Source organism: Lycium barbarum, chromosome 7 (genome assembly GCF_019175385.1).
Source record: "Lycium barbarum isolate Lr01 chromosome 7, ASM1917538v2, whole genome shotgun sequence".
In the NCBI taxonomy this organism is placed as follows: domain Eukaryota; kingdom Viridiplantae; phylum Streptophyta; class Magnoliopsida; order Solanales; family Solanaceae; genus Lycium; species Lycium barbarum.
In genome coordinates, this window is record NC_083343.1 from 121,081,915 (window position 1) to 121,154,003 (window position 72,089).

Here is a 72,089-nt window from a genome sequence, read left to right on the forward strand (position 1 = left end):
AGATCTCGAGTGGCCACTTTGAGCTGTTGATTAAGATCCTCGACAGACTTGGCTCGGGTATTGGCCTTCTCTTGGGCCACCCTCAATCTTTCCTTCTCAGAAACGAGCTCGGCAATAAGGTTGGCAATCTCAGCCTTGACACCATCGAGATCTTTCCTTAGATTGGCATTAGCAGTCTTCTCCTCCTCAAGTACAGCCTCGGATTCCCGTTCAAGCCTTCGCTTATCCACCATAAGAATGGTATACTTCTCAACTAAGTCCGCCAGGTCATTTTTAACATAGAGTTTGCCCTCCTTTACAGCAACGAGCTTGGCCTTAAGTACTGAGGAGTCGCCCACTTCTAGCAGATAATATACTTTTTGCTGTAAAAGGAGTTTAAATTTCTCGGTCTCTCGACCTTGAGCGTCCAGCTGACCCTAAACTTCTTCAATTTGGCTACGCAACTCGGCATTTTCCTTCATACATCGAAGAAAGCCCTCGTGTTGAAAAACACAGACTGCAAAAAAGTGGAAAGGCCTAAATTAAACATAAGCACAAGTTATAAGATATAATTAAAATCGGGGATGTTAAACATACCCGGTTGGCAGAGTGCATGCTCTCGTTGAAGAGACATTGCCACGAGACGCGGTTCATTTTTTCTCGATCCTCGTCGGACACAAGAGGCCGAAGATAACTAACCACTCTGACTGGTCGAGACAATAGGTGTGTATCCATAGGGACGGTGACAATGATGGACCTCATCTCATTCGGGCTGGCACTCGAAGCTGGGAAATTATCCGCGAGGTTAGCTTGAGAACCCGACTCGATAGCCCTCAAAAGCCTTCGGTGCCCTTGGGGAATAGGGAGATTAAACCCCGTAAAGTCGGCCATGGCAGAAGAAGTAGGGGCAGTGGCTTCGAACATGTCTTCAAAATCCTCCTGCTCGAGGGGAGGGTGGAGGTAGTCCCAGCCACTTCGGCCGTTTGTTTCTCACTCGAGGACGGGTCGTCCTCTACTAAAATAAGACCCACAGGGGCCGCGATTCTCGATAAGCCAAGATCTGGCAAATCGAAAGACTGTACATCTTCTCCCACGCTTTCGGCAGTTGGACCGACCATTTCGATCCCTCCGTCCCATCAAACGGAGTTTCACTTGCCTCAGCACCAGTGGCGGCGGCTATATCGGTACTAACGGATTTCATGAGAAGATCTTCCTAGGGAATGTCTCTCAACGTCCGGGTCTGAGTAGTTCTCCTCATTTTCTGAACGTTGAGGTCGAGGGTTTGGAGGGTCTACTCAGTTTCTTACTCTTTGAAACCTCGGCAACGACTTGATCCGCACTTGTCGGATCGAACATTTATTCCATCGCCGAGGGAGCATCCGAAGGCTCAGGCCTCAAATTGGCCTTGCCCCTTTTCAGGCCTACATAGCATAGCATATCATTAATCATCAGCAAAGATTACGAGGTAATACAAAAAGGTACAAAAATCAAACAAATAGAAGGCTTACCGTGATTTTTTAGCACCCATTTGCCCGCAGAAAGATCTTTCCAAGTGCGGAGTTCGTGGGGGTGCTGGGCTATTATGACATCCACCCACTTCTCAAAATCAGAAATGGTACCCGGTAACCACTCTTTGGTTGTAACATGAAAAGGGTCAAAGGCAAAAAGTTAGACACGTAAGGAGTTTGCAAGTAACGGATGAGTTAAAAGACGCCGAGGACACTTACAATTATTATTCCATTGCTCGAGAAAAGGAAGATAGCTTCGAGGAATGATCTCCTCGGTCTTGACTCGAACAAGGCGTTCGAGCCAACCTCGATCTTTGTTTTCATCCACGCTGGAAAGGATCGGGTACTCTCTGCGCTTTGTCAGCTTCACGATCCCACCACGAAAGATCCGGGGAGAATAAAATCAGATCAGATGGTGCAGCGTGAACGTGGCCCTAATGTTGTTTGCCAAAAAATAGATGCACGTGAAGATCTGCCAGACATTCGGCCCGATTTGTGCAAGACATAATTTATATGTCTTGCACATGTCTAGAATCACCTCGTCAATCGCGGGCTCTAAGTTGAAGGTGAAAGGGTAAGTGTAAACGGACAAGTACCCTTCCACATAGGTAGTTATGTTGTCATCAAGGCCCCAAATTATGATCTCGGAGGGGCTGTCCTTCCACCCACAATCTGAACGAACCTTGGGGATGATAGTCGCATCAATCGCGGAGGGGTAGCACTTGACGTTGTAACCTCGATAAGCTTTGCCACCCCTCGAAGGCTTTTTCACCGTAAACTCGGAGTCGAAATGATATACTGAGGGGATGACATATTTACCTCGGGGTTCGTATGAGATTCTAACCTCGATCTCGCTCGACCGGGGGAACCCAACCGGAGAAGCCTCGTGATAGGAAGATCTTGGACTCAGAACCATTTTTGATGAAGATTTGGTGAAGGAAGAAGATGAAAGAAAATTTTATAAAGATTTGAAGATCTGGGAAAATCTGAAGAACAGGATGAAGATTCCGACGAGAAGTTTGAAGATTCTGATGAGAAATTTGAAGATTCCGACGAAGGCTTGGCATCTCAGATGAAGAAAGCAAGAGTTAAGATCGAGGAGTAATTTTTTTTAAGGCTGTAAATAGTAAAAATGAGGAGGGACAAACTATTTATAGGAAAAAATTCATTATGACGGAAGTGCATTGATCAGATAACTGAAGGAACAACCAATAGGAAAGTCACACGTGTTCGAAGTCAGGCGGACGTGACGATTGACAAGACGTTTGGGTTTCCCGCTTATTTTTAAACTTACAGGAGAAGATATCGATAAGCTCGACATAACGGAGACTAGAACGAAGAGAAGAATCCATCCATAAAGAAAAATCCAATTCGATCCGGATGAAATTAAAAAACGGATGAAAACATTCACAATTCAAAGGGGTTCGATTTAATTCAAGCGAGTTTCTACTACATTTGTGACGGACACCCGACTATCTCGGTTACATTAACTGCACAAAACAAAATGGCCTAACATACGGTCCTAAACTAGAAACAAAAAAAAGCCAGTCCGATCCAGTGACTCGAAGGTTGAGAACTTCAGTTCATGTCCTCGGATGCTTCGGTATGCTCATGCATCAGCTAAGTGGCTTCAGAGCCGTACTTCGGTACCGCCGAACCTTCACCAGGGCTGTTTTGCTCCAACGGATCGTCTTCATCTAGAATGATCACTAGGGTTGGTCCACCACGGGAAATCTCTCCCCGAATTCGTGAAATACGGCGTGATTTGACCAGAGAGCCTATCCCTGAAGGGGTAACTGAAGTGCTTGCAGGGACTCTCCGTCTTGTTGCCTTCGCCGAAACAGCTGCTATATCCCCTTCTTCGACGGCATCCCCGATATCCTTTTCCCTTATGTTTTTTCCCTTTAAAGAGGATCTCTTTGTAGGGAGCCCTGAAAGCCAGGAGTTCGGGATTAGATTATAAAGTTAGAAAAATGGACAAGAAATTTCACGAGCAGATTGAAACTTACCATGGCTTTTGCCTCTCCACCCTTCGGGCGCCATGTTCCTCCAAGAGCGACCCACGTCACGAGAAGCGCCTAACAGTGCAATTACCCACTCAAAAATAGTGACTACGAGTTCGGGTTCGGCCGAAATCGGGGTAGGATTCCACACTTCGGGGAAGTCTACGGACAGAGAGCGATGGAATTGGTCCGTGCGAATCATGACAAACCGATGCAACCATCCCCGATCGAAATCATCCTCAAGGTCTATAAAGCCTCGAGCCCCACGAGGGTACAAATGAATTATGCCACCTCTGATCACTCGGGGTGAATTAGCTGGTCAAGGGTAAAAGAAACCCCGACTATGTTGGCCAAGATCTCAATACAGTATACAAACCTCCAAATCTGCAGAGCTATTTGCCCAAGACAAACGCGGTATCGGCGACAAAAGTCCTCTATCACTTGAGGGATAGGAAGAGAAAACCCAATAGTAAAAGGGTAAGTATAGACCAATGAATAACCATTAAAGTGATGGTTGATCCTCGCTCCCTGATCAACGGGGAGAACGTCGATATCCTCCCCCAAGTTACAATCGTTCCTAACTATAGGAACAGAAGCAGCATCGATATAGGACTCGAATTTTTCCACAGATTCGAGATGGTGAGAAGCCTTGTAGTCGCTCTGGTATTTGAAACCAGCGGAGAGAATATTAGTAGCAAGGAACTCTAGTTCCTCTTCGGGACTGGAAGCTCCCGTCGCAATAATGGTGGAGAACGTGGTGGCGATGAAAGTTGGGCCGCGCTTTGCATCAGCAACGGAATGGAAGTCATTATTGAAAAGGGTTTTTAGAAGCAAGCAGTTGCAAAGAAGGGGCTTTAAAGTTTAGAACTTAGGGTTCTTTTCTAAGTGCATGGCAAAGTATGAAGTATGGGCCTTATATAGCAAAAGGTGGGGAGTTGAAAAGTTTTAAATTCTGACAAGGGATGGATTATCGAGACTGATTAGGCGGTGATAATAATGAAGTATCAGTATTGGGCAGAGTGCAGGATTGATGGAATGTCTTTTCAAAGACGGCTAGGTACGGACTGCTCAGCCTCATTCAGATCCATTTCCCGGAGTTAATACTTTCCTCCGAAAATTGGAGGGACTATCTATATACGATAAAAATCGGGGTCTAAGATCCCGACCCAACGACCGATAGTTCGGACTAAGAACGAGCGGCAATAGATCAGTTGAGCTCGTCTAACCGGGTGGAAACGTTTAGGACTCAGTCACCCGGACCCAGCGATTTTCGAAGAGTTACATTTCTAATTGATAAGAGTTCGAGAAATACAGCCCGTTGCGGATTTCTCTCCGCACGACGCGTCACGCAGCTGTCAAAACTGAGATTCAGGGAATCATTATCCATGATTGATTTAGTTACCATGTAGAACACAAATACTTGTACTATAAATAGGGAGGTAGGTCCTCACAGAAAGGGGATCGCGTTTTACTTTTCTTCTACACAATTATACAAAACGCTAATTCTCAAGTTCTGTAAGCATCAAAGGCAATAGAATTTTCACAAATTGGTTCGAAGTGTTTGAGCCTCAGTCCGTGCCATCTGTTGCAATATTCACTGAGGCTATCTCTTACCTTCTTATCCTTAATCTTTACTTTATCATTGTTATTCTTCTACTCTCTAAACGAATCAAATCGCATATCCTTTAAACCACATACAAATTTAATTGTTACCTGTTTAAGGGGTAAACTGGTAGTTCAATCTCATATGTTATTTGACCAAACCAAATACTAATAGAAATATACTCATTGAAGAATATCACAAGTGGTGACATACTTAATATGAATAAATTATTGCTAGACAAGGAACTAAGTTAGAAGTGTATGGTCAAAGAGTAAGTACTAATCACTTAAAAAAAGATTCATTCTTTTAGTTTTCAAAGACATCATATTTGACAAAGTTGTATGAAAACATAGGAGTCGCTATTATGCGGCATCTCGTGTGCGTTGTAATAATCTTTGATTGATGGCAAGAACAACCACTTTATTATTACTTAGGTGTCGTTTGGATATAGTTTGAAACCATGGTTTGAAATTTCTAAATTATGCCTTTTTGGATGATTTGGGATTTCATCTCATGACATGAAATCATGAGATTAAATCGCATGTCCAAACACTGATTTCATCTCATGATTTCAAATCACATGTCCAAACGCCTACTTATATTAACTTAACTTATGTTTGAGATATAATATTAGTTTTTATAAATAAAAATATGTATATTAATAATGTGTGAGTAAGACTACCTAATAAGGACAAAGATTCTCTTAAAATATACAATCCATGTATTAATTATTTGGAAATAATTTCGTCTCGAACAAATATAAGGAACCTATTGGTGGCATGTAAATTTTAAGTGTATAACTGGCATGTAAATTTTAAGTGTATAACTAATATTTTGGAACAAATTCAAATGCACGCGCGTGTTAATATATATATATATATATCCATTTTTGTGCGTGTGTTTTCACACAAGTTGACTGTAAAAAGGGGACATGATTGATCTTACGACACCAGGGACATCAATAGTCGATAGAACTCATTTTCAAAATGGATGGTAGAGCATATATTTATGAAAATGTCTCATTTGTTTCCTTCTAGTGATTTCTTTGATACTTAGTGCAATTGTGTAACTTTTTGTTTACAAGATATTGTTTATTGAGTTAAATGATATTTAGATAAAATTGAGTGACTTTTTTCTTACAGAAAATAGTTTAATAACTTTGGTACAATAAAATAAAAATCAAGTGATCATACATAAATTAACTCATATCTTTAATTCCTAAGTACCAACTACTGAAGATCATTTAGTTTCTAGTGGTTAATTTATAACAATATCATGTTGCATTGATCGTTTTATTTTAACAATAGTTTTGCGAGCTACTATTATATCATTTCCAACTCGTTTGTAAAAAAGAAACGGCAGTGGCTGAAGTTGAGAAAATAGAGGACCTAGTCTAGAAATTTCTGGAAAAGAAGATGGGGACGTGCACATGAAAATAATAATGCCCTAAACTCTATATTCTTATGAGGATAACTTTTTAAACAAAGTGCGGTTTTCATCTTTTCTGAAACCAAAGTTATTAATGGGTTAGATTTACGCAAATGTCCTTTTCTTAAGTTATCATAAAAAAATTATTCTTATTTTTCAAAGTTATACGAATATAGCTCTTGAAAAATAAGAAGAATAATAAAAAGGGTTATGTCGACCATTTGGTATGTAATCTTGTAGTGTACTCAACAATGTACAAAGTCTTCTTGTGCCGCTGTCACAAAAAATCCACCCAAAAAGCAAATAATGTGTTTTCGCCGCGCAGTTCGATCACTTCCTCAAGAATAGAAGGCAATAATCTAGAGTGAATTCGTCCGAGAATACGTAAAGTACGACAGACGTTTTAGATATGCATATCCCTCTGGGCAAGAGTTTTTATGACACAATCAATAATATGCTTCATTTTCAATTAGGCCTTGTTCTAACTTCTTTTGGGCTATTACTTATGTGTAGCTCAACCACATGTACTCTTTACCTATTTATGCATTCATAGCACAAGACTTTACTACTCCAGCTACATTATATACTTACCGACTACGACCAATATATTACACTATAGTTTAAGAGAAGTGACAAGATCATTAAAAAGGTAGGCACTCAAGCTTGACTATACCACAAAAAAGATTTTATACTTTTGAGTATACGTCTTCTTCCTTTATGGATAGTTGGTAGACGTGACACGAAATGGATCGGTTAGAAAAAAGAATAAATTGATCACATATCCCCTTTTTAACAATCTTTCCCACATAAGCAGATACTAGATTTCCTATCTTTGGTCAATTTAAAAAATTTATTCTCTATATTTAGTTACTACCAACTCGAGCCTATGCGAAGCAAGTCTACACTATGGACTCAGTATTCTTATTAGGAGTTGCGAAAACATAATTGATTACATACATGATACATGTTACTGAAGTTTTAAATATATGCTACTGATCTCTCTTTATTCTGGTTGTGTTGTTCTAGTACATTTTTGAAAGGAATATCTGGAATAGTTAAATCATCTTTCAAAGATTTAAAGTGAATAAACAAAAATAGAAAAAAAGAGGAAGATATAGAGGATATGAAATGTTACGAAGATGTAGATTGTCACTCTTCTTGGAGAGGAATCAAAGATTGTATTCGAATAGACTTCAATACAATTTTAGGGAATCAAAAAATACAATATTTGAGGATAAGAATTAGTTAATGGAGATTGGCCAATGATTAAGTGCACGCCAACATGCATGTTTATACAAGAATCTTCTTTTTGTGATAATCGACAATATTGATGTATCTCATTATTTTCTAGAGGCTTCTGCGTCATGCCTAATTCTAAACGTGTATGTTGCACATATGTATCCTCTTAATGAAATCCGTATAACATTCGGTAAGAATAAGGATACGTGCTATTGTTTTTTCCAGCTATCTGTTCTTGTCTTTACACGGATGTCTTCCTCTTTTTTCACAATTATCTGGTAGTATTCATTGGTTCGACTAATTCAGATTTATGCAGCGTAAAATTCATTAAAGAGAACACTTCGAACTAGATTTTTTATTATTTTCAGGAATCGAACATGAAACCTTTAATTTAGGATAGAGGGATCCCATTTATCATACCACGTCCTTTGTGGTGGTAATTTATGCAAATATTTCTTTTTTAGGTCATCATTTAGATTTTGTTCCTATTTTTCAAATAACACAAGAGTCTAACGACGAGGTTCGGCTTAGGCCTAAACAGAGAGAGTTTTCCACTTTGAAGAGAATTCAATTCAAAGAAAAGATTTGTTAATTTTGTATCTTGAATTCTATAAATTCTAATTATACCATATTTCCTAGCACGTTTGAAAAACCTATTTTCATTTTAGCTTTGGGGAAACCATCATCCTGATGGGTTTGAAAAATCACTCCTTACTGTGACAATATTTAGGATCTATATAAAGGGGTGGTAATCGAGAATTTCTCGTATTGTACTTTATATTTATAGTGGAAAACTCTATTTGTCTCTGCCTTAAAGATAATTAGGCTTAGCATATGAACCTCGTTAAATCTTTATTCTTCTCTATTTACTTTGTGTGTAACTATGTGCATTAATCCACGATCTTCCGCAACATCTAACATAAATTGAGAACTTTGGAAGTTTCCTTCTCTAGCCTGTCTGTGTTCGTTTTGAAGTCAAAGCTCTATGCAACTGAATTAGTATTAAATAACTGACTCGAGAATCAGGCACATGGGTTATTAAACTTAATAATTGTGTGAATCTGTCAATCTACTGATTTTCAACAAGATTGTACTCTTTGGTTTTGAATATTTGCGATTAGAATTAAAAAAGAACATGACTAATAATCCTTTAATTTGTAGTAGTATTAGATAGTGGTTGTAACGTAACAAACGACAATTGATGCTCAGATTCCAAAGGGTTTAATGTTCATCTTTTGCACATGCACCAAAAGGTACTTTAAAAGGAAAAAAAAATCGACTACCACCTAGCTAGAGGGGCCAACCAATTAAACATTATCAGTTAAAATTTGAAAGTGAAATACATACATACTTATCATTTAATTATAGTTAAGTGAAAAATGTGTATATGAAATAGACGCATCTTATATTCATCCGTTTGTTATTATATTCAACATCGATTGCGAGTAGTATTTACCTTATTTTCTTCAACTAGTTACGAAAAGTATCAACATTTAAGACAAAAAAAGAACAAATGAAAAGGATATTCAACTCCCGCGGGCTAACTAAGATAATAAGAATGGCACGACAATATTTGGTACATAAAGAAGGAATTATTCAGAAGGTTACGTAACTCATCTTATATTGTCTTTAAAGATATATGATTAGTAAGGAGATGTATCTCTTCCTCTTGAATTTATGTTTTCTGAATTGAGAGTGATGTAACTAGCTCTCTCCACCTTTCTTTGTTTGGCAAGTTGCTATTCAAAGTTCGAATGATTAATAACAATCGTTTCATTTTCAATGGTTAGGAGCAAATGCAAATAGCAATTTGTGGGGGCCATCTTGGTTTGGATTTATCTTATAACTAGTAAGTATGCCCTTTGGTTATCCACTTTAGCTAGTGATCTTTAAGAGCCCCTTTGAATTAGCTGAAAAAAATTGGCATTTAAGCATAAGTGTTGAAAGTTGTTTTATAAATAAGTAATTACGTATTTGAATAAAAGTGTTTAAAGGATTTTTAGAAGTAAAGGTAGTATTGGAATTAATAAAAAATATAAGGGATAAAAGGGCAAAGTTGTTTGACAAATCAAAATGGCTCTTAAGCACCCACCCCCCACCCCCAAAAAAAGGGAGGGTTGATCTTGATTTTGACTTATTTTAAGCACTTTTTAACTTAATTTTAGTTGTTTTCTATTTTTGTCAAACACTCAAATAAGTTAAAAATGGCTTATAAGCTGGTTTAACCAACTTATAAGCCAATCCAAACGGGCTCTAAGTAAAGGTTTGTATTTTGTAAACAACTTTTAATTACATTTCACTTGCTATTATAATATATAGCAACATAAAGTTAACGTTAATGCAAGTAAGTTCCATCCGTTTTAACCCTTTTTCATTTGAAATCTCAAAACACATGTAATTTTAGGTCTTTGAAATGAAAAGAGTTGGAATTTTTCTGTGAAACCTACAAAAATATAATTTACAAACAAAGCTGATTTCAAAGAGTAAAAGGATATATAGTTTGCTTGTTTGACAAAATATGGAAGACAATGGATTTGCAAAATTGAAATAAAGCTTATCTTAATTAATTGTTTGCCTTTTTATTTACTCTATTAACCAATAACGTTTAGATAAAAATTAAAAGAACGTATAAGTGTGTTCCATAAGTCTTTTACTTCATCTTTTTCCCTCATCCTCACTCTCTACCTTCCTTCTTTACACATGCTTTCTCTTTAAAATTGTCACAAAAAGATAAAGTGTAATACTTCAATTTATGGAGTCAGATCTAAACAGTCACAACCCAATTCTTTTTTTTTCTTCATTGTCATATCAATGAAAGTTGTTCATAGATAGAAAAAGAAAAGCAATAAGAATATGAGGGAAAAAATTAATATTTTGATTCAAATTTAAGTTCATTAATAATTGATACGTATCCCAACAAGTTGATATCCATACGCTATTAACTAATTGTTCACATCTAAACATAGGAACAATTGTTGTGTATATTGGATTTTGGAAAAGCAAAGCTAATAAAATATTTTTATAAAATTAATTAAACAAAAAGTAATGTTAATAAGGGGTAAATTATTTGCGTTATAATTTTTATATTAATAAAATTATATTTTTAAAGAATTGTTACAAAGCAATTAAATTAAAAAAAATGGACATAATATGGTAAACGCATAATTTTAATCCCTAAGTAAAATTCTCAAATTTCTTAATGAAAATATAAAATAATAAATTTTATAAAGGTAAAGAAACAATAAACAGATAATTGCAAAGAAGAATAAAATAAGCAACAAAATGGAAAATTAAATATCAAAGCAAAGAGGAGCAATGAAAAAATTAAGAGGAGAAGCGATTAACCGAAGAAACCATCCACAAATGAAACAAGTGTAACAATAATATAAGGTGCACACTATACGTGAAGATTAGACGTGGTCCTTTTGAAAGACCTGTGTAGTGTTTTTGGAAGGTTTGCTTAAAATATAGCAGATTGTACAACATTTTATGCATGTATTCGTCCCTCACCAGACTTATATATAATAGAAATAACGGAAAAGGGTCAAATATACCCCTGTACCATCAGAAAAGGGTTAAATATACCTCTCGTTATACTTTGGGTCCAATGTAACGACCCATTTGGTCGTTTAGCACTTTTAGACCTAGTATTCCTAAAACACCCTTTCTGTGGTCTTATTTTAGTGTTTATAGCTTGCGGTAATGGGTGACTCGGTTATTTAATTGGCGGGGAAACATTTGAATATTTATTTATCATGTGTGAATAGTTTATTTATAGGAATATGTGTTTCACACATATAGGATATAAGTTGGTAAATAAGGTATTTAACGGAATGATTATATTTTATACATATGGTTAAGTGAATAAGTAAATTGTAGAAATTATTGAAATAAATTATGGGGCTTAACCCACTTTTTATGACCCATATATCTTACAAGCCTAGGGTTTAAAAATAGTTCATTTACTTTGGGCAAAGAAAAAAAAATAGAAAAGCTTTGGCACAATAGCGGAAGAAAACCACCACAAACTTCTTCGTGCACAGCAGTTAAGAGACATCAGGTAGATGGCCTTTACATTTTGCTCTTGATATTTCACAGTAATCATTACGTAATGATTAATGGGCAATTATTAAATAGGTTCCTGGCATGTGTAAGGGTTTAACATTGTTTTTGAATTGGTTTATCCTAGTTTCGTTAGTCACTGGTTTAGAGGAAACCATAATGTGAATATTGAAAATTTACTTTATCTCTTTAATGTTTGTTTCATCTCACATGTATTCATTATGTTGTTGTTTTGTTTTTCGTGCTTGTGTGATTACACACTGTTAATGAGAGTGTATAGGAGTATATACCAACTCTCTGTGTTGTGGAAACAATTTTGATATCATGACTAACTTTAATTATACTACAAAATTATCTTCTTCAAAATTCTTGAGTCTGCAAAGTTCTTATTTATTAGTTTGGTTACTGTAGCATATTGGGTTTATGAAATTAAATACTAGATGTATTGAATTGTATGTACACCTTTAAATTCATGGTATTTGAGTTGTGAAAGTTAGATTTTAATCCGAAGTCAAGATTTTGGGATAATTAAAGGTTTTGAGTCCTAGTCCTAAGGATTGAGAATTTATGATTTGAGAGTTCATTATGGATGAAATTCGCTAATTTTCAGGATATATGACCCTTAAGTTATAAATGAAATTATTTTTTAAAAGAAAATTCCAGTTTTACCCTTGTGGGTCCGTGGTCCACTTTCGGGGTGTATTTTTTTGGGTTTTGAATATAAGTATAGCGACATGGGTGTCCTTAGATTCGTATTCTAACGTAGAACGCATATTTGATAGATTTTGATCGTTCAGAGACTTTACGTAAAGGAAAGACATTGGTTTGATTGTTCGTGGCACTCGCTCGGCATTGAGGTAGGTTATGGCTTACCTTTTTTGTTAGACTTCGATTAGCGAAACATATGTATAGTTAGATACTGTCGGAGAAAACATGTACGCTTTCGGGTACGAAATTGGGATGGACTAGGTTGGTATTGTTGACTGATTTGTTGGCTTGTAGCCTTATATGGTTGTGTTGTGACTTGATTGGAAGTGATGATAAGGAAGAGAGTACACGAGGCCCAAGGTCCTTACCGAGATTGTGAGAGTACACGAGGCCCGAGGTTCTTACCGGGATCGTGAGAGTAAACGAGGCCCGAGGTCCTTACCGGGATCATGAAAGTGGTACATGGACTTCGCGAGTCCCCCATGGGTCATGGCTGTTGGGCGACGATCTACACCGCCATAGCATGTGTGTACGGGCATTGCAGTGCATTGTATTGTATTGCCTTGCGTTGCGTATTCATTCTTCATATTATTCTTTTATGCCTTGGATTCTGTATATGTCTTTCTATATTTACACTGATATAGTGGATTGTGATTTCTACTTGTACTTGATTGCGAGCATGTCTATCTTTCAGTTTCTTCCTTTGTATATGTTAGCTAGTTGTTGTTGGCCTATGATACCTACTGGTACTTTTGTTTGTACTGACCCTACCTTGCTGCATTCTTTTTTAGTACAGAGTACGAGAGCGGTACCACTTCTGCACCTCGACATTGATCCCGAGGCTATCTGCGGAGTTTGCTAGGGTGAGCTTATTGGACGAGTCCGCCACCCGTGGGACTCCTTCTTTACTACTTGTCTTACTTTGATCCTTAGACAGTATTTCTAGTTTTGAGACTCATGTATTATTCAGACACGTTGATCAGTGACTCTTGTACTATTTCTGACCATTTTCCTTGGGTGGTATTTAGAATTGAGAATTTCGCACTTGGTATTTATAAGATATGTTAGACTCTTCATTAATTTCGCTTTATTTAGTAATTATTGTTGTATAACTCATTAAGGGAAGGGTTCTCCTACCGAGGTGGGATATGGTAGGTGCCCGCACGACTTAGCAGCATTTTTTGGTCGTGACATCCAAATATACCCTTTCCGTTATACCTTGGGTTCAAATATACCCCTCTTTTATACTTTGGGTCCAAATATACTCCTTCTCAGTTAAAATTGTCCATGGTGGACATAAGATATGATGTGGCACTGACAACTCAGTGAGGTGGACACCACATGGCATGCCACCTCACCACCCCACAACTATCTCCTCTCCTCCACAACCTTTGCCACCATTAGCACAACCACACCACCCTGGTTGGACCCAAAGTATAAAAGAAGGGTATATTTGAACCCAAGGTATAACGGAAAGGGTATATTTGAACCCAAAGTAGGGGTATATTTAGATCCAAAGTATAAAAGAGGGGTATATTTGGACAACTCGGTGAGGAGGGGCATATTTGGACCCAAAGTATAAAAGAGGGGTATATTTGGACCCAAAATATAAAAGAGGGGTATATTTGAACCCAAGGTATAACGGAAAGGGTATATTTAGACCAAAAGTATAACTAGAGGTATATTTAACCCTTTTCTAATAATATACGGGTATATTTGACCCTTTTCCGTAGAAATTATAAACAACCCTGAAAACAACACAACAATAACTACCTCCAACTTCGACTGCCTATATTTCTTACCATATAGGAGTACTTTATTTAAACTGTTTCAAGTCAAAATTATAGTACAAAACAAAAATAAAAATATATGCACGTTGATGATTTACTCTATGAGTACATTTTAATTTATTATAGCAGATTAGTCAGCTATGTTAATTTTTCATGTTACTAAATCAGGATTACCAGACGGTTTGTTGTTATTGCAAATAAAATTGATTTGGCATTAGAAAAGACTAATTTACCAAATGTCCCTTTTTTAGGCCACTATTTATATATTTTTTTGTTGTGCTACTAATACTTGTTCCGCTATTCTGCCCAAGCCTACTGAGGAAGAGTTACGGGGCGTAAAACAAAAAAATACGCCGATCGGACATACCATGTGTAATGATTCCCCCATTCACGATAAATAAAAAGATAAAAAGAAAAGCCATTCCATTTCGATAAAAGACCCACACCCAAGTTCCATAGCTTTTGGTTCGCTATCCCGATCATGATTTTCCTACTCCCAGAGGGAAAGGTACTTCCCTTTTGGGCCGGTTGTGGGCGAGGAGGGATTCGAACCCCCGACACCGTGGTTCGTAGCCACGTGCTCTAATCGATCCTATTTTCAAAAGTTGTGTAAATATAATTTTTGGACTAATAAAATTTTAGATTGTGGTTTTACATTTTCTTACAAGATTTTCAAGTTGTTCAAATTTCTCTTTTTTTAACTGTAGTCTAGAAAGACTATAAATTGCAAGAGAAATAAAAAGAAGATCATTTATTTATTAAATAAATGTTCAAAACAGACCACCGGACTAAAATTTGTGGTTAGAAAACTATGCACCCACGTTTTTGTTATATTCCGTAATTTCGAACACTCGGAAAATTCGAAATAATTTGTGGCTTGGGAGAAATGAGGCTATATTTTGATTCTAGCCAATATGCATATGTTACTCAGGAAAATATTGATGTGGAGATACGAGAGGAGGCCAAGGGCAAAATAGAAATTTTGGAAATTAGTTTCGGAAATTACAAAACAAGAATTCTAACCAATTGGGCTAAAAAATAAAAAGGAAAAATGAGGCCCAATTTGAGAGAGGTGGCCGGCCAACAATGGCCCAAGCCCATGGAATTTTAATTAATTTTCCATGTGATCATTATTATATAAGCCTAGAAGCTTCAAGACTTATCAAGAAAACAAAAGAAAAATTTAGAGGAAAAAGAAAGAGGCAATTCGGCCTAGAGAGAGAGAGAAAAGAAAAGGAAAGAAAAAAATTCTTGGAGCTTGATTCTTGGTTCAAAAATCCATCTCTTTTGAAATTTCTACTAAGCTCAAGGTGCTCTTCAAGTTGGTATAATTATTTTGGCAAGAAAGTAGCTTTGGTGGCAAGTGAAGAACTTGAAGAAAGGTAAGAATCAATTCATTTTCTTATGTTATGAAGTTTGGTTTATGTTGTAATATGTAGAAATGAATAGAATTTGTGAAAATATGGAAGTTTGCAAAGTGGGTGTGTTTGTTGGAAAGTGGTCGTGTGTGTGTGTTGATGTATTGATGTAATGAGTTGAATTTTTATGTTGTATTCTAGTTGTAGTTATGGTGAAAATTGTATTAGAAATGAAAGTTGAATGAATTCGACGGAAATTGGAAATATGGAATGTAGCCGTGTGGTGTTGTGTTGATGGTGGAAAAATGAATTAATTTTGTTTGGTATGTTAATTGTGCTGTTATGGTTTTGTGAAGTAGATGGAAGAATAATGGGTTAAGCTAACATGAAGAAATTATTGTTAAGTTGTTGTCGGAAAGTATGTCGTTTTAGTATGATTTTATGAAATTAAGAAAATGAAGTGGTTAAGGTGCAAATGATGATTTATGTTGATGAACTTGGAAGATGGAAATGTGTTATGAACTTGTATGTTAAAGATTAGGAGAATTGGATAAATTATGGCTTTGATGGAAAGTTTGCATGTTTGTATATCTTGTGTATATCTCGTGTATATATTGTAGAAATGTTATGATATGATTCCGAATGGTATTGTAATGACTTTGATTAGAATAAATGAGAGAATGTTGGTATTGATTTGGGAGTGTGAAGTCGAAATGAGGATTATTGCATTATGTCGTAAAGTAGACTAATTACGTATATTATGAATTATGATAATTGTTGATGTTGTTGTTGGGTTGTTGTTGGTTGTTTGGAGCCGAGTTGAATCTCGGGGAGGCTATATGTATAGGGGAGGTGCTGCCCAAATTCTTATAGACAAGTATCGGTTAAGGTTAGAAATTTTAAGTCTCATGAATAGTGTTACACCTCGGAAAATTTTCCGTTCATGCACAGTGAATTGACTGAAGAAGGGCATGATGCATATGATGTTTTGATAAGTAAGAAATAATATTTAATGATTCTAAATGAGATTTCAAAGCCATTGGAGGTAGGAGACGAAAGTTGTTAAGGAAAGAAAGGTATATGTTGTGTATCGGGAAATAATTTCGAGTATCGAATTAATGATGGCTTAATGACATTTTGGAGTCGAGTTATAATGCCCCTTATATTGGTAATGAAGTGTTAAGTAAGTGTCAAGAAGGACCCATAAGCCAAATATGGGCATAAGCCATCCAAAAGGGCTAGTTAAGGAAAACATTTTCGGATGATCTGGTTTGGAGGGGCCAAAACGCTATTATAAAGTTGGCATTTGGGAACAACACCACAGGATGAAAGTTGTAGATAATTGAAAGAGCTTTCTAACCATAGGTCGTGGTCCCTCACAGCTTATCGGGATCAAATGTTATGGGCATTTTACGACAGACTGTCTGAGCAAAGAAGTTCTACGGACCATTTGACGGTCCGTAGAAATTTTTGACGAACCGTAAAACATTTTTACGGTCCGTAAAATGGACCCAGACCAGCGTAAAACGGTCACAGAAACTCATATTTTGCTGGGCAATTTTACGGTCCATTTTGACGGTCCGTCAAACAGTTTGACGGTCCGTAAAAATGGGCGTAGAGTTGCCCGAAGGATCAGATTTCAAGCTTTTAAAAAGAGGACCCAAGTTCATAAATTCATTTCATTTTTCACACCACTTCACTCTAAGAACCCTCTCAACATTTCATCCACAAGAAAAATCAAAGGGAACCAAGATTAACAACATCAAATTCATGAACCCAAGTGTGTGAAACTCAAGTAGGATTCATCTTCTTCGAGAAAATCCTAAGGAAGGTGAAAAAGGGTTTTGGTGATAAAGGGAGGATTCAACTCTAAGCTTGTTCCACCATCATCTAAGGTATGTTTCATGGTTGTATTGTGCTATTTAAGGTATTGTAAAGCTAAGATGCTTGGATTGTAGAAAAACATGGAAAGTGAGTTTTGGAAGGATGAGTAGTGTCACTATTGAATGGTAGTTGAATGAAACCATGAACGTTGATATGTTGTGATCATGAGTATGCTATAAATGATGTTTAGACCATGAAATGAGTGTGATGTATGAGAAAAATGTGACGATAAGCTAAAACCACTAAATGTGGAGAAATTGGAGGAAATTGGTGGATTTTGCTAAATGTATATAAATGATGATTGTTGGTTTCTATATTACGATTATGGTTGCGAATGTTTGGGAGCTGAAACAGAATATGGGAAAAGTAGTAGAAACAAAGGAAATGCTGCCCAATTTTCCCTAAAAATAGCAGTTCGTTCTTATAATTGCTTAGCTAATGACGGCATGAATTCTCTTGAAGGTATACATGAGTGCATCATAGAGGAAGCAAGCAAGCGATAAGAATAGTAAACGTCAAAGGTATGTGAGGCTAGTCCTTTCTTTCTATGGCATGAATCCGATGGTATGATTCTCCTTTCTTTACATGAATTCTTTATATATATACCCCAGAAAGTCAAGAGTCTATGATCATGAATAGCTATATGAGATAAGAGATATGCTATGAGTACAATGATGATAAGCTTGAGTCTAAAGATTCTAGAGTTCATGCTATGGCGTTCCTATAACGCTAATGATGTCGTATGTTGTATACACTCACCTCATGCATTGTTCCCTCCGAGGTGAGGCAGAATACCATTAAGTTAAGTATGTCTTCTATTGTATACACTCACCTTATGTATTGTCCCTTCAAGGTGAGGTAGAACATTATTAAGTTACAGATGTCTGTTATGGCATACACTCACCTTATACACTACTTCCTTCATGGTGAGGCAGAATACTTATAGATGTCCATAATAAAGTCGGGGGATCACGACCCTACGTCACCCCGACAAAGTATAGTTGTCCTTGAGTTCTCATGCATGTATTACGATGAGTATATAATGATGAGCATATTATGATGATGATATTACACCGCTCTTATATGGACGGGCAGACATACACACCACTATAGTGGGCAGTTTATACCCCGGACGCGGGAGGCCTGGACGCAGGCTATGATTATCACACCGCTCCTACATGGACAGGCAGCTTATACATTATCACACCGTACCTATATGGACGGGCAGCTTATACATTATTGCATACATGAGATGATGATGATTATGAGTAAGTCAGCATGTGCTATTTCTTTTATAAGTTACAGTCATATATAGTTGCTCCGTATTGATGCTTCACTTATCTTATTGACGTATTTTCATTGTTATGCCTTACATACTCAGTACAATATTCGTACTGACGTCCGTTTTTTTGGACGCTGTGTTCATGCCCACAGGTAGACAGGGAGACGGCGCAGACCTATAGGAGCTATTAGCAGATTTTCAGGAGCACTCCATTATTCCGGAGGTGCTAATCGGGTTATACTTTTGTGTATATATATGTATATGTATTTTGGGCATGACGGGGTCTTGTCCCGTCCTTATGTTTAGTACTCCAGTAGAGGCTCGTAGATACGCAGTGTGGGTTAGATGGTCTCACGAGATGCTATTTAGTATGAATGTTATTTTGATGGCCAAGAGGCATATATATAAGTATTTATGTTTTATATGGAATATGATTTTCCTACGATTTGAGTATAAAAGTGATAAAAGAGCATTAAATGAGTATGATGAGACATAGAACGATTGGTGCTCGGTAGTTAGCCCCGGGTACCCGTCGCAGCCCCTAGTCGGGTCGTGACAAAAGTGGTATCAGAGCAGTTCAGTCCTAAGAAGTGTCTACGAGCCGTGTCTAGTAGAGTCTTGTTTATGGTGTGTTGCGTGCCACATCTATAAACAGGAGGCTACATGACATTTAGGATGGTTACTCTTCTTTCATCTCTAAGATCGCGCGATAGAGCTAAGCCGTAGGAAATGAGATTCCTTATACTAACCCCTGATTGCAGCAGAAGAATGGTAATGATAGAAGAAAGTAATTGATGACAATGAAAGCTACGGAGGTAAGCCCTTCGTCGAGGATATGTTATCGAAATATGTAATACTATGATGATGAATTGATTGTCAGAAAGTAAGTGAGTGTTCATATGGTAAAGAAATTGATTAAATGTGGCTCTTGATGATAAGTTCAGTTATAAGTTGAGAACACAGCAAATTGAACGAATCAGAATAAAGGTAAGCGACGGTATGAAAGATATGTGTCGAATAAAATAAGAATATTGAGATATGATTGAAATATAAAGCTGAAGGATGAAAAAAAAAAAAAGGTAAATAGGAAGAGGTAACAGGGCAGATCGCTATAGGATCAGGTACATCTCAGAGTGTGGTATATGAGGTACGTTACGACATCTTTGTGCTTTTGCTTGAAAATGGAAGCCCTGCGTGGTTGAGATATGTCGTATATACATATATATACATATATATTGGCCCTGTGAGGCATTGTTGGTGTTTGCTGCGTGCAGGTTTTGGGATAGTAAGAAATATAGAGGAAACTCTGCCGAAATTTTCCTAGAATCCAAAGGAGATAAGAATTAAGCTTGTAATATGTCCTAACAAGAAAAGATGATGTGCAAAAGAGCAATGGCAGAATGAGATTAAGCTAGAAGTATTGTTAATGACTACAAGAGTTGAGTTAGGTACTATTGAATTCATAGTAATGGCAGTTATAAGAGCGATATTGATACAGTAAAGAGAAATGCTAGAGTGAACAAAGGAGATTAGTAGCACTAAAACATGACATGGAGAACAAAGTGTAACTCTAATAGAGTGTGATACTGGAGTAGCGATTGGATGTATAAGCACGAGTAAAATATGATAAGTTTATTAGCAAGATAAAATAACAACATCACGGAGATAGAGATACGAATATGAAGGGCTATAATAAATGTGAATACATTGGTGAAATGACTTATGTGGTAAGTGAAATAGGGATAATTAGAAAGAGTAACAGGTTAAGTATGCTCACTTCGCAAGGTTTAGTCTATTTCATGAGCAAGATTTGCGAATGAGACCAAGAAGTGTCACTCCATAGAGTTGATTATGATCAAGATATAATGAGGATATAGCGATAACTGGGATACAAAGTAAGTAAAGTATAGCGAGGAAACGACTAAAGATGTGACATGTTCTATATGAATAAGGAGTGAATGCAAGTGTGAAACCAAGTGCGTACTCAAAAGGAGGAGTAAGAGGTAAGCAAGAATAGTGTGGTCATGATGCTCCGAGTCAGTTAAAGAAAAAAACAAATATATGGCCAACTTTCGTAGAATCCCGAATAGTTTAACATTCGAGGACGAATGTTCCCAAGGGGGGAAGAATGTTACACCTCGGAAAATTTTCCGTTCATGCACAGTGAATTGACTGAAGAAGGGCATGATGCATATGATGTTTTCATAAGTAAGAAATAATATTTAATGATTCTAAATGAGATTTCAAAGCCATTGGAGGTAGGAGACGAAAGTTGTTAAGGAAAGAAAGGTATATGTTGTGTATCGGGAAATAATTTCGAGTATCGAATTAATGATGGCTTAATGACATTTTGGAGAAGATTTATAATGCCCCTTATATTGGTAATGAAGTGTTAAGTAAGTGTCAAGAAGGACCCATAAGCCAAATATGGGCATAAGCCATCCAAAAGGGCGAGTTAAGGAAAACATTTTCGGATGATCTGGTTTGGAGGGGCCAAAACGCTATTATAAAGTTGAAATTAGGGAAAAACATCACAGCATGAAAGTTGTATATAATTGAAATATCTTTCTAACCATAGGTCGTGGTCCCTCACAGCTTATCGGGATAAAAGGTTATGGGCATTTTACGACAGACTTTCTGAGCAGAGAAGTTCTACGGACCATTTGACGGTCCGTAGAAATTTTTGACGAACCGTAAAACATTTTTACGGTCCGTAAAATGGACCCAGACCAGCGTAAAACGGTCACAGAAACTCATATTTTGCTGGGAAATTTTACGGTCCATTTTGACGGTCCGTCAAACAGTTTGACGGTCCGTAAAAATGGGCGTAGAGTTGCCCGAAGGATCAAATTTCAAGCTTTTAAAAAGAGGACCCAAGTTCATAAATTCATTTCATTTTCCACACCACTTCTCTCTAAGAACCCTCTCAACATTTCATCCACAAGAAAAATCAAAGGGAACCAAGATTAACAACATCAAATTCATGAACCCAAGTGTGTGAAACTCAAGTAGGATTCATCTTCTTCAAGAAAATCCTAAGGAAGGTGAAAAAAGGTTTTGGTGATAAAGGGAGGATTCAACTCTAAGCTTGTTCCACCATCATCTAAGGTATGTTTCATGGTTGTATTGTGCTATTTAAGGTATTGTAAAGCTAAGATGCTTGGATTGTAGAAAAACATGGAAAGTGAGTTTTGGAAGGATGAGTAGTGTCACTATTGAATGGTAGTTGAATGAAACCATGAACGTTGATATGTTGTGATCATGAGTATGCTATAAATGATGTTTAGACCATGAAATGAGTGTGATGTATGAGAAAAATGTGACGATAAGCTAAAACCACTAAATGTGGAGAAATTGGAGGAAATTGGTGGATTTTGCTAAATGTATATAAATGATGATTGTTGGTTTCTATATTACGATTATGGTTGCGAATGTTTGGGAGCTGAAACAGAATATGGGAAAAGTAGTAGAAACAAAGGAAATGCTGCCCAATTTTCCCTAAAAATAGCAGTTCGTTCTTATAATTGCTTAGCTAATGACGGCATGAATTCTCTTGAAGGTATACATGAGTGCATCATAGAGGAAGCAAGCAAGCGATAAGAATAGTAAACGTCAAAGGTATGTGAGGCTAGTCCTTTCTTTCTATGGCATGAATCCGATGGTATGATTCTCCTTTCTTTACATGAATTCTTTATATATATACCCCAGAAAGTCAAGAGTCTATGATCATGAATAGCTATATGAGATAAGAGATATGCTATGAGTACAATGATGATAAGCTTGAGTCTAAAGATTCTAGAGTTCATGCTATGGCGTTCCTATAACGCTAATGATGTCGTATGTTGTATACACTCACCTCATGCATTGTTCCCTCCGAGGTGAGGCAGAATACCATTAAGTTAAGTATGTCTTCTATTGTATACACTCACCTTATGTATTGTCCCTTCAAGGTGAGGTAGAACATTATTAAGTTACAGATGTCTGTTATGGCATACACTCACCTTATACACTACTTCCTTCATGGTGAGGCAGAATACTTATAGATGTCCATAATAAAGTCGGGGGATCACGACCCTACGTCACCCCGACAAAGTATAGTTGTCCTTGAGTTCTCATGCATGTATTACGATGAGTATATAATGATGAGCATATTATGATGATGATATTACACCGCTCCTATATGGACGGGCAGACATACACACCACTATAGTGGGCAGTTTATACCCCGGACGCGGGAGGCCTGGACGCAGGCTATGATTATCACACCGCTCCTACATGGACGGGCAGCTTATACATTATCACACCGTACCTATATGAACGGGCAGCTTATACATTATTGCATACATGAGATGATGATGATTATGAGTAAGTCAGCATGTGCTATTTCTTTTATAAGTTACAGTCATATATAGTTGCTCCGTATTGATGCTTCACTTATCTTATTGACGTATTTTCATTGTTATGCCTTACATACTCAGTACAATATTCGTATTGACGTCCGTTTTTTTGGACGCTGTGTTCATGCCCACAGGTAGACAGGGAGACGGCGCAGACCTATAGGAGCTATCAGCAGATTTTCAGGAGCACTCAATTATTCCGGAGGTGCTAATCGGGTTATACTTTTGTGTATATATATATGTATATGTATTTTGGGCATGACGGGGTCTTGTCCCGTCCTTATGTTTAGTACTCCAGTAGAGGCTCGTAGATACGCAGTGTGGGTTAGATGGTCTCACGAGATGCTATTTAGTATGAATGTTATTTTGATGGCCAAGAGGCATATATATAAGTATTTATGTTTTATATGGAATATGATTTTCCTACGATTTGAGTATAAAAGTGATAAAAGAGCATTAAATGAGTATGATGAGACATAGAACGATTGGTGCTCGGTAGTTAGCCCCGGGTACCCGTCGCGGCCCCTTGTCGGGTTGTGACAAATAGTAACTGGTAAATGTGACCATTTGCAGTTTTTGGGCGAAACAGGAATTGAGTTTGGACGAGCGTAGGACGCAACCAAGGTATGTAAAGCCTACCCCTTCATTCTTAGGCATGTTCTAAACGTAATAGGCTCGGCCGCGAGCCTTAGATACGACTCCGTCCCTCGGAATTCGAGATTGAAATCCGCCCCAATTTCTTCAGTAAGATTGAGTCCATTTCCTTATAACTTGTCTTCAAAGTGAGCTTTAAGTATGCAACTTTCCTAAACGGAGTCGGAATACTTCCAAATGATTATGGACGGCCTCATAAGGTCTACTATCTGTAATTTACGAACGTCGCCTCGGGTTGGTCCGAGGTGGGCCCACAAGGCCCGATACTCTCGGTATAATTTTAACTACTTTGTTTTTGTCCGATTTTCTCAGACCACATCTAGATTAACATTCTAATCATGATATGACTATATTTTTCTATAAATCTTACGAAATGATTTTTGACATCTGAAAGTCTTATTCTGGTAATAATCTGTCGTGCCTTCCCAAATGATATATAGGCGCGTATTATGAATATTGTTCGGATACTTTGATTCGACCTGCCATTTGGTCTATTTCAGTTCCATTGAGTCTGCATAGTGATTTGCATGTATGTGGTTTCTCATTAATCTGTTCGTGGATGCCTCAACGCTTCCTTCACTGCGCCCGGGCCAGGTTCTGTTACTCGTGCACATTCCTCTGCATTATTCACCGAGTCCCTCGTACTTGCGGGCCGGGACACGTTATCTGTATATGTTTATGTTATGATGATACGGGGTTGGTGGCCAGGATGGCACATGATGATTTTCCACCGAGACCCGCAGTAGAGGGCCGGGACACGTTATGAATACATGGTACATGATTATGACACGCATGATTTCACTCACCGAGTCCCTTATTAGAGGGCCGGGACATGTTATATGCTTATATGATGATTATATGATTTGGCATGCATCACCTATACTTTGGTACTATTTCTTTTTCCTGAGGTCTCGAATAAGGTACTCACCTTTTTGTACTACGGACCCTCACTATAGCTCTGTCTGTTATATTTCTGAATCTCCGGTTCCGAGTGTGACTTTGCTAGTTATACCCTTGCATCTCCGGCTTTGACTGTGGTTTTGACAGCTATGTTTTTGTACTCATGTTCTTGATCATGCTCATATTTGTTACATCTCTGCTTTACATACTCGGTACATTTTCCGTACTGACCCCCGGTTCTTCGGGGGCTGCGTTACATGCCCGCAGGTACAGACGCACCCGGTGATACGCCGCCAGTCTAGGGCACAGATTCTGCTATTTTGGAGAGCTCCTTTGATCCGGAGCGTGTACTTTTGGTATATATCTTCTGACATCTGTACATTCTGTACGTTTGGTAAATTCTGGGTACGGCGGGGCCCTGTCCCGTCATATGATTCTGTATGTCTGTTAGAGGCTTGTAGATATGTATGTGGGTTACGGGTTGCTACGATTCGGGTAGGTATGTACGCTTTTGTGACTCTGTCCGCTATGTTAGCCTCAACAGCTTATGTGTAAGCGTCAGTATGTTTATGTATGTGTATATTTTCGCGCGCGCCGTATTTGTATTGGTTTGAATCTGTGAGCACCTATCATAAATTCTCTGTCTGGTTCGCCAACTCTGTTAGGTAGGTACGTATGGGTACCCAGTTAGGGTACCAGTCGCGGCCCACGGGGTTGGGTCGTGACAGTTTTTTTATAACTATATAGAAGAGCCGGTTTGCTCACTTTTTCGTCGTCAGTCACCAAAAAATTAAAAAAAATAAGGTGGGCCCCAACCTTCTTTAATAGTAGAAAAATTATATAAAAAAAAAACAGTAGGACCCAATCTTCTAAAATAGTAGGAATAAAAAAAAATTAATATGGGGCCCACTCTTCTATAATAGTAGAGATTAAAAAAAAATTAAGGTGAGGTCTACGTGGAGAATTAGGAGACAATTGCAAAAAAATAAAAAATAAAAGTCGGATCCACATGAAGAAGTAGGAGACAATTGCTAGGAAAAAAAATTAAGGTGGGGTCCACGTGAAGAAGTAGGAGACAATTGCAACAGAAAAAAATAGGATATTTAAATAATGATAATAAGTTTAGAAAATGGTAAAGGTACGCTTAGAGAAAATGTAAAAAAGAGAAGTTCGGAAAAAAAAATAACGATTTAAATTGAACACAAAAAAATCATAAAACCAAAAGATTTAAAACTTATACCTTTGGGTATAAGTTTAGACACATACGTCTCACACTAATGAGGAATAACATCAAGAAGACGAAATATAAACGGTAAAAAAATAATAAGGTGGGCCCCATACTAAAAACATCAAGCAATATAAAAAATATAAGGTGGGCCCCATACTAAAAACACCAAGCAATATAAAAAAATAAGGTGGGCCCCATACTAAAAATACCAAGCAATATTAAAAAAAAAAAGGAAAAAAGTGAACCCCATCATCTCCAAACTCATGTAAAAAAATAAAAATAAAAAGTGGACCCCATATTACAAAAATCAAGCAATATCAAAAAAAAAAAAAAACGTGCACCCCATATTAAAAAATCAAACAATACTCGTGTAATTCCCAAAGTATCCCCATTAAGTCAATAATGGTGGATGCATTGTCACATGCGTATCAACCCATTAGTGGGAGCAAATGAAATTATTGTACAGCAAAAAACATGGACCTCATATTATTGCTTTTCTTCATAAGGTTAGGTAGCCAAACCATAAAATTTTCTTTTTTTTCTTATATTAGCCTGAGATCTAATCTAGATATTTAACTGTTCTATTTGTTATTCCGCCATGTCATTTATTTGTTATGTTTACTAAAATAAATATACTTAAAATATTTATATTTTAAAATAAGATAGAATTTAATTATTTTTTCATTTTTTTCCTTACTCTAATAAATGTGAAAAGAGATTAATGTCGTAAAAGAAAAATTAATATTAAATGGAGATCAAATAATTAATAAGGTACATTAGTCAAATTATAATTCTAATTGACGTTTCCTTAAAAAAACCATGCAAAAGACAACATGACAAGTAAAATGAGCTAAACCAAGAATATTTACCAAAAATTAAAAAATAGTAGTTATTCGTTTAAATAGAAAATCAAATTTCTACTTTATTTTCGTTTTAAACATGTAAAATTAATTTAATAATATGAATTAGAATTATCCAAACCAAAATTTGATAAAAAATAATAAGTATTGTTCAGGTCCAATCTACATATATTAACAATAGAATATTTTACACCTTTAAATTAATCAAATTAAAATTCAAAGTATCAATTGATGCTTAAATATTGCTATCGTTTTATCAAAAAGAGAGGAAAATAGTTTCCTTTTAAACAAGTCTTCTCTTTTAAAAAGTATTAATAAATTTTTGCCAACTTTGTATTCGTAGCAAACATTAATATAATAAAGTTTTGGATATGGAGCACAAACTACAATGTTATATTAATCGTGTTTTGAACATAGTATATATATATATATATATATATATATATATATATATATATATATATATATATATATATATATATATATATATATATATTATTACTATTAAAATACAACTACATATACATAGATAACTATAATCTAAAGTGTAGGGACCGTGCACAAACTATAATGTTATATTAATCGTGTTTTGAACATAGTATATATATATATATATATATATATATATATATATATATATATATATATATATATATTATTACTATTCAAATACAACTACATATACATAGATACACTATAATCTAAAGTGTTGACACCGTTTCAACACGAGCATACGCCGTCTAGTATTATATAAAGGAACGTTCGATGATGAAAAATCAATGCCATCATACTTGACCTAAAAATATTACTTATACCACCCAAATTTCATACTAGCAGGTAAAGTTTTCCCAAATTTTAGGTGTTGAGGAAAGTGCTAGCTATTTTCAAATTCTCCCTCACTTTTGGCGTCACATACTTTTTGGTCCTTTATTTAGAGCAAGAGACCACCACTATTTTATTCATTTTTTTAACTTCTAGTTCACTTATATATTGTTCTTATTTGTCCCCTCTTTTTCCTCCTCCTTATAAACTCTCCATCTTCCTTACTCCTTAGCTATCCTTTATTCCTAACTCACAAACAACACAAAGTAACTTAACTCTTACAAAAATGGCATCATCAGAGTTTGAGAAGAAGAACAGTACCAGTATGTACGTAGAACAATCAGCACAAGGACTAGAAAATGGAGAAGTTCAGAAAAATGTTGATGATGATGGGCGTGAAAAAAGAACAGGTACTCTATAAATACACATAAATTATTATATTGTTCTCAGTTTCTGCTTGTCATTCTTGTGTACATGTCGTGCTAATTTTCTCCGTATCGTCTCAATTTAACTTGGTGGCAGAGTCGGTAATCTTTAAAACTGGACTGAGAATTGTCTTTGGCTTCTGAATCTTTAAAACTGGACTGAACAGTCCTGACAACAAATGCACATGTAATCACTATACATATACATATATGATTCTTTCTTCGTCTCAGTAATTTATGTGTAGATTTGAAAGTAAGAATTTTTAAAAATTTTGGTCTAAAATAAGCAAACATTTATATGATTATAAATCATTTCAGTAAGAAGTTTGAAGCTAAGTAGTTCTAAATAAGGAAAAATGACATTTTCTAAGGGCAAACTAAAAAACAAAGAATAAAACATAAATTGAGTTAGATACATAGAATTCTCTTCTCCTTTTTTCTAAAAGTTGAATTATTTCTCAATTTTTGCTTGTCATTCTTTTATACTAGCTCCTAAATACTATACTAATCTTCTCTATATCGTTTTAATTTTAACTTGAAGGGACGGTGCTAACGGCGAGTTCACATATAATCACGGCTGTGATAGGGTCAGGTGTGCTATCACTAGCATGGGCTATGGCTCAACTAGGGTGGGTTGCTGGTCCTGTTATTCTCTTTCTCTTTTCTTTCATCACTTATTTCACTTCAACACTTCTAGCCGATTGTTATCGTTCTCCTGGCCCTGATACTGGCAAGAGAAATTACAGTTACATGGAGGTTGTCCGCTCTCACCTAGGTAATAATTTTTTATTATATTTAAATTATATACACTGACAATATTTTTCAAATTTATGACTTGTGTATTATGAGTTGTGAGTTGAGTATAAATGTACTTTTTTTTGTTTGTTTGTTTGTTTGTTTATGTATATAGAAAATCTGAATTGAAAGCTAGAAGACATTTTGTAGGTTTTGTTAAAAGAAAACCAAAAAATACTCCATAAGGTACTAGCGGATAATTAGAGCTAGTACCGGCCCTATGGAGTATAGGTTGTTTAATTTCATTTTTAACTAAAGTATAATACATTGTAGCATTAATAATATCATTTATGCAACAATTTCTAGGTGATAATTAATGGAAATTTAATTTTTCTTCTTTTCTTTGGGTGTTTTAAACAGGAGGAATTAAGGTGCAACTGTGTGGAATATCCCAGTATAGTAACCTCGTTGGAATTACCATTGGTTACACAATTACTGCATCTATCAGTATGGTGTAAGTTTAATTAATTTAAGTCTTTTCTTAATCTTAAAGCAAATATTTCAACCTTTTTGTCTTAAACTTTGACTAACCCGATCTTAATGATAAGGACTTTAGTAGTTAATTAAATTATTTCTGGTAATAATTACTACTCCATTAGTATTAATTTTATTTATTTATTTCCTTTGTTTTGGTATTCAGGGCAGTGGTAAGGTCAAATTGTTTCCACAAGAAGGGGCACCAAGCCGATTGCACAGTATCCAATTACCCATATATGGCTATTTTCGCAGTGATACAAATAATTTTTAGCCAAATACCAAACTTCCATAAGCTTTCATGGCTATCCATTCTTGCAGCAGTAATGTCTTTTGCTTATTCTCTGATTGGTCTTGGACTTTCCATAGCCAAAGTTGTAGGTATTACTCTCACATGTACAAGACAAATTATTTTTCTTTTATATATGAGTTTAAGTTCTATACTGTGAGGCATCCCCTCTGGGTCCTACACATACTGCAGCTCAATTGGTGAAAGGCGATTCCCTTTGGGGAATGTAAAGGAGCCAGAGGTTCCGGGTTCGACCCCCCGTAGCGCTGCAGCGTGATGAGGGTCGGGGCGAAGGCCTTGGGCGGACGGGCTGTACCCTGACATAGACAATACCTGAGTATGTGTAGGACCCAGAGGGGATGCCTCACATATACATTGACAGTGACAGTGTAAATTATTTTACACAAGCAAGTCACTTATTAGATAATTACAATTAAATTTTATTAATAATCGTCAGTTGCTAATCTAGTATAAAAAATACTCTATTCGTCCCAATTTATGCGGTGGTGTTCGAATTCGGATTTCGAGAGTCAAACGGTTTTTTTTCTTTTAAACATTTATTTTGATTGATAAATTATAATGATTTATAGTACTATTTATGTAATTTTTAAATATATAAATTTTATTACAAAAAATCAAAAGATTTTGTGTCTGAATTCATAATCTAACTTAAGAAATGCGGCTCTTGAAATCCAAACTATGATACATAAATTAAGAGGGGGCGTACTAACTAACCTGCTATCACATCTTTTTTTTTTCTGCTATCACAATTAAAATTCACTGATCAGGTAGAAAAATTTTGTCATTATTTCGAAGATTGTTTTTATGGTCCGTGTCTGCAATTTGTTTTTAAAATTAAATATTTTTTTTTTAGGTGTAGGGCATCATGTAAAGACAAGCATAACAGGAACAGTAGTTGGGGTGGACGTGTCGGCATCACAGAAACTTTGGAGAAGCTTACAAGCTATTGGAGATATTGCCTTTGCTTATGCTTTTGCCACCATTCTCATTGAAATACAGGTAAGAAGAAGTTATATATTTCATCATCTTTAGGATTTAATTTTAAAATTTTGTGTCATGTTAATGTAAAAAAAAAAACTTATTAAAATTAAGTTATTTGTAAGTTAATTATAAATTAAAAAATAACAAAACTTGATTGATAATTTGGTGAAAATGTATAAAAATTAAACTACTATTTTGAATTATGCATTAATAGACTTAAAAAATTGTTCTATCAATACATAAAATTTATATTCTTAGGATTTATACATCATAGGTTGTTACATCTTTGTAGCACGTCTCTTTGCATTGCATGTATGCGTCGCACGTGTATTTCGAAGCCTATCCTGGCTATCGTCTCTTCAACACGTTAGCATTTTAACATAATAATTTTCCTATAGAAAAATTTGAGAATAACATAAAATAAAAATAGATATATTACTAAGAAGACCGGTTACTGTTTGAGCTGATGTATGTCTAGATCGATCTTCTTCTCTATACGTTTTTTCTCAAGATGAAGACGTCAATAAGATAACTAGATAAGTAGTATTATATATTGCTTGTCATTCTCTAAAACGATCATATATATATATATATATATAGAAGAAGACAAAAGGTTCACCTTATATACGGGATGATGATGACCTAATTACAAATATTAAAACTTTAGCGTCTTTCCGTTACAGATTTTATTGGATAAAATCTACATTTATCGCCTCATCAGACTCACCAATCATACAGCCTACAGGATACATGACCTAATATTCATTATCACACTATAATTCGACTCATATTTGTCGATTATCATATAATTTGAAATAGTTAAATATACAATAAAACATTTTAGACATTATTATCACCAGAAAAGAAGTGGTAGGTGCATGTGGCGTGTGGTATCTGTCTACATATACTCATGTGGATATCGACATATACCTGTTATATGCTACTGTTAAAAAATCAGTTTGTAGATGATACTCAGCCACATGTCTAGATTTGACATGGATAGAGTGAATAATTTGCGAGTTTTTTTTTCTCTGTCCGATGCCATAACTTGTCAAACTAACACTTGACAAATAAGTATATAATAAAAAAGATCCGACAAAGTAAATGAACTTTTTAGCAACAAACAATAAATGAAAAAAAAAACTCCCTCTGTCTCAATTTATGTGAAGATATTTGATTGGACACGAAATTTAATTTAAAAGTGAAAGAAAAACTATTAGTAAAATTTGTGATTTTAAAATAAGTCATAAATATTTATATGATTATAAAATATTTTTTTAGGAATAAATTGCAAAATTTAAAGTTAAATTATTATGAAATATATAAAGATATTATTATTTTTTGATTGATTTTTTTTTTTTACATAAATTAGGACGGATGAGTATCTTTCTATGTTGGGTGGGTAGACCATAGATGCATGTGCTGCACAAAGTTGATAAGGACCATAGAATATCTATGTTATTTTGACTCATTGTCCCAACTTTTTTCTTTTTCTCAGCATGTGATGACTATAGGAATATTATTTTTTAGGACCACGATTTTTTTGAGTCATCACCACGTGTCACATTTTAATTACTCCAATGGTATATAGGACATGTAATTCAACGGGCCAAATCCATTTCTGCAGTCAAGGTTTGGCTACTCCACGATGATGACAATTGAACCACAAACTTTTTTTTGTACCGAGATGGAACTCCTTTGGCATTTTTCCTAAAACCAAATCTTTTTGTGATTCGATAAATGACTATACACCAACAACTATAACGATGTGATACAGTAGTAGCGGAGTTACAAATTCGAATAAGAAAACTCGAAAAAAAAATGTCAAAAGAATTTAATACTATATTTTCAATTATATAGGTATATGTTAAAAGAATTTATACAGTATAATTTTAAACGAATTGGATCCCCTTGCACCCCTCTACTTTCGCCCCTAATATGATACACAAAAGTAAATTTTAATCTTGTATACATAACATATATAACATAATTTTCTGTGAATAAGATTTAGATGAACCCCTTGCAACCTCTACTCCGATTCTTTTGTTAGGCTATGGTTGCCTAAGTTACCTACATACAACTTCTCTCTCACCATTTTTTTTGGCTTGCCAAAATTTGTTCGAAGTTAATATAAGTATATATTTTTCAAGTGTTTTCAACTATATATACACACACTACATTTAGTTTGAAAAAGAACAATTTCAATCATAATGAATTTTCTAAAATAGATCGAGAAAGTTCATACAACCGTTCACAATTAATTTAGTATCAAGATTTGGTTGATTGATTTACTAGCTGTTGCTGCATTTGTTTTGTCTCTTTCTATTTTACTGCCTATTTTTTTTTAGCTGAGGATTTATCGGAAACAGTCTCTCTATCCTACAGAGATAGGAGTAAAGTCTGCATACGTCTAACCTCCTCAAACCCACCTTATGAGATCACACTGGGTGTCGTTTGTTTATTTGTTTGATTGATTTACATTTATAATGAATCAAGAACAGTGAAATTTGTCTTTTTTAAGAATCCAAAAGTTGGAAGTCTAAAACTACTATGATCCAAAACTTCAAATTGCACAAATATTTTACGAAACTGGGGTCTTATAATTGAGAAATAATTGCTTCATTAATCAAAATTGGCAATTGCAGGACACATTGAGATCACCACCAGCAGAGAACAAAACTATGAAGAGAGCATCACTTATTGGAGTTTTTACCACAACCTTTTTTTATGTGTTATGTGGTACCATTGGCTATGCTGCCTTTGGCAACGATGCTCCTGGAAATTTCCTCACTGGATTTGGTTTCTATGAACCTTTTTGGCTAATTGATTTCGCTAACGTTTGCATCGCCATTCACCTGATCGGAGCTTACCAGGTAAAAGTTAGAATCTACTATATGAATCAATTATACTCATTCCATTCTATTAAGGTTCGCTTCACTCTTATACTGATAGATAATATGTCATCTATAATACATTTCCGAAGACCTAGCCTGTACTTTTATATCCACTATAATGATATACTACTCCAATATAACTGTATCAAGGATTAACTTATATATTGACAGTAGAAACTTTATATTGTCAGTATACTTAAAATGTTGTAGCAGGTTGTTTGTCTTAATTATTTTTCAAGTCACTAAGTCTACTTAGAATTTAAATTTATATGAGCTGACAATAAGTTAGTTTTACATATCAATGCACTTTAACTGATTATAGCAAGTTGCATTGTTTTTTCTAGGTTACCATAGTAAACTTGATATGAAGAGTTATCAATTATCTTAGGTAATTTTATCTGTTGGTGTAAAAGATCTATATACTGCCAATATACATATAGGGTTAATTTGTACAGTATAAGCTATGGATTAAGCCAAACCCGGTAAATTTTGATTCAGACTTGTATAGGTGTCCAGTAATCTCACAAATATGGACAAATATTAAATTTCGAACTCAATAGCTCAAACAGTTGGCGGATTTAGTGGTATCCGAAACATAAAGTTCAAATCCTGATTCATTTTTGTGTACAAAACTTAAACTCTTTCACCTATATATTATTAGCATTACGTATTACGTATAGTTATCATTAGATGATTTGATAGTGAAACTTCTTTTACATTATTAATGTATAAATTTTAAGGGATCTTTACACAAATAGCTCGTCGAATTCACTGTTTATTGTTTTTGGTCGATATACATAGATTATATACTGATTATATACGGTTATACATATATTATACATGTATTATACAGTACCTGTCGACTATTTTTCATTTAAATGGTCCGGTGTGCGGATATGTAGTTTAATTATTCCAGTTAAACTCACCAATCAAATATATATTGTCCTTTCCAGGTTTTCTGCCAACCCATTTATGGCTTTGTGGAGGCTCGTTGTAGTGAGAAATGGCCAGACAACAAATTCATCACATCTCAACATGCCATAAACATTCCATGGTTTGGTGTTTACTATGCTAACTATTTCAGGATGTTATGGAGGACAGCATATGTTATAGTAACAGCAGTAATTGCCATGATATTTCCATTCTTCAATGCAATCTTGGGTTTAATTGGGGCAGCCTCATTTTATCCATTAACTGTTTATTTCCCTATAGAAATGCACATTGCTCAGAGGAAAATTCCAAAATATTCTTTCACTTGGATATGGTTGCAAATATTGAGTTGGGCTTGCTTGATTGTGTCACTTGTTGCAGCTGTTGGATCCATACAGGGCCTTACACAAGATGTCAAGTCATATAAGCCCTTCCAATCTCAAGATCACGAATGAGTTTTAGAATTATATGTATTGATGATCTAACTATGTATGTAGTAGTAATATTTTCAATAAGAAGTGTCTTTATATTGAGTGGTTCTATGTAATTCTTACAAATTTTGTACAACATGTTAGTATATTTTAATGAAGAAGCGAAGTCGGGATCTTTGACTAAAGGGAGTTATAATGAAAAGAAGTAATCAATATAGTGGGAATATATATTATATAAACTATGTCTCAATTCCAAACAAGTTGGGTCGGTTATATGAATTCTCATTTCTTCATTTAACTCTACCAGTGTAAGCTTGCTTACATTGCTCCCAAGCCGGATAAAGCTGGACGAGCGTTATGGTAGGCAGGGGCAGAGCTAAGTGGTGGCCAGGGTGTTCACCCGAACCCCCTTCAGCGAAAAATTATCATGTATACATAAGGTTAAAATTAATTTTTATGTATAAATAGTAGATGTTGAACCCCCTTGGCTTCCTCGTTTCTTATTATTTTATATTTTTGAACCCCCTTAGTGAAAATTCTGGCTCCGCCACTGATTGCAGGCAAGAGCGCAAAACTTAGGATAAAAATTATGACCTATTTACACACTGTATGGATCATAACTATGTATGCAGTATTGAGGATCATAACTATGTAAGTAGTATTTTCAGTAAGAAGTTTCTTGAGTTTGAGTAGTTTCTATGTGATCAAAGAGATTCAACATATAGTATATATACATACAAAATTGACATATGTGTAATTTCACTCATAGGGGACTCGGACTCAATTGACACCTTCGATAAAGATAGCCAGCTACGCCCCTGTCTACATGGTATCAAGGTACCTAATTGAAGTGTTATTTATATTAATGGTGGTCTCGGGCTAGTTTGTAGGTACCTCAACTATTCAATGAGGCATCTGCTGCCTCCCATCATCGTAGTGATGGGTAATTCTAGCCGCAAAGGTTTAGCAAAAGAGAACAAATCTTGTCTATATTAAAATTTCAAACCCTGATTCCTATACGTTTCACCCACTTTATTGACCGTTAGGCTACCCTTTCAAACACTACTTGGGGCACATAAACCTACTACACATGACTTGGCCTTGGCAAAAGGTACAACCTTAAACATATCACTTATCTGAATTGAATAGTTCAGTTGCTTAAAACCATAGGCCCATATATGCATGAAAAATTGTGAAAGTAATAACTTTATGGTTTATCATGTTTTCATAAGAAAGACTAAAATTTAATTACTCATATGCTGTGCATATATATCAAACCATATCAATCTATCATAATGTAAGTGGAATATTCATGTAAAATCGATGTTCATATCTTTAATTAATCACAATAATTAAGGGGAATTTGGCATGGTATATCAACTCCTATATAGAATTGGCAGAAAAATAACAATTTTTTTAAATGTTGGCATTAAGTAGCCAAAACCAACGTTTTGGGGTTTTTATTTTGTATCACCTGACCCGAATCCGCGACTTAAGTAGTACAAAAAAAAATTGAATCAAACTAGTACAAAAAAAAAACACATTAATAGGTTTCACGCACGAAATTCGTGCGTGAAGCAGGTGACCATAAAACCGTGAAAGAGTAGGCCAAAAACAACACGTTAATTATTACCTGCCCATTTTGTTTGTTAAAGTTGATGCCTGCTGCTAGTTTCATCACAATTACACAATGGTACGTATTTCCAAATTTACAGCAATATTAATTATTCCAACAAACCATATGGGTTAGTTTTTTCTTCTTTTCTTTTACTTGTTTTGGCATCTAGCTAGTAATTTCAATACTAGTTAAAGACCAAGAGTAGGATTTTTTTGTTAATTTTGTCTTTGTATCTGAATGTATTTGTTGAAATCCATTCAAATACATGAAATTTGAATATATTTGGCTTCATATATAGTTGGAATGTACACAATGTATTTGAAATACATCAAAGAAATACATCAAAAAAAGCCATTGAAATACATCAAATTTTTTTTTTGTAAAATACATAGAAAAAATCACTGAAATATATAAAAAAAAATACACGGAAATACATTATAGCAAAAAAGAAATCACTGAAATACATAAAAAAAAAAAATCACTGAAATACATCAAAGCAAAAAAAAAAATCACTAAAATACATCAAAAAAATATATTAATATCTAATTTAATAGCTCTACCGTTAAAGGCTAAAATCAAGGATCCTGATTTTTTTTACCGTGTTCTCATGTATTTGTTGACAACAAATACACGCGAAAACATACACTATTTTACTAAAATGTAGCTACAAATGGTAATATTTTAAAGGGTAGCTACAAATGGTAGGAAGCTATAATAAGGTAGTCATTTGAGTAAGTTTGCCATATATGAAATTAAAGAAGACAATGTGGATAGTTAACTTTAAAGAATTTTTATTTTTAAAGTTTCTAAAACTTAATTACGCGGCAATCTTTTTAATGTTTATCATTTTTGGAGGAGAACAGGCTTCGTTTAATCCTTGAAGCTAAGCCTATTGAGGTATCCTACTCTTGGTCTTTAACTAGTATTGAAATTACTAGCTAGATGCCAAAACAAGTAAAAGAAAAGAAGAAAAAACTAACCCATATGGTTTGTTGGAATAATTAATATTGCTGAAAATTTGAAAATACTTACCATTGTGTAATTGTGATGAAACTAGCCGCAGACGTCAACTTTAACAAACAAAATGGGCAGGTAATAATTACCGTGTTGTTTTTGGCCTACTCTTTCACGATTTTATGGTCACCTGAAAGGCCTAAAGTACATTTTTTAAGTTTGTTCCTTTCACGCACGAATTTTCGTGAAATCTATTAATGTATTTTTTTTTTTTTGTACTAATTTGATTTAATTTTTTTTATGCTATTTAAGTCGCGAATTCCACCTGACCCATTAACTTCTCCTATTTTTTAGCCTCTCCATCATGTTCGTTTTCAATCTCTTTCATCCGTTTTTCACCGCTCTCTCATCTCTTCTCCCAAAAATTCTGTGGAACCGTAAATCTCTCAAAATTCATCCCTAACCACATCCTTTTCTATTGATATCATCTAATTTCCAAGAATAGTTATAGGGGTTGTTCATAGATTGGGGAATAATGAATACACTGCTACTACATGGCATCAAATAGGAACAATGACAACAGCCGCCTCCGGTGGACATGGAAGTCCCAGTGAAAATAGCAGGAAAAGCTCTGTGCTTCTCAATGGAGGAATTATTGGATACTGATGATGTTATTGCAGCAGATCTGAGTTGGCAATATGATTAGGAAGCAGCTGACAGTAGTATATTGTTAATTAATTCACATTGTATAATCAGTTTTTTTTTTTCTTTTGTTTAGAAATATAGTAGTTTTGATTAGTGCATATAAACAGAAGGAAAAGGGGTTATCTGTCAAGTTCTCTTCCTCTGTTCATTGAAAGGAAAAAAATGAGTTCCATTTTGTCTGGACATATATTGCACGGAAGAAAAATTTTTGTTCAATTCATCTACATGATTAAACAACTTCTTATATCACTAGCACATCAAAAGCATATATATTAAGCAAAACCCATTCATATGAAGTACCATGTATACAAGAATCGATGCCAATGAAATCATCTTCAATTACGTAGACAAATAATAAGAATGTATACACTGCATACATAAGAGTAAACGGATAACAACAATTCTCCCATGTATACATTTATATATATTATGAAGTACCATGTATATACTCTGATATATAATGTCAACTATCATGTATGCATTATAATTATTATACTATTAAACAATGTATATTTATTATGTATAAAAAGGGATAAAAATATCAAACTATGCATAAGAAGAGTATCGTGTATACATTCTGGTATATATTGTGAATTACCGTGTGTACATTTTGATATATATTGTGAAATACCATGTATACATTCTGATATATGTCGTGAAGTACCATGTATACATTCTAATTGTTATTCTATTAAATAATGTATATTTATTATGTATGAAAAAGGATAAAATATAAAACTATGCATGAGAAGAGTACTGTGCATAGTATACATTCCGATATATATTGTGAAGTACCATGTATACATTCTATAATATATTATTGTGAAGTATCATGTATACATTCTGATAAATAGTATGAAGTATCATGTACACATTCTAATATTATACTATTACACAATGTATATTTATGGGGGTCAGGTCTAAGAAATCCTATTACAGACTCAAAAATCTTGCACACATCAATAAAGTGGTTTTTGTTTCTATATATGTGTCACGCCCCGAACCATGGCCTGGGCGTAACACGGCACTCGGTGCCTGACTGCATGTGACCGAGCGAACCACATGGCTTGCTGAACCATCATGAGGCATACATGAGCGGAAATATAACGTGAAGTGCATGATGAGCTTTTATAAAACATAGTAAGTCATAATATTAAACATAAATACTTGATTAAGTCATGAATGCGGACAATATCATAAATGAGCCAAACCGGCTAACCAACTCTGGAAGTCTAACATGACACTTGTCTTGTCTATGAAACTTCTAACATGAGTCTGAAAAGCATGTAACATACTTTGCTGAGACAAGGCCCCCAGCATACCTTTAGATGCAAAACTAGATAAAGAAAGAAGATGCCTAAACCCCGAATGAGATGGGGCTTACCAATAAGCTGGTACGTGCAGATCCTAATGAGCAGAAGCGTCGTCCTGTAAATCCGTACCTGCATCGTGAAATGCAGGCCCCCGGGCAATAAAAGGGGACGTCCGCACATTGAATGTACTGGTATGTAAAGCACTGAAAGAAATAACATGGGACATGGAATAACATGATAAGAACTGAAACTGAAAACCTGTACATGAACATGAGCATGAGTATATATATATATAACATAAGTAAAACATGATAAGTAGGGAGAGCATTTCATAAACCGACACATGATATCACCACGTGGATACGTGGAGTTTGGTACCTCGCCGGACCAGCAGAGCCCCTATACTTTGCCAGGGTATAAGGTGGTAACGTGTCTGATGGATCTATTCAGTGTAAAATTAAGGTATCGTCCTAACTGGGCGGAGCGATCCTTGTCCTATGGTGGCTACATAGTTTCAGGCTATCTGAGTCTTCTCGGTAATTCGTGCAACTCCCAAAAACATGAACATAATATAGTTGGCTAAGAAGCCCATGACTTTCGTGAATTAACTTGTACTTGTCTTGTAATCATGATTTCACGAAATAACTTGTAAACATGGTCTCATGAAATAACTTGTAAACATGGTGTCATGAAATAACTTGTAAACATGGTGTCATGAAATAACTTTTATTTAGCATGTATGTATCTTGTATCATAGCATGAAAGTAATTATATTATATTGTTGCCTGAAAACTTGTAGACATGTAGGATATTCATGAAATAATCATCTTATTTAAAAACATGCATGCAAGAACCCATGGAATACAAGATATGGGTTTTCATGGATTACGGACGGATTCTCAATAATCATAAAGAAATATTAAGAACTCAATGATGGAATTATAACAATTCATACATAATATAATCATGGACAAGGACCTAGGGTTATCATGAGCATGGTATAGAAACCCTAGTTTTAGTAGAGAATCATAATTTATAGATTATGAGGCGTGGAGAGAACAATGATGTTCCCACACGTAGATAGTAACTCTACATACCTTAGTCGCTCCAAAACTTGAATTAAAGACTTGAGCTTTGAAGAAGATTTCCAAAATCTTGAATTCTTGAACCTTGAAATGGGTTTTCTTGAAAACCCTAATTTTAGAATGATAATTTCTTGTTTAGATTACAAGGATAGGTATTAGAATTGAGTTGGAATAATTAGGGTAGGCTTACCTTGGTGTTCTTGATGATGGAAGAGGGTAGGAAGTCGTTATAGGGCTGGAAGGAATAAAAAATAATGACTTGAACTGGTATGGACGAATATATACTGTCTTGGGAAATTGCAGTTTACGTCCAGCACAGTGCTGGCCGTATTTTCAGTTTACGGGTCGTAAACTGAAATACGGGCTGTATTTTGCAATACGGACTGCACTGCGTCTCTTCAGTAAAAGGGTCATAACTCTTTGCACAGATGTCCGTTTGACCTCCATAATATACCATTGGAAAGGTATTTCAAAGCTCTACAACTTTCATCAAGGAAGTTTTCCAAAATTCCAAATACATTTTGAAATATGGGCCGTAAATAGAAATACGGTCCGTATTTAACCATGTGACACCAAAATGCCAAATTCCAGAATGTTCAGAAATTCTTGGTTTCAGTTTACGACTTGGTTTACGGCCCGTAAACTGAAATACGTCCATTGTTCATGGGCGTAAACCACTATCTCACAACTGAATAGGAAAATTCCAATTCCCACATTCTTTATCTGATTTTCCAAGTCTAGGATCATGGTTAAAGCTTACGTTAAAAGTACGAGGTGTTACAATACGAACCCTTTAGTGATAGGAGTAAGATAAATGGCTACATGAGATATTTTGGATTTCACCACTGTTTGGCCAATGACAATGGTCGGATATGGTGTTTTTGGAAAAATGCTGACTTTACAGAGGTGATTACTAATACTGATCAATAAATAACTCTCAAACTAAAGGACACTGCCAATGACAATGGGAATTTTGTTACAGCTGTATATGCCAAATGCACTCCAGGTGAGAGAAAAGAGCTATGGGATAGCATTGTGGACACCAGTAATAATATCACTGGTCCATGGTGCATGGGTGGTGATTTTAATGTGATTATGGATCCACAGGAGAAGTTGGGAGGGCTGCCCCATAGAATGAGTAAAAGTATGGATTTCATAAAATGCATGGATTCTTGTGGACTCAGTGACATTGGTTTTACCGGACCAAAGTTCACTTGGTGTAACTACTGGTGACCTAGTAAAAGAGTATGGATGAAATTAGATAGGATTTTCATAAATGATGAATGGGCACAAAAGTTCCAAAGCAACACTGTCAAACATCTGTCAAGAACTGGATCTGACCACAGACCTTTGCTTATCAAGTGTCATAATGATCAACATAACCATATTAAGTACTTTAAGTTCCTGAATTTTTAGGTTGAGCAACCAGACTTTCTTGAAAAGGTTCAAGCATCCTAGATTGAAAAAGTTAGAGGCAATTCTATATGGATTCTACAAACTAAATTGAAGAGGCTGAGCAGAATTCTAAGTCAATGGTCCAGACAGAGTATTGGGGATATACAAATACATGTTCAAGATTGGGAAGCTAAGATGGAAAGCCTAGAAGAGTTAGACATAAGGAATAATACTGAGCAAGGAAGAGAGGATCTTAACAAAGGGTATGCTGAATGCACCAGGTGGTTGAATATGCAGGATTCAATGTTGAGGCAAAAAACTCAGTTACAATGGTTTAAAGATGGTGATAAGAACACCAATTATTTTCACCATGTACTGAGAATCAAAAGAAGAAGGTTGCAAATTCAAAGAATAAAAAACATCAGAGGAAGACGGGTTCAAGGAGATGATAATATTGCCAAAGCTGCTATCAAGTTTTACAAGAAACAGTTCAACCTCAATCATACAGAAACAAATAGTAGGGTGCTGAATTGTATTCCTCAGGTCATTACAACATAAGAGAATACTATGCTGACCAAACTGCCTGATGAAGAAGAGATCAAGAATGTTGTGTTCAACATGAGTTGTGACAGTTCTGCAGGGCCTGATGGATATAATGGTATGTTTTTTCAATCTTGCTGGTTAATTATTAAATCTGATCTAATTGCTTTTGTACATGAATTCTTTAAAGATAGAAACTTGACTAAGTTTTATTCTCACACATGCCTTGCTTTAATTCCTAAAGTTGATTCCCCTTCAAACTTTGCTGATTTAAGACCTATTAGCCTAAGTAATTTCTCAAATAAAATAATTTCTAAAATCATGGCTAATAGGATGAATTCTTTACTAAACCATATCATTTATGAGAATCAAAGTGGCTTTGTCTCTGGTAGGAGCATTACAGACAATGTGATGCTCACACAAGAGATAGTGCATGGTATCTCTAAAGATAACACTGGTGGCAATGTTGTTCTAAAGCTGGATATGGCCAAAGCCTATTATAGGATATCATGATCTTTTTTTATTAAGGTTTTAAATAAATTTGGTTTCAGTAATGAATGGATAGACCTCATTTGGAGAAGCATCTCTAATGTGTGATATTCCATCATTATAAATGACACTAGATATGGTTTTTTTACTTCTTTTCAAGGCCTCAAGCAGGGAGACCCCCTTTCCCCTTCCCTCTTTATTATAGCTGTTGAAGTTCTAGCAAGGTCTCTAAATAATCTTTTGCACAATCCCAACTTTATCCCCTTTTCAATGCACAGAAATGGTCCTCAAATTACTTATCTTGCATATGCTGATGACATTGTCATTTTCAGTAGTGGTAACTCTAGGTCCATTAAGCTCATCATGGAACAAATTAGGAAGTATGAAAGGATTTCTGGACAGATGGTTAACAAAGACAAAAGTTGTTTTGTGACTCGTCCTAAAACTTGTGCATATAGAATTAATAGGCTGAGGGTATGTACTGGTTTCTTGGACAAAAAATTTCCTTTCACATACCTTGGTTGTCCTATTTACATTGGTAAAAAGAGGATCTCTTATTTTGATGGCATGGTTTCCAAAATCATAAAAAGATTAAATGCTTGGCAAGGAAATATTTTGTCTTGTGGTGGCAGACAGGTTCTAATCAAGAGTGTGATTCAATCTTTGCCTATCTACATCCCCTCTGCCATAAATCCTCCTAAAGGAACCCTGGAACTCATGGAAAGACATATTGCTAATTTTTTCTAAGGTCATGCAAATGGTAAGAACAAATATCACTGGAGTTCTTGGGATAAACTTTGTTTCCCCAAGAATGAAGCTGGGATTAACATAAGAAGCATGGAAGATATATCTGAGACTCCATCAAGAGATGGTGGCAATTCATATCCAAAAAGTCTTTATGGGCTGATTTCTTATATGCAAAATACTGTCCAAGAATGAATGTAGTTAGTAAGAAATGGATATCTGGCAACTCTCAGGCCTGGAAATTCTTGTTGAAAGCCAGAAACAAATGTGAACAACATATACAATGGAAGATTAACTCTGGTGAATGCAACTTCTGGTGGGACAATTGGATAGAAAAGGGGCCTCTTGCTCAAACATACTCAAGCTTTATCAATAGAAGTAATGCCAAAGCCAAAGTGAAGGATTTCATAAACCACAACAGATGGGATGCACAGAAGTTGTATAGTACTCTCCCTAGCCAAATGGCATTATATATCCTTTCCATTGAATTGGGGCAAGAAAATGATGATGACTATGCTATTTGGACACTATCTCAAGATGGACAATATTCCAATAGCACAGCCTGGCAACTGATCAGAAAGCATAGACAGGTTAACACAGTTATCAACAAGTTGTGGCACAAATCTATACCATTTAAACAATCTTTCATTTGCTGGAGACTGTTTTATGGAAAACATCCTTTTAAATAGGCAATGCCCTAGATTGATAATCAAGAACCTGTTGACAGTGTCTGCTGCCATGTGCCAAAAGAAGAGACCATTTAATATGTATTTGTGGAAGGTAAGGCTGCTGATTACATATGGAAGTCCATGGGAGCCCCTTTTGGATTTACTCATCATCATATGCCAATAAGGGGTTTGTTGAATTTATGGTGGAACAAGAAGGCTAAAAATAGAGTCCACAAAATCATTTTACAAGCTACTCCTATCATGGTTTGCTGGGAAATATGGAAGGCTTGGACTGCATGTAGATATGGGGATAGCTGCAGGTTTCAATTTTATAGAATGGTTACCAGATGCATTTGGAATATGAAAGCTGTTATTCAAGATGCCTATCCTAATATTGCCATATATGATAGTTGGGTCAACAATTGCAATCACGCAGAAAATCTTAGTCCTATTATCAGAATCTCTATGATCAATTGGAACAAACTTTCCCCTAATGTGGTGAAATTGAACACTGATGGTAGCTACTACAAGTCGTCTCAAAGAGCAGGTATAGGGGGAGTGGTGAGAAATGAAAATGGGGACATCATTGTGGCATTTTCCATCCCAGTGCAATGCAGCAGCAGTAATCAGGCAAAGGCAATTGCTGTTAGAACTGGTGTAGAATGGTGCAAGCTAAATGGATATATGAACCTTCATGTGGAATTGGATAGCCTTATCATTACCAATATGTTGATCAATAGGAGCACCAACAATCTCAAGCTAAAACACTTAGTAAGAAGCATAACAAATTTATTGAATGGCACCGACTATTGTATATCTCACTGCTACAGAGAAGTCAACAAGGCTGCAGATTTCTTAGCTAAACTAGCTGCTACAAGTGGTAACAGGACCTTTTATCACTCTCTTCAAGACCTTCCTAGAGAGGTGAAGGGATTGTTACAACTTGACAAAGGACAACTACCAACATTTAGAAGGAGATTTGAAAAGTGTAATTTCTTTGTTGGTTAATATATTTTTGTACTATGGAAAGGAACTCTCTATTAGGCTACTTCCTTTCCTGATTGTTTTTGGCAATCCTTTTTGTAGATAAGAGGTAAGGTTCCCATGTCCCCTTCTTATCATTGTAAGTTTTCAACTTATTAATAACATGGTAGGGGTCCAAGCCAAACCCCCCACATCATAGGCCCTCAACCTTATGGTGATGGCTTAAATTAAAAAAAAAAAAAACCATTTTAAAAATCTAATTAGCAAAGTTGAGAAGAAGACTGCCAATGATGTTTTTCATTATAAATAGCCACTGTAAGAAGAATTAAAAAAAAAAAAAAAAAAAAAAAAAAGACAAGGCCAGTTAACATCACACGGTTAGTTGGCTACCTAGAATGCTAAATATGGGGAAAAGATTTTTGGATCCCTAGAATTGTGGAGGCTTAATACGTATTTGGCTACCTAGTGCCATTATTTTTCGGCCTATGATGCTAAATACAATTTAGGTCAAAAAAATGCCAATTCTATTTAGTACTTGTATATATATGTCAATTTCCCATAATTAAGTAATAAAGCTTACATAGGTATAAGACATAGTGGCGGATGGTGTGTCCAAAGCACTGGGTTCAGATGAAGCTATACTTTTGATGCAGAGCATAAATTTAGAGATAATGGTCAAACAAACATCTGAACTATCACTTTTTCGTGAGCTTCCTACCTGAACGATCAGGTGTGCGATTTTTCTACCTAAACTATCACCAATTGTTTGTCAAAACACAGCTCAACTATTAATTGTTCACTTTTCTTCAAAACAACATTCTCTTTATGGGTTCAAGATTTAAAATATACTAACGAATTTGAACCATAAAATTTAAATCTTGAATTCGCCTCAGCATATGACATCCACCTATCTCACTTGATGCATGCAGTTATTATTTTGATACAGATATCAGGTTAGATTAAGTATTCCCCCATAATCTTTGAAAGTATTAGTCTATCAGAAGGGATACTTCAACAACCATCCGTTGTTGTCTAGTTGGTTAGGATACTCGGCTCTCACCTGACAGACCAGGGTCCTGGCAACGGAACAACCATTTTTTTTCCCAGCACACTAACTTTTTTCGATTTTGCACCTAAATTTTTTGCTCAAAAAAACATTTACCTTTAGTCAAGAAAAAGAAATGGATGTTGCAAAATCTGTGCTTACAAGCCTAAAAACAGCAACTTTATTTCTAATATTTGCATCTCTAAAAATTATGGGTACACATTACGGTCAATACCAAGTCTAATATTTATCGGATGAGATTAAAACTTGTCTTTATTAAAATTTAAACAATGATCTTCCGTGATTTTCACCCACTTTATTGACCATTAAGATAATCTACTACACATGACTTGGCCTAGGGAAAAGGTGTAGCCTTAACATATCACTTCTCTGTGCTTGCTGCAAGATCTACATCATTCTAGCTACGTGAAAAGGCAAATAATAAAGTGAATTGTTGCATAAATTCTTTGGATTAAAATGAAATGACAGTAAGCTAGCTATGTTGTTTAATTTGGACTTTATGGACAAAGTGCTCCTCCACTTTAACACATTTCAACTAGTATTATTAGATATCTCCAATTCAAAATTGTAATCAAATGTTTGTTTTAACTGATCAAACAATAGGAAAGCCTTAAAGTCCGTAAAAGAAAACACCCTGTGGTATTTTTTTTTGTTTAACCATTTGATATTCCAAATTCAATAGCTAATTTGATGAATTCAAATTGCATTGATAGGGTCCATTTAAGGAAAAAGCGTTCCTTTTCAAATGTTATGCATCTATCACTTCGGGTGAATGAACTTATTATTTTGAGTTCGATTTTATATATATCGAGTTTGGTTAAGTATTTTCCCTTTCTCTTATTTAGTCTATAATTTGTTTCTGAGTGGGAAGATGCAAGAACAACAATCCGTTGTAGTCTAGTTGGTTAGGATACTCGGCTCTCATCAAACGGAACAGCTCATTTTTTCACCACATCTCACCTCATTTTTTCACCACATCTCACCTCATTTTTTCACCACATCTCACCTTTTCCGATTTTGCACCTAATCTTTTGACAAATTTTTCGACTGAATATTTTTTTCCACTCACAAAATTTTTACTTTTAAAAAAAAAAAAAAAAAAAAAGTAAAATGCACGTTCTAATACAATTGCAACTTTCAAATATCATTTTTTTCTCACTTTCTTTTCAAATATCATTTTTTTCTCACTTTCTTTTCAAATATCATTTTTTTTCTCACTTTCTTTTCAAATCTCATATTTTGTTTGTCCAAATGTCTACTAGATTTGCTATCTTAATTGATTCTGTTGATAAGATGTACTCCGTTAAAAGAAATGCAGAAATAGATAACACATCCAAATATTTTATGTAGCAAAAAGAAGATAAAATGCGAAAAAGTACACGTTGAGTGGAACAATAAATCCAAAAAAACAGAGAATACAATAAGCGATGACAAATCATAAGACCTAATGCTCTAGTTAGCTATCAAAAACCGGTGGTCATTTCTTATTAGTCTCCTATTAATAATGATCCAAATAAATCCATTGTGTTTTGTTTAATTAAAGAATTTAAGTTATATACATGATACATTGGGAGTAATAAATAACGATGATTTGAAGATATAGCTGTTTTTAAATTGTCAGTATGTATAATTTAAAGTTTAGCTTAATATATAGATAGCGTTTTAAATTTGTCAGCAAATTTCATTTAGACACCTTGAATTAAGGTTTGTTCCAATTGTGCATCTGAACACATAATAAAGTGTTACTCCCTCCGGATCAAAAAAAGAGTCCACTTAGCCTTTTTTAATTGGATAAAAAAAAAGAGTCAACTTAGCAAATCAAGAAAGAATTAACCTTGTTTTTTCATATTTGCCCCTATTAAGTGTTATATGATCAAATCCCAATGTCTATTTAATTAGGGGTAGTTTAGTCAAATTACCTATTTTTGTCTAGGAGTTAGTATTTTCTTAAGAGATGTGCAAATTGCTAAGTGAACTCTTTTTTTTTATTCGGAGGGAGTATATTAGACACTTATGGTTCAAATTTTGAAAATATTATCAAGGGCTTATTAGATAGCTAAGGTAATCACATAAAGTATATCATCTCCTTTAAGTATACACATCAACCTCAATTGAAATAGGCATGAGATTTTACAGTTTATCGAGGCAAATGTATATAATTAAAGAAGGTGACATAATTTTAAGTATTTAACTTATTTACATAATATACGCGTAATAACACGCAAATACCTTTTTAAGATTTTTAAATCAAAAGTGTTTAATGGGAGCACTTTCTTACATATTCAACCTTAATTTGAATATCTTATTAGTCTATGTGTTTATGCTAAAATTTCTTATTAAAAGGGATCCATACAATGCCATCCACAATGAAAATTGGCACTAGTACATAGTACGATCTTGTGTCGGATCGATGATGACTAGAGTAATCGTGTCCTCCATTCATGCTATTGCCATCCTCACAATATCATTTTGACTTTGTCTTCATGCAGGAACATGAAGAGGACAGATTTGGAAAATGAAAGAGAGGAAAAGATAGGTTATGTAAGAGTTCTATTATGACGTGATTTATTTAGGAAAAAATATTTAAATTCAGCTTTTGTTATAAAAATATTGCATTATGGATGTCCATTTAAAAATTCTACAACTACAACTTCATGCAAAGCTTGCAAGCTTACAAATAACTCACAGCTTGCAATAAGCAGCATCCTGAAAATATTGGGTTTTAATGTGAGATGAATGGGAAATGGAGGGGAAAAATTATGGATGGAAAATAAAAAAATTGAATTGTTCCTTTTTACTTTTTAGATGAAGCATTTCTCCCACATTGGTTGTGAAAAGGAAAGTTCTTATGCTTAAATATAGATGCACTCCCTCTAGTTGCTAAAGGATTGAGAAGAAGACAAGCCTCGCACTGTCGTCGCTCGCTTGTCTTTTAATCTTTTTGAACCAAATTTAATTAATTTTAAATTCTTTAATTATTAATTAAAATTCAAATTATGACCTGTTTTTCCTGATCCGGTTCTGACCCGCTGATCCGCTTTCCTTCCAGGAATAATTTCAACTGCTGCACATGCGATGGCATCAGTAGAGAAACCTGAATTTTTTTTTGGAATTAATTTCAAAAGATGGCAGCAAACAATGTTCGTTTGGTTGACAACTCTTGGTATGAAAAAGCGCACAAATGAAGATCCTCCTAGTCCTGAAGAAGGAATGCTACAAAAATCAGTGCTTCATGGTTATTGAGGCTTGGAAGCATTCGGATTTCTTGTGGAAGGATTACATCCTTAGTGCTTTCGGATGACTTGTAAAACTACTATAGTACTGCAAAGATTTCAAAAGAACTGTGGATTGCACTTGAGAAGAAGTATAAAACTGAAGACGCATACTTGAAAAAAATTGTGGTTGCCAAGTTTCTAGACTATAAAATGATGGACAGTAAAACTAGTGGAACCCAAGTTCAAGAGATCCAAGTTCTTATCCATGACCTCATTGCTGAAGGTATGGTAATTAATGATGCATTTCAAGTGGTTGTGGTGATTCAAAAGTAGCCTCCTTCATTGAGAGATTTCAAGAACTACCTGAAACACAAACGCAACGAAATGACCCTGGAAGATCTTGTGATTCGTCTGAAGATCGAGGAGGATAATAAGGCTGCTGAAAGAAAATCGCATAGAAACTCAACGATTATGGGAGCAAACATCGTTGAGGAAGCTGCTCCAAAACAAAGAAAGGAGCAGAACAAGGAAAAAATTCAAAGGCAACTGCTACAATTGTGGAAAAACTGGACACAAGGCTCCGGATTGTCGGGCCCCTAAGAAAAACAAGAAAAAGGTCAGGAAAACATAGTGGAAAAGAATGATGAAATTGATGATCTGTGTGTTATGCTTACGGATTGCAATTTAGTTGGAAATCCAAAGGAGTGGTGGATTGAATCTGGAGCCACTCGACATGTTTATGCTGTCAAAAAAGCATTTGCTACGTATGCTCCCGCTGGATCCGAAGAAGAGCTTACCATGAGAAACACTGCAACAGCTAAAGTTGAAGTATTTGAGGATATTCTTGAAGATGACTTTCGACAATGTGTTGACTCTCAACAACGTTCTTCATGTTCCTACTATTGGGAAGAATTTCGTTTTTGTCGTACTTTTCGTTAAAAACTGGTTTAAGTGTGTTTTTGTTTCTAATAAAGTTGTTATCAGCAAAAATGAGATGTATGTAAGAAAGGGTTACCTCACTGAGGGCCTTTTCAAACTTAATGTAATGGATGTTGACAGTATTATAAAATTCCAGCTTTGTCTTATTTATTGAAGTTAAATTATTTGTGGCATGTTCGTTTAGGACGCATTAACTACAAAAACCTGCGAAAATTTATTAACTTAGAAGTATTGCCTAAATTCGAGTGCAATAAATTAAAATGTCAAATATGTGTTGAATCTGAGTTTGTTAAACATCCTTATAAGTCTATTGAAAGGAATTTCAATTCTTTAGACTTAATTCATACAGATATTTAAGATATGAAGTCAATATTATCTCGCGGTGGGAAAAAGTATTTCAAAACTTTTATTGATGATAACACTCGATATTGCTATGTTTATTTGCTTAATAGTAAGGATGAAGCAATTGAAGCATTTAAGCAATACAAAAATGAAGTTGAAAATCAATTGAATAAAAGATCCAAATGATAAGAAGTGACAGGGGTGGAGAATATGAATCTCCTTTTGAAGAGATATGTTTAGAATATGGATTTATTCATCAAACTATTGCCCCTTACACACCAAAATCCAATGGCATTGCGGAAAGGAAAAATAGAACATTAAAGGAAATAATGAATGTTTTATTAATAAGTTCTGATTTATGGCAAAGCTTGTGGGGGTAAGCTATCCTTACAGCTAACTGAATAATCAACAGATTGTCCACAACAAAACACAATCTATTCCATATGAGAAATGGAAAGGAAGAAACCCAACTTGAAATATTTCAAAGTGTGGGGGTGTTTAGCTAAAGTACAAGCTCCTAAATCCAAAATGGTCAAAATAGGACCAAAAACTGTGGATTGTGTTTTTATTAGATATGTTACCAACAGCAAAGCATGTCGATTTTTAGTTCACAAATCCGAACATCCCGACATCTATGTTAATACAGTAATTGAATCAGATAACGTAGAATTCTTTGAAAACATTTATCCGTATAAAAATAAATGTGAGTCGTCTAGCTACAGATCTAAACGACCTCGGGAAGAACCAAGGAAAAATACACCTAAATAAGAGGATTCAGGGCGTAGGAAATGTCAAAGGACATCTACTTCCTTTGGATTTGCTTGAAGATGAGTCTCAAACATTTAAAGAAGCCATGTCTTCTTCATACTCACCATTTTGGAAAGAGGTAGTCAATAGTGAAATTGAATCAATCTTGAACAACCATACATGGGAATTGGTTGATCTTCCTCCCGAAAATAAAACTTTAGGTTCGATATGGATCTTTAAAAGAAAAATGAAAGCTGATACCACTATTGACAAATATAAGGCAAGACTTGTTGTTAAAGGTTATAGACAAAAAAGAAGGCCTTGATTATTTTGGCACACACTCGCCGTTAACAAGGATAAGATCAATTCGTGTATTAGTAGCACTGGCAGCCGTGTATGGTCTTGAAATCCATCAAATGGATGTTAAGACAGCTTTCTTAAATGGAGAGTTGGAGGAAGAAATTTAGATGGAACAACTTGAGGATTTCGTGGTTTTGGGTAAAGAAAGGAAAGTGTGCAAACTTGTTAAGTCGCTTTATGGACTAAAACAAGCACCCAAACAATTGCATGTAAAATTTGACCAAACAATGTTGGTAAATGGATTTAAGATCAATGAGTGTGACAAAGGTGTTTGCTTTAAAAATACTCCAAATCATGAAGTCATTGTTTGCTTATATGTTGATGACATGTTGATAATGAGTAAAGACATTGCTGACATAAATGCTACTAAGCGTATGCTGGCTAGAAAATTTGATATGAAAGACTTAGGAGTTGTTGATTTGATCTTAGGAATTAGGATCCATAAAACTCCACAAGGTCTAGCATTGTCACAGTCTTATTATATTGAAAGGCTACTTGACCAGTTCAAGTATTTGAATTTTAGTAGTGCAAAGACTCCAATTGATGTAAGTTTTGCACTTCAAAAGAATGAAGGTCAAAGTGATTCACAATTGGACTATGCACGAGTATTGGGAAGTTTGATGTATATCATGAATTGTACGCGACCTGATATAGCATGCGCTATTAGTAAGCTGAGTCAGTTCATAATTAATCTCAATCAAACTCATTGGATGGCACTGAAATGAGTTTTGGGGTATTTAAAATACAGCAAAAACTATGCTTTGCACTATAATGAATATCCCACAGTAATAGAGGGATACTGATGCAAATTGGATCGCCGGATCATCTGAAGTTAAATCCACAAGTGGATGTGTTTTTACCATTGGTGTTGACACCTAATTTTGGCTCGCCGTGTTTGAAATTAACGTTTCGGGTGGTCCTGATTCGTTAAAGAGCACGAAATAGCTTTTTACACATTTTTACATTTTTTGATGATTTATTGATAATTGTCCTCATTTTAGGAGTTTTATCAATTTATTGACACTTTTCAAGAATCATTATTTTTGCACATGTATAGCGTAATACAATCATTTTGTGCAATTAATAATTGTTTCTTTATTTTATAGCAATACATTTTTGTATCTTATACATTAATATTTATATTTTATACTTACATTATTATTTATACATGTATTAGTTAACTATATTTTAGTACAGTCCGTCGATGTAGAGAAAATCGGAGCAATTAATTCTTCAACGCAGAGCAACAATTCGATCAAGTCAAGGTCTTGTCACTTTTTAAAAGATGACATTTGAAGTGATGGGTTGGGTTCTTGTCACGACCCAACTCCGTAGGCCGCGACTAGTGTCCGTGCTGGACACCCAAACGTACCCAATAACCCAGACTAGCATATCAGCAGAATATTTTTAAATGTAAAAGTCAATTGGCGTTAGTAATTATCATAAATGAACCGACATAGTACATGGGAGCCGATAAGGCTGCCACATATCATATCATCCCAAAACATATACAGAACCCACACAAGTATGTCTACAGACCTCTACAAATTATAACAGAATCATAAGACGGGACAGGGCCCCGCCATACCCCTGAATAGCATACATATATACAATAGCAGCAGACTGTACCAACATATAGGCTCTGGACAAAAGAGCACTCCCAAAATAGCAGAATAGATGTCCTAGGCAGGCGGGTCAGCAAATTTGTCGTCTGTACCTGCGCGGCATGAAAACGCAGCCCCCGAAGGAAGGGGGTCAGTACGAAATATGTACTGAGTATGTAAAGCACAGAACGTAGTAAACAAAGTCATAATCGAAGCAGAAGATACAGAAAATGAACTGAATATCCAGATTAGCAAAATGCTGATCATATAGCATAAATAATATTCGCTGGAAACATATGTCGTACCTGGTCCCATTACGGAACAAGATCATAACCGAAACAGAACTTACAGAGAAGTGAGTGTAATATCCGAAGTATCAAATGCATATTTTCGAAACATGAGGAGTGTGTACAGAAACATATACCATATCATATCATATCCGACCCCTGCCAAGGGACTCGGCAAACAGAATGTGGTCACCCCCCGACGCTGGTGCCACCACACATAAGGAGCAGAATAGGGGATAACCCCGTAACATAACATATCATATCAGATGGCCATATCAGATCATATCATATCAGAATGTGTGTACATGACACAGCATACTCCACAACCCATGTACATGTATACCTGCCCCCTCACATCGAGGCGCGGCGAACAATGCAGTGAAATACGCGTGATAACATATCCTGGCCCGGGCTCAGTGAAGGAAACGTTGAGGCATCCATGAATGGAGTAGTGAGAAACTAATGTAAAATAAAATATAACACATTTACGGAGACTCAGTAGCATAATTCAGATGACAAACCATATGACAGAAGCGGAGCAATAATCATAGTGTATACATTTCGGATATCCCAATAGCATATGTCAAAATAAGCTTTTTGTAATCATTTTCATGTTTCAAAATACATTATGGGACTTATCAAAATAATTCAAACGAATGTCATATATTTCCAGAGACTCAATAAGACCTATCGGATGACAAATCGAAATAATGAAATCGGACAGAATCATAGTGAGTGTATTTCGGATGTCATAATGGATTACAGAAGCATAATCTTTCTAAGTTCGTTTCCAAGTTCCGAAATAGTTTTACAAGACTTAATGGAATATTTAAAACAATTTTTATTTAGTAATTACAAGCGTAGTTAAAAACATTTCTTTAAAAAATACGCTCAAAGACAAGTCATAACCACTAAAAGGGTAAAATCGGAAATAGTGGGCCCACCTCGGGACAAACGAAGCGGTGGGCTCAAATTACGTATTTTAAGCTTATAAAGTCACCTACGGAGGTTCTGGGGACATTCCATAATTTTCTAAACAATTTGCGGAAGTTTGCACAATTCTTTCAATAAAGCATACTTATAGGGTTCAATTCCATTGAATGAAAAAGGGGTATTTTCAAATGCGGATTCCGATGAGCAGAATACTTTTCGAGGCTCAAATCCGATCCTAGTACACCTAGGACATGCCAAAAGAAGAATCGGGATAGCTTTACATACCTTTTTCGCCCTTTACGCTAGTCCAACTTCAATTCCCGTTTCGTCCAAAACCTACAAACGGTCACATTTACCAATTTACTATTCATAAGACTTAAAATTTCAACCTTAACCAATTCTTGTCTATAAAAATTTGGGCAGCATCTCTCCTATACATATAGCGCCCCCGAGAATTCAACTCGGCCAAAACAATCAACAACAACCTAACAACAACACCAACAACAACAATAATCACTACAAAACACAATATAGCATAATTAGTCATCTTTCCAACATAACGTCGTAGCCTTCATTCCAACTTCGTATTTTCAAATCAATATCGACATTTTCATATTCATTACTAATCAAGATCATTACAACATAATTCGGAAGCATTTCACATCATTTCCACAAAATATTCACAAGATATACAAACTTTCCACCAAAGTCATAATTCATCCAAAACTTCTAATATTCAACCTACATATCCATAACATACTTCCATCTTCCAATTTCATCAACCATAATCATAATTCACATCTTAACAACCTCATTTCCATAATATCACAAAATCATTCTAAAGGGACATAATCTTCTACATTCCAACTTCAACCAAAATTCATTCAACTTTCATTCCCAATATAATTTTCACCATAACCACAACTAGAATACAACATAAAATTCAACTCATATATGTATACAACATATATACACTCATGGCTACATATATATATACATACCCACTTTTGCAAACTTCCTTATTTCCATAATTTCTACTCATTTTCACATACCACAACATAAACAAACCTTCATAACATAAGAAAAAGGAATTGATTCTTACCTTTTTCTACAAACTCCTTCACTTGAACAAGTTGTCAACTTGAAGAAATAAGTGCTCCTTCTTCCAAAACAACTACACCAAGTTGTAGAGGACACTTAATTTAGTAGGAATTCAACAAGAAAATAATTTTAGAGGCAAGATTTTGAGGGGTGATTTTTCTATGGCCAAACCCGAAATGCCCTCTTTTTTTTGTTCTTGTTTTCTCTTGTTTTTCCTCCTATTATTTCTCTTGAAAGTTCTATGGAATTTGGATGATTAAGTGGTCTTTTATTCATTGACCACATGACTTAATTCCATGGGCTTGGATCCTTTTTATGGACCATGGCCGAATGACTCCTATTGGGCCTCTTCTTCTCCCTTTATTTTTCCATGGGCCTAATTCGGTTGGCCCCGAGTTGGCCTAGTCCACTGACCTTTCGACCTTTAAACGTTCATATCTCCTTGTACCGACGTCACATGGGAACCCACGACCTATGGATAGAAAACTAATTCAATTATCTACAACTTCTATTTCTTGGTATTTTTCCAAATTCCAAACTTATAATACCGTTTTTGCCCCCCAAAGTCAGGTTACCCGAAAACGTTTTCTTAAAAATATTCGTTTGGAGGACTTCCACTTTGATTTGGCCCAAGGGTCCTTCTTGAGTTGTGTTTAACTTCACATATGTGATTCATATAATTTGTCACATGTCCCAAAAAAAAATCTTGACGTGTGGGCCCCACCTCAACTTACAATTAATCCGACGTTCAAAAATACGGGATGTAACAGTTCTTCATCCATTGGCTAATAAATTTTTACACATGAGTTACAAGGGGTAAAGGGGACAAGAGGGGGAACACCATTATTCTTTGGACCATAAGATGGGTCATTTTGTTTTATAAAATAAGTTGAAGGGTTCAATTTTATTTTCATCATCTTCTACACATACACAACACACTCTAATTTCATATTTTTGCCCTCTTCCTCCCAAGAAAACCCCGTAAACATCTTCTTCCTTCTTCTTATTCACCAAAAGAGCCGCCAACTACCCCCGACGATCCACCGCCGGGCTCCACCCACCACTTCACACTACCTCACATATATTTTTCTTCTCTCTACACTCTCCGTAATTTCTTTTCATAGGAAGACTAGCAAGACTAGCATCTTTCTCCTCTCTTTTATTTTATTTTTTTCTCTTCTTCTTTCATACATTGTCTTTACGCTTTTATATACCTTGTCTTTACATTCATTATATGCATAGCCTTTATATTTTTATATACATTACATACATTGTCTTTATATTTATTCATGCATTTGTCTTTATATTTGTTTTGACAATATCATCACATTACATGCTCATTTTTATTTTATTATTTTTTACACATTTTTTTCTTTATATTTTCTCTACATTGTCTATACATTATTTTTACATTTACATATATTTTCATTTTTTTTATTCTTATATTTTTTACATATATCATATACATATACATTCTAACACCGTGTATACTACACCAATTCTAGGATCAAAGCAAGTTTTATCTCCCTTTTGTCAAGTTTAATAAACTTTACGTCAAATCGCTTTTTTAAAGGCTTTATGTCAAATCACTTTTCAAAGACTTTATGTCATATCACTTTTCAAAGGTTTTATGTCAAATCACCTTTTAAAAGCTTTATGTCACATCCCTTATTTTTTGACTTTTTCAAACTTCTTTAACTAACATATTTTTCTTTCATTTTACAATTTATTACAAATATTACACTCTTGGCCGATGAAGAAATTTCCGTTGATTTCCAAGGCCTCCCCTGTACAAAAGACGGGTTTTTATGTTAAGTTTATTCATTATTTCTTTAATTCATTCGATAGTTATTTATTCTCTTACTAATACTTTTACTAAGTGTTTATACAGGTATCTGGAGATACATCCCAAAGACGACACTCGGAAGGAACCCGAAGACTTCATCGAATCTTTATACACTTTTATACTTACGAGGTACATTCTCTTTTATATATTCTTTTTTAATATTCATACTTTATAAACACTTGATACTTGATATAAATACATTTTTATACACTGTATATACTTAGTATATTATCACCTAGTGTAGCTTTTCATGAAGTCATAACATTTTGAAAACATGTAATAATAGTGATAAACGGATAGATAACCCCCCTCTAGTGTTCAGTTAAACTAAGTTTAAGGACTGTCTTCGAACAGGATCTGAGGGATGCTTAATACCTTCCCCTCGAGGTAAATAAAACCTTTATCTAGAATCTCATAGGTTTCGTGAACTAAAAATGGAGTAGACACATAAATGCATATAGGTTTTCTGTTTTTCCTTAAAAATAAGGTGGCGACTCTAACCCTTTTATACCAGTTAGAAGAACCGAAAAGTTGCAAACCATCTTGGACCCGTTCAAAATAGGGCGTAACAATTGGTAGAGGAGCAGTGTCTTGGAAATCATCCAAAGAGACATGCATCGCTCACTCTACAATGAAATATGAATTTATAGCTTTAGACAAGGCCGGCTGAAAGGCTCCGAAATTTTTTGGAAGATATTTCATTCTGGCCCAAACCTTTGGCACCTATATGTATACATTGTAATATCCAAACATTCATAGGTAGGGCAGGGAGCGTTGTGTCTAACAAAAAATCTCGTCACATATGACGAAGACACAATACCTTTAGGAAACTACTCTCTAGTGGTGTTATTACTATTGACTAAGTAAAGTCGAGAGATAATATGTCGGATACACTTACAAAAGGCCTAATTAGAGAGGCAGTTGAAAGATCATCGATGGGAATGGGTTTAAGGCCTAGGACAAGTCATCATGGCAATAACTCTACCTAGTAGACTGGAGATCCCAAGAGCTAGATTCAAAGAGATCAAACAAAGTTATGAATGAGGGTTCAACATTGTCAATTAACTCAACCCATTCTTATGATGAAGACAATGTTCAGAAACAAGGATAAAGTGTTAAGGTTTTTTAATGAGTTAATAAAACGTTAACGCTTTTGGCAAGATATGACCAAATAGTGTATCTATAGGATTACACGTTTAGAAATCACCTATGTGAGTGTGAAGTGTAAGCTACCTCAAGGAGAATGATAGCGAACACCCATTCTTATTCACTCATAAAATTAGGCGGCATTCATGGCTGAACCGAACACAACCGTGAGAGCCAAAGACGGTTAAGGGTTAATTGTGTGACTTATGTTGTCTAGGTGTACAAGAAAGCTCGACGGTTCAAAGATATCATATCTACCGATTGATCGAGTACATCCGAATATAAGTTCACTACGGAAAGTTCAAAAGGAAACCTACTTATCCAAATGCAATTAATCTTTACTTGTAAATCACACACTTGTCCGTGCATTCCTTTATCATATAGTCATTCCTCATTCATATGGGGGATTGTTGGGTTTTAATGTGACCGATGAATGGGAAATGGAGGGGAAAAAATATTGAGGGAAAATGAAAATTTTGAATTGTTCCTTTTTGCTTTTTAGATGAAGCATTTCTCCCACATGGGTTGTGGAAAGAAAAGTTCTTGTGCTTTGATATAGATGCACTCCTTCTAGTTGCTAAAGGGTTGAGAAGAAGACAAGCCTCGCATCATCATCGTCGTCGCCGCTCGGCTCGGCTCGGCTTTGGAATTGGTCAAATGATAGATTGATTGATTAATATTTTTGGACCAAATTTACTTAATTTTTAATTATAAATTAAAATCCAAATTATGACCCATGTTTCCTGATCCGATTCTGACCCGCTGATCCATTTCCTTCCCAGAATAATTTAAATTATTCCTGTCTATCTGTTAGAATACAACCTATCCGAAAGGGTGCAACCGTTGAGTTGCACCTTTCCGAACCAACTCTTCCATGGCTATATATAACCCGATGTTCATAAGATATTCCTTACGAATTTTCTGATCTTCTCCTCTTTTCTTATTTTTGCACATCATTAAATTTTCGTGTGATTTACAGCCGTTAGTGAGTTCGCTGTCACCGGAGTTTGCTATACTGCTACAACGATGAGTAAATCGTTCTATCCTGGGAGGATATATTCCAACACCTCGGGTACATTGAAAGGAATAATTTCCTTAAGGACACACTGCGAATTTAGTGGGCTTGATGTAATTTCTATATACTTTTTAGATACTGTTTTTTGAAATATTCCAAATTCTATTTCAATACATTTTCGAATACAGGTGTTTAAGAGAAAAGTCATGCAACAATTTTTTTAAGCTTCCAATCAATCAGACAACTTAGCTCAAGCAGGCAACCCTGAAAAGCCTTGCAGCAGTTCCTGAAAAGCCTCGCAGTAACTTCATTTTCTTTTTATAAATAGGAAACTAAATAAATTCATTTGTACATCAATCTCAAGAGCAATAAAACATATCTCTTCCCCCAGTAGCTTCTTTAACTATATCTCTTATTGGCTCACATTTTTTTTTTATTTATTATTATTATTTCATAACACTTTACTGATATATTCGATTTAGTTTATGTTTGCCCTCATTTTATCTTTCGCTCATCCTTTAATGGCTGTCGAACTTGGCATTGAGACATTTGCCGTGGTTTATGCACAAAGACAAATAAATTATTCAAATTTACTCCTAAATTATCACATACTAGTGAATTTATCCGCGCTTCGCGCGAATTTGCCTTTCAAATATTAAACTTCTTAGCTTTTTAGTTTTCAAAGTAAAATAAATTAAATTATAACCAATTTTATTATAAGTGCTTAATATATATATTTTTATGTGATTTCCGTCACTTAAGAGTTTTTAGTCTTCAATAATTACTTGTATAGTCTAAGTACAAGTGAAACAATTTTTTTGTTTTTCTTAAAATAAAGTAAAGAAATAAAGTATTCAACAAAAACCAATCTATTTTTGTGCATATATATATATTCAAACTTTAAAATATTTAACTATCTAATTATATGAATCTCTTATGTAATTCTTATCTTATTCTTTTCTTTTCTTTTCCCATTTCTAACCTTTATATCTATTTTTCTTTTTTCCTTTTTGACCTTTTTACTTCCCTACACAATCACTCATTTAAAAAAAAAAATTATTTTTCTTTCTCTTTTAACTTCCTAACAATAAAAATAAGAAACCGAAATATATTATTCTCAAATATCAACATGAACTATAAGAAAATATATTAAATAAATATTGCATAAAAATATATCATAAAATATCGATAACCATGGATATTATTACACATTATTTATTCAATTTAATTAGAGAATATGAAATAACCGATACAGTTAGAAACATAAAAAGAATAAACAATTTAATTGTTGAACAAATCATTAGGAGTACGAAAAGAACCCAACAAAATATGAGAAATTTGTTTAATGACTTTTCTTCTTGATCATTAAATATTAATATAACAAATTTTCTTAAAATTCTAATATTAATCCGGAGGTCTTCTTCGTGTTGGTAGCCGCTTCCTTCTTTTTAAAATTTTTGATTTACCATAAGCTTAGGTCTTTTTAATTGCTATGCAATTGTGACTTATGTTTGGTTGATGATTATTGAGATTCACACATTAATATTAGGCAAATCATCATTTCTTGTTAAGAAATTAGATTTTTCCCTTTTTTTTTTTTTTTCATATATTAAGTTTCAAAATAGCTTTAAAATTACATTGTGTCAATTTTTGAACAGATCTAATTAATCATATCCACAACATATCTAATCGGAAAAAATTGTTCTTTGTAAAAGAAATTATAGCAAACTAAGAAGTAGAAAAAATTATGAATTTAAAGAGTATACAATTACCTTAGAAGAAATGCATCCAATGTTGAGGTAGATACCATCGAGCCTGCTCCTCGATGTAGATGGCATAGCACAAATAATTTAGCAAATGTTGAGTAATATTAATTATGAGAGTCAAAAGAGTAAAGTTTTCAACCAAAATGTTGCATACCTTTCACATGAAACTCACAGAACAAATTGTGATTATGCAAAATAAAAAGTAAAATACACTGACCATGCCAAGTAAAGATCAACATTCTTCCTTTGACTTCCCTATCTTCTTGAACATAATATACATAATCTTATCTCAATCTAACACAAAATAATAACAAATCAAATAATTTATTGAAACGACTACATACACTTTACCATACATTAATAATAATATAGAACGAACTTATTACAAAATTAAACTTGGGAAGGGCCTAAACATTCACGTGATCAAACTGCTGAAGAAGAAGAACAAAAAAATGACTACTAAACTTCATATTGCACTTCTTGTTTTCTCTTTTGGCAGCCATGCGGCTCCCTCTTACTCACTCTTGTCCGAAAACCTCTCCATTTTTACCCTCAGACACAATCTTTTCCTTCTTCAATATATCACAATCCAACACCTCAATCTTCTCTACAATTTCAAATCAAGAAAACATTAAAATATAAAATGTTGCGTTTGAGATGGTGTCATAGAAGGCAGTGCCAACCCCTTTTGGGCATGAAGCCAAATGAATGAAATTTGTGAGGAGAAACTAATATGAAAGAAGATAAAAAGCATAGACATTACACTGTATTAATTGCTCAATTTAATTGGAGATTAAAATGGTTGTTGAATGTTGACCCATGAACCAAAAAAAAGAGCAAAACGGATGAAATGAAAAGGCATAGACTTGAATATGTATTAAATGTTCAGTTTAATTAGAAAAATAAAAATGATTGTGGATGTTTTAAATAAGCTAAATTAATAGGATGAAGGAGGAAAAAATTGCAAAAAAGGAGAAAAAAGATAAATAGGTTTCTTGGCTTTAGAGAGTGCCACATCACCGTTTTTATGCCTAGCTTTATATTATATATAGATTAGTTCATAAATGCCCTCTACAATAATTTGAAGCCTACTACTGAATAATTGAAAAGGTCCAAGAATAAGTTAAAAGTTCAAATATACTCCTAAGTGACTCGAACCAAATTTATCCATGGTTGAACACCATCAGTAAAAATGGTATATTTAAGACGAAAGGTAATAGTGAAGGCTCCTACTAATAAAAACGAAGGGCATATATAAATAAATAACAACGTTAGGAAAATATACACTTTCCTTTATTTAATATGAATATTTTCAGTCTCGTTTATCATAATTTTTTCGAGTCCCACAGGTTTTATCGCCAATAAAATCGACCAGTTTACTTGTTGAACAAAATGCACTAAGTATATATTTGATTTATAAAATTATCACTAATATGAATAAATCTTTGGGATTGCAGCTCCGCAATTTCAGTGAATTTTCGTTACCAAATGAGATAGTCAAAATTCGTATTAATCGATTCTTCACCAATGTGCATGAGGCGTGATTCGTTCGAAGTATGTGAAAAATGAAATTTGACCTTTAAAAAGTTAAATAGAAGATTACTTTCCATTTGAAGACGTAATCTGTATCATATGCATTATATATTGTTGTATTTATAATTAAGCCCTTAAACATCTTTTTTGATGTTGCAAATTTGTTTAGAAAAACAATAAATCTAAATTTTGTATTTCTCTCTTGCTAGCTAAAGGTGATAGCATTTTCTGATTTTCCCCCCTATTTTTTCATTTTTTATTGGTAAATATTTGTATAAAAATAAGTTTCTTAAATCAGAGAAATGTCTTTTTCAATGGGGATATGGAAAACAAGTTCTCTTAGCACCGCCAATGCCTCCAACCCTCACCCCACACCCTTTGACTACCCTAACCCCGCCATCCTCGACCCCACTCCCATAATATTTTCGTAAAAATTACATAGAAATATTTTTGGGGTGATATTTTTTTAGTTATTTACAAACATCATAAATAAGTAATAAGAAAATCACTTATTTTATTTCTAATCGATCTCCTTAACAGGTAAACAACCATAGAGAAAATAAAATAAGTGTAATGGAATCTAATGTTAAAGTTATCCAGAATAGTTTCAAAGGAATAACAGCTAGGTCATATATATACGCATGTGTTCCTCGTTGCATCAAAGTAAGCATCACAATGGTAAGAACCATGTATTTGTACTTTTTTTAGGTAGGACTTAGATGTAACGAAAAAAAAGTAAAAGGGACCTAGATTTTTGTTATACAAATTTAAGGGACGGTTATTCTTCTCAATCAAATACGACTTATTTGTGATCTGCATGCTTAGTATTCATCTCATCCTAATCATATCAAATGCAATATATATATCCACAAACCTAATAATCGAATACTAAAAGCAAAGATTCATAGAGTTGAAAAGTTGTAGCGTAAAAGGAAAGCAAATTGAGTTGTATTTCTCAGCGTAAAAATAATAAATACGAGTATGATTTTGACATTGTTTTGAGCTAAAAAGGTGAAACAATTGCCTCAAATTCAATCATTTCTCAAGCACGACACAAAATACTAAAATATAACCGTGCACCATGAGGAAAATGTCAAATGAATAATTATAAACAAATAAAAATCATAAGAAAGTTGGATTTTTAAATCTTGTTTGCCTTTGAAAACAAAACGTGTCTTGTTTTCTTTATAAAATATATTGGTTTTGTTATCTTTTTTTTTTTCACAAAATAAAACAACACAATCAGATTACACCGCTTTCTCATGTCGTGTTGAGTTGGCAATTGACATCAGGAAGTTATAGTTGGCTTGCCAGTGATGCGTATGGCGAGTTCTTCCAAGTGAAGCACTTGAACACGACGCATTAATTATCACTCTTTTAAGTCTATTGTTTGAATACTAGGCGCTGTGACACTGAAGTAATCCATACTGCTAAAATATGGATTAGAGTCCCACATTGATTGGAAAATGAATTAGAGGGTATCTATATTCGAAATCACTATAGGTGGATAGGTGAAAAGTATGTAGGAGCGCGAGACAACTCTAAAGAACTTAGCAAAATAGACTCAGCAAAATAGTGCTCTATCGATTGTCTTTAGAGGCGGAGTCATAATTTAAAATTTGTGGGTTCGGGGTTCTAATTCTTTCAAGTTGCTGGGTTCTAAAGTAATAATTTGTACATACTTGACGGAAAAACTAATACAAATATGTGATTCGAGCCAAAGCTACTGGGTTCGGGTGAACCCACGCCCGAAGGGCTAGCTCCGCCCCTGATTTTGCCTTCTCTCCTATTACTGAAAATTCAACCAGAAGTCCAAAATTAAAAAAACAAACAAACATGTTCAAAATTACTTCGACGTTTGAAATATGTTCATTTTGCTAAAGCTTTGCAAAATTAAAATTAACGAGAGTTAGGACTTATAGCACATCATGATCCTAGAACAAATTCTTTGTCTAACTCTAGATTGACAGGGTCGGGCGGACCTATGTGCAATTTAACGGTGCTCCAACACCCATTAAATCCGACGTAGACTAGGTATAGTTATATAAAAAATATATGAATTTGGATATAAATTTTAAAAAAGCAATCTGAAAACTAGTAAGACAGTGGGTGCTTTGGTTTCCAGCCGGAACCTAAAGGCTTGAGCGGTAGGGAACCCTTAAATCCTGGGTCCACCACTTAATTTAGAATAAGCTTGGTTGTATTATTTCTTGGGGCAATGACTTTTACTCCATCCGTTTCAAAATATTTATCGTATTTTTCATTCACACGCCCTTAAGAAAGCATTTATAGGGTAACATTTTGACTATTATAGTATATACCCTGTTAACATATTTCATGTAATATCTACTCCATCAATGTTAAGAATCTCTTAAATGTTGCTAATTAACACGAGCAAAATGGAAAAAAAGCTACTTAATTTTGTCTTGATAACGAATACTTATTTTTTGACAAGTATTTTTAATAAAGACGATAAATATTTTTGAGACGGAGGGAGTAATAGTTTCCGACTAATTAATCAATGTTCTCGCTAACAGGGGCGGAGCCAAGTGTAGTTGAGGGGGTTCATCCGAACCCTCTTGGCAGAAAATTACAGTGTATATTGAAGGTTAAAATTATTTTTTTATGTATATATGATAGGTGTTGAACCCTCTTAGCTTCTTGTATATTTACCTCTTTATATTTTTGAACTCCTTACTGAAAATCCTGACTCCACCACTGCTCGCTAACGACAACTGATATGAGCCAATGGAAACAATGATATATGAACATTGTTTTTCAACTATTCAAAAATCACGTTTTCAAGGCTTCTGAAACTATTTCAAAAATCTAAGTTTAAATAATCTTAATCTCCAGTCATGTTTGTGGAATACGTTTTAAGCATTTGGCAATGTGATTGACAACTACCACAATTTAACTTTACCCTCTAGTCTTATAATTATCTTTCATCAGAGTAACATTAAAAGCATGTACAGTGCAATGAAGTGCATGTTAATTACTTCTTGTGGATTTGTCTTAAAACATTCTTAATTACATGTATCATTGTTATCTCGCAAATGAAGGTTACAAACATGAAAAAGATTGGCTAATTTAAGAAACGCTCTTAAGGAATTAAATGAGGTAAAATTCACCGGCACTCGATATTTACACCAAATTAATAAATACAAAAAAAGTTTCTTTCATACTCATTTATCACTTAATGATCAATCCTTAAATAAAGTATATATTTTCACTTCAATTTGTAACTATTGTGATTAATTTTTTTTTGTTGGTGATAACTACTATGATTAAAGTACTTGATATGATATAAACATTGGATAAAAGTAAATATTTGCCACAAAATAAAATTTATTCTCCTTGCATAGATTTTAGCCATGTAGCTTATCAAAGATATTAAGAAATTTACTTAGGGGGTTGTTTGGTCGGTGGAGTGAAATGGATAGGAATATCTCATGGATTAGCTATCCTACCTTCTATACGAGACAATCAATCCCACCATTTTAGTACAATATGATTCTTCAGGATCAATTAATACCTATAACCAAACACGAGATAAAATAATCCCGTATTTTATCTCAAATTGTTATCTCTTACCCCACCAACCAAACAATCTTAGAGGTCGTTTTGTAGCTGGTTAGAGTACTTATATAGGTATTAGTAATACATGGATTAGTTATGAGGGAATCTATATACTATTTTATGCAGGTATTATAGTTATGCAGTGTTTAGTTATTCATGTATTAATTATTCCACCTTTTTCCCTGCATAAAATAATACATATATTTCCTCATAACTTATACCTATATTAGTTATGCAGGTTTTTAAATTGCAAAGCAAACATCATATAATTTTATACATTAATAACTTATCCCTTAACCAGTTACCAAATATAATACTATTACTTATCAAATGATACATAGTGCGATACAGTTAAAACAAAATATTATAGTAAGAATAGAATAGATACCTTAGATACATGTTAACTTCTCAACGGATTCTCTATCATCTTTTTTTTTCTTTTCTTTTCTTTTTCATTTAATTTAATTGGTCTATGTTATAGTGTTATAGGATAATAAGATGGTTAGAAATATGGAATAGAAATTTTGGAAGAATTAAGTTCGAATAAATTTCCTGGGATTCTCTTCCTTTCGAACTACAAACATGAGAATTGTTGAAATAGCTCTTCGATTGAAAGAGGATGATTTATACATAATTTATTACCTGCATAACTCACCTCCAAACCAACTACCAAACAACCCCTTAGTTCTTTACATAGTACAAAAAAAAAACCCTTAATTATTTAATTTTCCTTTTTTTTTTCTTCCCTATTTTTCCATTTCTTTTGGACCATATTGGTCAAAAAATCTCGTGCCTATAAAAACAACCATATCCATCCAGTTGTGTTGCATTACAACATTCAAGTAATTCACTTGTAACATCCAAACCCAACCAAACCGTTCATATCTCTTCGTGTGTGTGCCGTGTCTCTCTCTCTTTCTTTCTTGAATTATACACAAAACACAAACATATATATATATGTGTGTGTGTGTTTTCAAGTGTGTGTTACTTTGTGTAATTTCATTTCTCCCTCTTTGGAAATCTAGCCCCTTTTAAAAACAACTTTCACGTTACGCCACAACACAAAATTAAAGTAAAATCAACATTTCAAGAATCGGGCATAACCTTAAAAAATTGAATCTTTTTTGTTTTTGGTTATCTGGGGTTAGCGTTTTATTAATCTTTATTGTTTTTTTGGTTATCTGGGGTTAAGTTATTGCTTCTGGTCATCTGGGGTTAAGTTTTCTGATAAAAAGATTGAATCTTTATTGTTTTTGGTCATCTGGGGTTAAGTTTTTTGATAAAAAGATTCAGTTTTTATTGTTTTTGGTTGTGGGGTGTTGAGGAATTTGGTGTGAATAGATAAGTTTTGGTGTAAAAGGAAGGGGTTTTATTAGGGGGATATGAGGATGAGGGGTGAAAATGTAAATGTAGTGGGGTATGAGAGGGAGGTAGAAGAAGAAGAATTGGAAGAGGAAATGGAAATGGTGGGGGCGCTTGGGTCTCCCCAACAACAAATGAAGTTGGTGGTGGTAGGCTATGCTCTTACATCCAAGAAAACTAAGAGCTTTTTGCAGCCCAAGCTTGTAGGTCTAGCTAGGTAATGGATTATTTATTTCTTCCTGTTTTGTCTAACTATGATAAACTTTAAAGATATTTGTGATTATTTGTTAAATTTGCATTTACATTGTTGTTTGTGTTAGAAAATCTAATAAGCTGAGGTGGATACACATTTTAGAATAGGTGCATTCCTAGCACAATCTAAGAATGTGTATTCTGTAAAAATATATGGTTTAAGGGAAATTTGAGGGTTAGGTAGAATCCCATCTGCTATAAATTTCATGCCTTTCCTGTTTCTGAATGCTTCACCATCTCTGAGTTGTTGATTGGCGAATCTAGCTTTTCATAGCAGGTTCAGTAGGATCATCTTTTTTAGTTTCAGAACATGTGTACATACGAACTCATATATAGATATAATGTGTGTGCGCGCTTGTGTGCTTGTGTGTATACATATATATCCGTGTGCGTGTGTGTGCGCGCGTGTGTGTATGTGTATCTGTTAGTGTGTATAGTAATTTTGTATATAATGTGTTTATATACATACACAATATGTGTACATGTGTGTGCATATGTATGAATGTATGTATGCACATTATGTGTGTACATGTACATGTATGTATACACATTATGTGTGTACATGTATGTATAAAATACACCGCATCCACTTGAACTAATTGTCTCTTGATATTGTCCGTTATGTTTACTTTCATCCGGTGTAAAAATTATTTTTGGTGAATTGAAAGGTAATTTAAGATCCGTGTTTTATTTGAAGATTACAGATACCTTTTGTTTCTGCTATTGCCTTTATTATTTGATGGTTCTAGGTTTACTTTTCTGCTGCCAAATAGGGAATAAAACGATCTTTTTTTCTTCACAAGTCCAGATTATCGGTTACTTACATCCACATTTATCATGTTTTTCATCGCAACCAAGTGGGTAATCATGCTCGTGCATTATGTAGGAACAAGGGAATACTGTTTGTTGCTATAGATCAGAGCAGACCCCTTTCAGATCAAGGTCCTTTTGACATTGTGCTCCACAAGGTTAGTTCATTCTACTACCTCTGATGTTCGTTCGTGCATTTTTAATTGTTTTATGTCTTTGTCTTTCCTGTTTATTTACACGTTACATATCCCATCAGTTATGGTCCTGGGAAAGTAATCAGTCTGGTAATTTTTCCCTGTTCCTATCCTAAACTTTTGTGCTTACTGCAAAACATTGCTAGTCCTTTTTAATAGACGTTGGTTATTATTTTACCTATATATAATTTTTCATGCTCTTCTTTGCTTGCAGTTGTCAGGAAGCAAGTGGAGCCGTATTCTTGAGGTTAGTTCATATCAAAAGCTTTCTTTGTCTGCTTATGTAAAAGAATCACATCGATAACAATTGATGTGTTATTGATTTACCAGTTTCAAAAAATATAATAAAAAATTGATGTGTTATTGCGGCAAATATTTACTCCCTCTGTCCCAATTTATGTGACTCTTTCCTTTTTAGTCAGTCCCAAAAAGAATAACACCTTTCTATACTTAGTAACAATTTAACTTTAACTTCCTATTTTACCCTTAATGAGATGATTTATAGCCACACACGTATCTATAGCTAGTTGTTTTGATTGAACCAGTTAACTACTTAAGATGAAAATGTAGTAGATCCACAGTGATATGCCAAAATTATCAGCAAAAGTTTTTGCCAATGTCCAATTAATTGCCATACATGGCTAGTCAGCTTTCTTTCAGTTGCTTTCTCTGTTAAAGCGTCCTTTCATTTTAGTCTAAAGGAGTACATATGGAAAATCCCTGTGTTTCTTATCCTAACACTTTAATTTTTTATGGACAGGATTATAGGCAAACACATCCACATGTCGCTGTCCTTGATCCTCCAGATGCCATACAACATGTATATAATCGTCAATACATGCTTGAAGATGTCGCAGACCTGAACTTGTCAGATAGCTATGGTAATTTTTCTGCTTTTGTATTATGATAGCGAGAACTGTTGTCATGAACTTATGATTAGCTATATACAATTGCTGTTATTCTGAAAAAAGGGAGTCTGCTGATTAGTTGTGAAATGATGAGTAACATGCCTTTTTTAAACTGCGTGACAGGCAAAGTAGGTGTTCCCAGGCAATTGGTTATAGAGAAAGATCCTTCATCTATCTCAGATGCAGTGGATAAAGCTGGTCTTTCACTACCTCTTGGTATGTATATCGGTGATCTAATTTACAAAATAGCCAGCAAATGTATAGGTTATGTATATTTAAGTATAAATATACATAATCAGTCTATATGTTTTGTATATTTTGGCTAGCGCCCATAATTAGTTTCGACCGACGAGCCAAAAATGAAAAAGGCTCAACTTATTTAGTAGTTGCATATTTGGGATTAATCGACTGATCTATAATCATCTTTTACTCTTTCATAACTCTGATTACCTTTTTATCCTCGGTAAAAGGTAGGGCTAGCCATCAGATCGTTACTTGCCATGGATGCAAGTGTGAAATCTGAATGAAGTGGTAGGCAATAGAGGGATAGACAATTGTTTTTGTGGCTGTTCTTTTTTCTGAATGGAGTTGTTTTTCTGTTCCCAGTCGCAAAGCCCTTGGTTGCAAAGTCACATGAGTTGTCTCTGGCCTACGATATGGTCTCTCTTCAGAAGCTTGAACCCCCACTTGTTCTGCAGGAATTTATCAATCATGGTATGCATTTCATTTACAGGTTAAATTTGTGTTTTTTCATGTGTAGTTTTGATTGAATTAGTGAGGTGGTGATACTTTGTTAATTTTGTGGCTGTAGGAGGTGTACTTTTTAAGGTTTTTATTGTTGGGGAAGCCGTTAAGGTGGTCAGGCGTTTCAGTTTACCCGATGTTAGCAAACGCGAGCTGTCAAAAAGTGCCGGTGTCTTCCATTTCCCTAGAGTTTCATGTGTTGCACAATCTGCAGAAGAAGCTGATTTAGATCCTTGTGTTGGTGGTAAGCCATCTTTTCCATATGGATTCGATTACATTCACGCTTTAATATAGAGACACCTATTGGCGCATAGATATGGCTTACTCTTTGTTGGATGAATCATAGGAAGTTTTCTTAACATTTGATTCCTTGTTTTCAAACAAATGGAAGACTTCAAATATTCTTTGTCCATTTGATAAAATTATCATCTATTTTTGTTGGCTGTAGATCGCCAAGATTAAGCAAGAATGTGATTGATTAAGGTTATTGATACTGTTCATGAAGTCCTAGCACTTTAGAGTTACTTGCTCGGTCTTCTCACTATCAACTTGAACAGCTCTAGATAATTTTGTAGATTGGCCTCTCCACTACGCGTCATCCCACCCACTTTGTTGTTTTTTCTTTTCATTTTCCTTTTTGCTTTGATTGAATTTTTTTAAAAAAGTAGTCCCCTTTGGTCTCAAGTTCGAAACCCCCTGCCTACGACAATAGGGGATTTGCCTTCTGGGTCGAGCTCGTCGCACCGGGCTTGCCTAGTGCGGGTTATCTCTTCTGTGTGGTTTGCGAGCTATTGCACAGGAGCTGGGTTTACCCTGTGCACACCCAAAGGGTAGCGGCTGCGGGTTCCCATGTCATCAAAAAAAAAAAAAAGTAGTCCCCTTTGTGTTTTTAGCAAGACA

General features: G+C 34.8%; 3 protein-coding genes and 1 non-coding gene across 4 annotated transcripts in view; 3 read left to right on the plus strand and 1 right to left on the minus strand.

Annotated features, from left to right (window-relative positions):
• The first annotated feature begins 27,693 nt into the window (after positions 1-27,693).
• Positions 27,694-35,130, plus strand: LOC132604044 (amino acid permease 6-like). Its single transcript, XM_060317365.1, has 7 exons — positions 27,694-28,115; positions 28,672-28,905; positions 29,286-29,379; positions 29,566-29,780; positions 30,563-30,708; positions 33,336-33,563; positions 34,538-35,130. Exons 1-7 carry the CDS (start codon positions 27,992-27,994, stop codon positions 34,967-34,969), a joined length of 1,473 nt encoding a protein of 490 aa, XP_060173348.1. The 5' UTR covers positions 27,694-27,991; the 3' UTR covers positions 34,970-35,130.
• LOC132604715 (U6 spliceosomal RNA) lies at positions 28,134-28,231 on the minus strand. The gene has a single exon (XR_009568819.1). It is a non-coding gene; the product is annotated as a U6 spliceosomal RNA (small nuclear RNA).
• Positions 35,131-43,314: 8,184 nt separating the features above from the next.
• LOC132601848 (uncharacterized) lies at positions 43,315-43,791 on the plus strand. The gene has a single exon (XM_060314906.1). It carries the CDS (start codon positions 43,315-43,317, stop codon positions 43,789-43,791), a length of 477 nt encoding a protein of 158 aa, XP_060170889.1.
• Positions 43,792-67,744: 23,953 nt separating this feature from the next.
• LOC132604045 (inositol-tetrakisphosphate 1-kinase 3-like) overlaps positions 67,745-72,089 on the plus strand; it is a 6,021-nt gene continuing 1,676 nt past the window's right edge. Inside the window, exons 1-7 of the mRNA XM_060317366.1 lie at positions 67,745-68,498; positions 69,420-69,501; positions 69,752-69,784; positions 70,298-70,418; positions 70,569-70,661; positions 71,052-71,159; positions 71,257-71,433. Of these exons, the coding sequence (XP_060173349.1) occupies positions 68,302-68,498; positions 69,420-69,501; positions 69,752-69,784; positions 70,298-70,418; positions 70,569-70,661; positions 71,052-71,159; positions 71,257-71,433 (811 nt within the window). The 5' untranslated portion in view covers positions 67,745-68,301. The remainder of the gene's footprint in view (positions 68,499-69,419; positions 69,502-69,751; positions 69,785-70,297; positions 70,419-70,568; positions 70,662-71,051; positions 71,160-71,256; positions 71,434-72,089) is intronic.

Excerpts from the sequence above, each read along its gene's own strand:
- LOC132604044 (XM_060317365.1), top strand. The coding sequence starts at position 27,992 with ATGGCATCATCAGAGTTTGAGAAGAAGAACAGTACCAGTATGTACGTA. Across the intron at positions 29,380-29,565 it reads ACTGCATCTATCAGTATGGT|GGCAGTGGTAAGGTCAAATT; the intron begins GTAAGTTTAATT and ends TTTGGTATTCAG. Across the intron at positions 29,781-30,562 it reads TTCCATAGCCAAAGTTGTAG|GTGTAGGGCATCATGTAAAG; the intron begins GTATTACTCTCA and ends TTTTTTTTTTAG.
- LOC132601848 (XM_060314906.1), top strand. The coding sequence starts at position 43,315 with ATGCACAGAAATGGTCCTCAAATTACTTATCTTGCATATGCTGATGAC.